The following is a 72,089-nucleotide window of genomic DNA, read 5'->3' as shown; positions in this document are numbered from 1 at the left end:
GGTATGGTCAGAGACAGACATTAAACCAAAGATCACAACGCCACGAGAAAGTCTACAGGCAGGTACTTGAAGATAAAGGTAACTGGTCAACTAACTGCCAAGGGAGTCTGGGAAGACTTCCTAGAGGTATAACACATCACACAAGTTATAATAATTATAAGGTCTGTCCCACCAGAATTAAAAATGCATCCAATCTGTAATAATTTTTCAATGTTTTTCTAATTTCTCCCTTTTTTCTATTTAGACACAACATTCAGCCCAGCTATAAAGTTCTCATTTTTTTCATGCCAATATCCTTGATACAAATTCTTAAATATCTTTTTGAAACCATCATAGGTATAATGTGACTGAAGCATTTATATTAATCCTATAAATGTTTCCCATGAATTGTTTCTCAAAGTCATTCATTCTGAATCTTTTTTTTTATATCTAGGTCACATGAAACACACCATGATTTCCAATACCTTCAGTTGTTGAGTATCGGTGATTCAAGCCAGAAAATGTGCTAACCTTGACATCACCAGGGTCATAGAGTATATTAGGACAAGGAAAGCTGATACTTTCTCTTAGTCCACTCAGCTGTGAAACAAACACTCTTGAAATCATTTTACTTTTGACTACTGAGCATCAAGTCCCCTGTAACCAAGGAAACAGCTTTCAGAACCCAGTTTTAACACACAGAAGGCAATTATCAGTCTGAGATAAGCGTCCACCCTCAGCAGCCTTCTTTTCAGTTAATGCATCCCACTCCTTCACCTTTCCTTAACCTGCGTGCATCAGTGACTTATAGCACAACTCTCTTCTGCCTCATATTATCTCTGGTCTACTTGTGAGACTTTCCTATTTTAAAATTACCAGGTAATAGCAAACCTTCTTCCACAGTTGAGGCAAATTCTAAACTGCAGCCTTTAAAAACCATATGTCATAGAAACTAGAAACAATGAATGTCATTAACAACAACACGACAACAATTTGGTGTTAATACAGCTGGGAATAGTAGCCTAAATACAACACAGGAATCTCTGAGCAGCTTAGCTAGACGGCTCTGGCTCATGATATCTCGTGAAGCTTCAGTCAAGCTATTGATGGAGGCTACAGTAACCTGAGAGGTCGACTGGGGTCCTGGCATCTTCTAAACTCACTTGGGTAGCTGTGGGCAAGGGGCTTCACTTCCTCACCACTTGGCCCTCCCCATAGAGCTGCTCATGACATGGCAGCTGGTTTCCCCCAGGGTGAATGATCCAAGGGAGACAGAGACAGAAAGTGAGAGTATGCACCCAAGACAAGCCTCAGTGTCTTCCAAAACCCAATCTCAGAAGTGATATACAATCATATATCACACAGACCAAGACTACGCAGGGATCTGAATTCTGGAAGGAAAGATCTGTGAGTCCTGGGTTGTAAGAATAAGATGAGTTAATACCTCTAAAACATAAAAATTGTGTCTGGCTCATTATGAATGTTATGTAAGTTTTACATTTGTATCATCATCATCATGATCAGAGGTAAAGTTAGGGTAGAAATCTCTAACTGTGTGATGGGGGACAAGCCTGCAAGATATCATCTCATCCCCTCAAATGGTCAACAGTACACAGGACTATAATCCTAGTACTGCCCCTAATTATGGGATGTGAGGATGTTATTTGATCTTTACTGCAGTTTCCTCATTTTGAAGATAGAGTACTAGAATTAAAACAAAATCTTCACTATCCCTTCTAGTCCAGGAAACCAATGATTCCACCATTTTTCCTTCCCTTGTTTAATGTTTCAGGAATGAATTAAAATAGGAAAAATACTTTTTCTCCCCATCTCACTCAACATCTTTAATCAAATTGTTAATATTTCCAGGGCATTAGATTTTTTTTTTTAACATCTTTATTGGAGTATAATTGCTTTACAATGGTATGTTAGTTTCAGCTTCACAACAAAATGAATCAGTTATATATATACATATGTTCCCATATCTCTTCCTGCTTGCGTCTCCCTCCCTCTAACACTCCCTATCCCACCCCTCCAGGCAGTCACAAAGCACCGAGCTGATCTCCCTGTGCTATGTGGCTGCTTCCCACTAGCTATCTACCTTACGTTTGGTAATGTATATATGTCCATGCCTCTCTCTCGCTTTGTCACAGTTTACTCTTCCCCCTCCCCATATCCTCAAGTCCATTCTCTAGTAAGTCTGTGTCTTTATTCCTGTTTCACCCCTAGGTTCTTCATGACATTTTTTTCCTTAAATTCCATATATAGGTGTTAGCATACGGTATTTGTCTCTCTCTTTCTGACTTACTTCACTCTGTATGACAGACTCTAGGTCTATCCAGCTCATTACAAATAGCTCAATTTCGTTTCTTTTTATGGCTGAGTAATATTCCATTGTATATATGTGCCACACCTTCTTTATCCATTCATCCGATGATGGACACTTAGGTTGTTTCCATCTCCAGGCTATTGTAAATAGAGCTGCAATGAACATTTTGGTACATGATTCTTTTTGAATTATGGTTTTCTCAGGGTATATGCCTAGTAGTGGGATTGCTGGGTCATATGGTAGTTCTATTTGTAGTTTTTTAAGGAACCTCCATACTGTTCTCCACAGTGGCTGTATCAATTTACATTCCCACCAACAGTGTAAGAGGGTTCCCTTTTCTCCACACCCTCTCCAGGATTTATTGTTTCTAGATTTTATTTTCCTAAATGGCAAGTCTACCATCTAGGTTAGCTAGAGGTACTTCTAACACCCTGGAGAGTTTTCAGGGAATCTGTTAAATAAAAATAGAATTTGTTTCCTTAATACCATCAAAGATTATGTTTCCAAAACTCCTATCTATTCACTAGCTGTAATGTTTTCCCATAAAGGCTATTAATATCTAGATGGTTTTCTTTATTTCTTTCAGATGTTTTATTGTTATGATTGCATATAGAGACAAAACTATTTTCTGTATATTGATTCTGTATCCTGCAACTTTATTCAATTCTTTTTATTAGTCCTACTACTTTTTTGGTGGAGTCTTTAGGATTTTCTATATGGATAGGTAAAACAGAGAAGACTCCCAACTGGCACAGTTTCTTATAATTATATACTCTCAAACTATTAGTTAGAGTAACAACATAGAGAAACACTAAAATCTCAGTTGCTTCTTATTCATATTAATTTCAAGATGGGTATTCTTTTTTTTTAACATCTTTATTGAAGTATAATTGCTTTACAATGGTGTGTTAGTTTCTGCTGAATAACAAAGTGAATCAGCTATACATATACATACATCCCCATAGCTCCTCCCTCTCGCGTCTCCCTCCCACCCTCCCTATCCCAACCCTCTAGGTGGACACAAAGCACAGAGCTGATCTCCCTGTGCTATGCGGCTGTTTCCCACTAGCTATCTCTTTTACACAAAATGGGTATTCTTGGTCAAAGGGTAACTCTTCCTCCAAATGGTGATTAAGAAACCCAAGATACCTCCATCTTGTGATCTGCCATTTCTTGGTCTTACAGTCACCAGCAGAAGTAGAAAGAGGGGCCAAAAGGTATACCTGTTTCTTAACCACCCTGGCCTGGAAGTGACACTCAGTATACAGCCACTTAATATAACACAAACTATAACCTATAACTGCAAACTATAACCTAGCAGTGTTCCCAGAAAAAAGGAAGTATCAGAGTTGTACATCAACTATGTAGTATCTATGCTAATTCCTAACCACAGAAGAATAGAGCTAAAAGGAACTTTACTATCTTTCAACCACCTAATTTTATGGGTGAAGACCCTGAGGACTGTAATAATCAAGTAGCTTACCAAAAGTAAACAATAGGGTTAATGTAGAATAGAGACTTTACCACTTATTGCCTGATAGTGTATCCAGTTCACTCCATCTTAAACAGACCTTGTGGAGGTAGCCCCAGTCACTCCCAATCACCCACTAGAGTTTGCATCACTTTAGCAGCTACCCGACTTCCCCCAAGATTCCCCTCGTCATATCAGCAGACCGAAAATCCATCATGGACTGGCCAGGCAACTCAGAATGAGCAGACCATTTGAGGAACAATTAACCTTAAGCATTTGATGCAAAAATGAGGACAAATCTTGTCAAAAGCAATGAATATCAACTCATAAACAAAGTAACACAAGATACCTCCAACAAATCTAAATGATTGGTTTGCCTTTTTTTTTTGCGGTATGCGGGCCTCTCACTGCTGTGGCCTCTCCCATTGCGGAGCACGGGCTCTGGACGCGCAGGCTCAGTAGCCATGGCTCATGGGCCCAGCCTCTCCGCGGCATGTGGGATCTTCACGGACCGGGGCACGAACCCATGTCCCCTGCATCGGCAGGTGACTCTCAACAACTGTGCCACCAGGGAAGCCCCTGGTTTGCCTTTTTTAAATGACATAATCAAACTACAGGATGAATGCTTAAGCCCTATATTCAATTAAATCATTTGGACTAAAGGCATAACTTTGGACATTGGATCATTGAATTTCAGAACCCTCATTCTCAATGCTTATGCAACTTCACTTTGCCTGGGATAACAAATCACCATTTACCATGCAACAGCTATGCTTCTAGAACAAAATGCTACACTTTTTCAATTTATTTGCATTCCCCAGATCATCATTTAATGATCATGGCCATACTGCATACTTTGGTATCTTTGCCAGGGATTACAAATGAATCATCCAGCAGAGGGATTCTTCAATGTATCATGCCCAGAAATCTTGTTAAAGTTTGGGGAATTGCCACACCAGTGCTCCTCTGTGATGTTAATTCCTTGGAATAATTGCCAATTGTACATTTCTAGGACCTATGTGTAGCAGGCAGCAAAATGCACAAACAGAATCTGCTTTATGTATAAAATAATAAGTTCTAAGATTAAGATCTATTTTTACTAGATTTCTGGTCATTTACAATGTCTATTTTCAGTTGGTCTATGTTCCTACATAGCCCAGTGAATAGTTCTCAAACAGTTTACCAGTAACATCATGCCAGCTGAGTCTCTAAGAGTCCCGAACAAACACATATGCTGCTGCAAAAGCAGCTGAAAATTGGCCTGGTTGCCACAAACTATAACTTGCTGTATTCCAATGTCACTAAGTATAATATCATGAAATTTTTAAGGAACTGTTGCCACAGTTACTCTCAAGGCAGATGTCCATCAAATTCATTTCACAATTTCTGAGTTAGACTTTTTTTTTCAGCATTAAAACACAAATAGTAGATTATATGTTACATTTCAAGAGAATACACCCATACTTTGAAAATAATTACTTTTTGAAAAATACTTATTGCATAAACAATTCATTGCACTGCTAACTGCTTATAAATATCTCATAACAAACTGAATATAAGCAGTCATACCATCTATAAGCAACAGCTGATATAATTAAATTTACTATGACTGTACAAGATAGTCTTTACCAACTTCACACTGATTGAACATAAGTAGTCTAAATATTGCAAGTACTCATCAACAATTACAATTTATTCCGGTTTCAACAAAACACATTACCCTATTTTTAATACAAGGAGAAAAAAAGAAAACAATGAACAAAAGAAATATACAAATGCAGCAGTTTTGTTATTTCAACTACACAATTCTACTTGCATTAGGATTTGTTTCACATCAAAGGTTCTCTGAGGAAAAACAAACTAAAGATAAATAGATTTGCATGCACATGCAATTAGTAACTGAATCACTCCATTTAAATTTAAATTTCAATAATTAATGAATTAATAGAATCTTTAACTCTGGGGGACTAAAGAAGATAATTATGTAACAAATGTTGGCGTCTCTGGGCAATAATACCTGAATCTTATCCTTGCTTGGTATTTCTGACACTTTGGACCACCTACCTGGTCTCCTGTCAATTTGAAAACAATACCGTTCTTTGAATATATTCCTTCATTTATTCAATAAATAGTTGTTGAGCATCTAGTATATCCTAAGCATGATATTAAGTTTTAGGACTACAAATAGAAATATGGCAAGGCCCCTGCACTCAAGAAGCTCAAACATTAATTAGACAAAAGCAGAATTCTAAATAAACAGTTACAATGAAGCAATAAAGGGACTCTGAGAGAAGTCTGAATAATTTTCAATGTTGAAACTAAAAGCAAGCAGCCAGTTCTATCTGGGAGAGACTACATACTGTGATATGGTGAAAGGTTACATAAAAGATGTGATGCACAAGATGAATAGGTGTTTTTTACAAGTCAGGGAAGTAAAAGGTATCCCAGAGAGAGGAAACTACGTTAGCAAACTATATCAGCAATGGGGAAAAAATTAGTTTGTCAAGGTTGATGCAGACTTTACAAGTTGGTGCACGAATTAATTAGACAGAGGCAAAATCTTGACCTTCCTACCTTTTTTATTCTCCCTCATTGATCTAATTTAGACACACTGATCCTCAAAGCCATCTTTATTCAATTCATTGAACTTTCTTATTCAGCTTTTCACCTTGAAAACAGCCAGTAGAATGAAACTATTCATCTGTCACCTCTTAAAGTTAATAAGCTATTCATTTAAAGATTCCAAAGCAATCCTAAAAATAAACCAAAGAACAAAATATTACACTGGCCAATGGCATACATCTTGGTATGAACTCAAGCGGATACAATCAAGTAATGACTTTATTTCGTTTCACCAGTTTAAAACTTCCTGTAGGATCTTCCTTCCCAGCATCTAGATGCTATTTTGGGCAAAACTCATAGCTTAGGTTGCTTTAGAATTGTATAAGCATCATACTAAGTGAAGTAAGTCAGACAAAGACAGATATCATATGATATCACTTATATGTGGAATCTAATGAACTTATTTACAAAAGAGAAACAGACTCACAGAGAAAACAAACTTATGGTTACCAAATGGGGAAGGTGGCAGGGAGGGATAAATTAAGAGTTTGGGATTAACATATACGCACTACTATATATAAAATAGATCATCAAAAGGATGTACTGTATAGCACAGGGAAGTCTACTCAATATTCTGTAATAACCTATATGGGAAAAGAATCTGAAAAAAAAATGGATATATGTGTATATATAACTGAATCACTTTGCTGTATACCTGAAACTAACACAGCATTGTAAATCAACTATACCCTAATACAATATAAAAATTAAATTTAAATAATAATAAAATAAAATAAAAAATAAAAGTCATTGCCATTACCCATCCCCCCCAAAAAGAATTGTAAAAGCAAATCTTTTTAAGCATTAAAAGGTCCGGTCTAATCAAAACCAAAACATGTATCTCACAAACCATGACAGGCTTCTTGCCTTTCCCTAGCTGAGGCTTGACCTCATCTTTTTTGCCGGCAGGGAGAAAGAGGGGTTGATTTGATTTTTTACTCTCCAGCTCCTCTCTCCTCTTCTCCTTCAGACTCGTGCTGTTTCCTGCTCTTGCAGCACGGAGGTGAGAAAGTAACTATGAGAAAAGGCTGATGTCCTTCTCTTCTGGCTGTCAAGTCTCAGGGCTGCTTAAGCCCTCTCTTCGTAGGCCCAGCTGCTGCACTAACACCACTCTTTAGAATGAGGAAAGGACACTTGTCACTTCTATTCTGTGGCCTAAGCTGATGCTATCAGAAAAACAACAACAACAAAAACCTATTAGACATCCTTTACATGTAAAGTAACAGAGCAGAGAGAGATGCAACAGAGAGTGAAGCTGCAGAAAGAAGGAAGGAGCAAAACTGGTGAGAACTGATAGAGCTCAAACCTCAAAAAGGAGGAGAAATAGCTTGTGCTGAGAAAAGGTGTAAATTCCCCTTCAACATTTCCTTTGACTCCAGAGAATTGCTACCAAATATTACCCTGCTTCACCTCGGTAACCCCCATATGAATCCTTAGTTGCTTTTTCCACTGTGAACCTGTGTCCTGAGATGCTCCTTGTATCCCACACACACTCTGTCAGAACCTCCAGTGGAAAAGGACCTCAGTTCAATGAGGGTCCACAGTGAAGATGGAAAAACACTGGACAAAACAAATTGGCTTTATCCTCTAGGGCAACCTGCCTCAGAAGCCCGTTGCCTCAGGCTCTGGTATCTCTATTTTTCTCTACTTGACTTTGCCACTCTTGTCCACATACCACCCTCTCTGGCAAAGGTATGTATGAGTCAACCAGGCAAGCTTTGTTCAGCCAGTGTCTCTGTTTAAGGGCTATCCTCATTTGTTTTCTGCAGGAAGTGAAGACAAATAAAGAATCAGACTTGGTGGCTTATCTCTAAGTGAATTCCTTATTAGATCTTCAAACCCTTCACTGCTTTCCAAAATTTAAAGGCAAACTTGAAGAGAATATCCAAACAGGTATCTGTTGTTTCAGAACGATGAGAAACCGTAAGGAACCTCAGGGTCTTCAATGAGAAAATCAGCCTGGAAACCATCTTGGAACTTATTTTATTTGGCACTAAATGTGAAAAGGATTGCTTTTAAAATAACGAAATTGGTGGAATCTCCTGATACGGTACACTTGCCAGCTTGTCAAATCTGTAGTGAATTATATTTGTAGTTTTATTTCAAGAAAAGGTTATATATAGATAGAAGACAATGGCATAACTGATGGCCTACGGAGGCCATAATTTTTCACTTTACCATTTTCATTACTTGAATAACCATTTCAATATTTTCTAAGAGTAAGAAAAAATGTTTCCAATTACGTTTCGTAAGGGCAATGAATTTTACCCTTTGAATTACATTTAGATTCATTAAGCATTTTTATAAGGGTCCTTTAAAAAAAGATAAATAGTATGTTATCGTTAATGGATGTAGAAATTTCAGAAATCGACACTACCCACAACTCAATCTGAAAATTCAATGAATTATCCAGAAGACATATACCCCAGCTCTTAAGTTAGAGAAACTTCAATTACATATATAAATGTTTTATGAACTGCTCATACAATGTCTTTTAAGTCAGCAGATTCCAGTGACAGAAGAGTGATAACAGACTATTCAGGTCATCGAGTTTTCCCATTCACATTGTACTAGGCAACTCTCCATGTTCCTATCATTTTAACTTTTCTATTGCGTTCTTGGATCTTCATTTTCATGGTCCTTAAGTACCATTCAGATGACTATTTACTGAATATACTAAATTATATCCTATTATAATAAAAGAAAAAATACACCAAAAAATACGTTCCACTATAGAAACATACAATATAGTATCTTAGCCAAACTTAACCAAAAAAATTATCCAGATGGCATGACCTCCTCCAATTTTTGATTCTTTTTAATAGGGTCTCCTAATATCTATTTATCAGTATTATCTAAGTGTGACTAAGTCTCATTGTTAATTAACAAAATGAAGTTTTAGTCAATCACAATGTAATGCATCCTTAATATAGTAGCTTTCATTTAATGAATTTTTATGCAAATTTAACCTTTAATGGAGCTACTAACAGTTGCATTCAAGTTACATCTGCATAATATTTCCCAAATGGTTTAAAAGTAGTGGGAGTGGAAAACAACTAATTTTTTTGGTAATTAAAATGCCCCAAACATTGCATGTCAGGCTTAGTATAATTCTCCAGGGTCTTATTTATTTGTTTTACCAGTACACACTCAAACTGCACGAGTATGACAGAGAGCTTGATCCCCTTCAGTGCAAGTGCTGGAAGGCACATTGCAAATAGGACTGTTGCTAAATGGACCATATCTAATAGGGTCAAAGCCCCTGGTGGGATATGCCAAGGCCATATCTAAATAGACTCCAAGGAATGGTGACATTAAAATCTACCTGAGAGCTTTTCTCTAAACATGATTGTGGGAGTAAAAGCCTTGTTAATAATTTAGCTTTAAGTTCTTTAATTTCCCTGAAACCTAGCCACTGGGGACAAAGTGTGTGTGTCTGTGTGTGTTTGGTGTTTATCAAGAAAAAAAAGTAATTAGAAAATGATTAATTCCTCTTACAAGTAATAGGATTAATTCTACTTACAAATAATAGAAATATAGAGATAACCCTCTCTTTTTGCTGTTCTGAGAGTGATGTGGTAGCCTGCTCTAGAAGAAAGCTCACCACAGAGCCTGACACATGACGGGTACTCCATAAATGTTTCCTGAATTAAAAGACTGCCCAATGCCAAGGCCCAGGGGAATGGATACTGTTCATCTACTATGTGTAGTATGCTCATGGCTGCCTCCTCTCATCCTATTCACCAACCAAACTTGTTTCTGTTGTTGTCTCACATTATACACAGGAAGCAACACTGACTTACATTGAAATATCTTCAAGATGGCACCATGAAAACACAGTATAAACATCCAATTCCTAACATGCAAACTCCCTAAGAGTGGGGATTTTGTTTTGTTTTCTGATGTGTTTTTAGTACCCAGGACAGTGCCTGACACATAACAAATATTCAATAAATATTTATGGGAGGAAGGAAGGAAGCAAGGAAGGAAGGAATGATGGATGGAAGAAAGGAAGGAAGGAAGGAAGGAAAGAAGGAAGGAAGGAAAGGAAGGAAGGAAGGAAGAGAGAGAGGGAGGGAAGGAGGAGGCTGGGAGAGAGGAAGAATGATCTGAATGATCTGTGTCCTAATGATCTGTTTCTCCACATACCTTTTTTTTTTTTTAACCAGGAGTCAGTGTGGTGTAACAGTTGAGGCTGTAAGTTCTGAAACCAGATCTCATTTGAATCTTACCTCTTCTGCTTATTAGCCATTTGACTTGAGACATATTTCTGAACTTTTTTATGTCTCACTTTCCTCTTCTGTAAAAATGTAATCATTATAATAAGAGTAACTCCCCACAGGATTGTTGTAAGGATTAAATGTGAAAATATATTTAGCAGCCCTGAATGAACATTACCTCCTTCTATTATGATCTATTATTAATCTCCCTTTAGGAGATGGCTCATCTGTAATGTGATGTATTATTTATCACCCTCACTAAGACACTTTTGAGAGTGAAAGGGGAAGGCATGAAAAATGATTAAAAATAATCAGTTGACCTACTTCAAGTGTAAACTTGGACAGTACCAACCAATCAGTGACATATGGTTCTACTACTTACTGGCTACACCTGGTATTAGGTAGGCTTTCCTATTCCCAGACCTAGACAGACATATTTAGCAGAGACTATATTATTATCACTTCTACAAGCAACACTGTAGGCTCCAATTTAGAAAGTTAAATTCAGTGGGTTACAAATACAACCGCCCCAGCAACCTTCTTAACATCCCCCCCGTTACTGTGTTTCAATCAAATACTCCTCTCTACTACCCATGTGCATCCACCTTTCCTACTAGTTTGAGGGCAGGGCTCAACACTTCTAGAAAGGTGTGGTTCAGCCGCAATAGATGAGCCTATTAAACTCAATATTTAAGTCCAAATACCCCTGGCTTTATTCTCAATCAATTATCTCTGAGATGATAGTCAAATTGCTGTCACATGCAATTTCTGTGTAAAATGTGGGGATAAAACAACTGACTTAAACTATAGTCTGAGAATTGTATATCAGGTCAGAATGGTTAATGTAAAAAGAGCTATGAAGGGGAATATTGATTCACTGGTGAGATAAACATTTATTGGGTGCACACTAGGTGTTCAGTGCTGGAGATTCAAATGTAAAGACAAGGAACTTCTTGAGATGTTAAAGAGAAAATGAATGCAATGTAATGTGGTAAGGACCAGGTTAGAGAGGAACAGATTATAATAGTGGTACCGCAAAGTAGAATCTGGAGGATCAGTGATACCAAAGAAGTAGTATTTGGAGAATCTAAACAAGAAAATTTCACAAAGAATATGTTTGATTTTTGGCCATGGGGATGACTATGAGTTTGCTAAATGAATAAGGTAGGGGAAGGGCATTCCAGGTAAGAGAAAAAGCCTGATGAAAGACATAGGATTATGAAAAATGATCTTAAATTCAAAAACCTAAAAATAGTTTTATATGCCTGCAACAAAAAGTTTGAAGCAGAGAATAATGAGATAAGGCTGTGAATCAATCTTGATTGTGACTGGACATCACCAGTAGTTTTAAGGAAGAAGAAACTGAGCAGTAAGAATAAAAATGTGATAATAGAAAGATAACAACTAGCAAACATTATAAAAATATTTGGCAGCATTTTTGCTAGATACTGTGAGATAAGAATGACGTAACACAAGTTTATTCTGATTACAGAACTTAAGGATATTTTTGTACCAATAAGTAAAAAGAAAAAGAAAAGCTATTTAAGTGCAATTTTGTTTTATCACCTTAACTCTTTGTATTAACTTTAAAGATATGTAGCCTCACATTCCACTATCAATTAAAAAAGAAAAAGGTTTGTAAGAAGAAGAGAAGGAAAACACATACACTTACTAATATCAGCATGAAATATCCTTTCAAGCATAACCTCCTTCCACACACTTAGAGGCAATGAATCCAATCAGCCTTTTTTTTCCTTTTTAATGGTCATCTTAGTTGGGTCATACCTCTTAGCATATTGATTCATAATTTGAGCTTGGAAGTTGATACTTACCATATCATTTAGAAGGCTGTCCCTAGTTTGCTGTTCTAATTGGAAAAGATAATCATTACTACATTAGTCCTTTTAGCCTTACCTCCTGCAAATCACATTCACACCTCAACTGAAAGTGACTCACGAAGGTATTTTTTTACCCGTTTTGAAGACTTTCTACATAAAGTAGAGGCTTACAGGTCTTCAGTTCAGGAAATTATAAAATTTGGGATTTTAAACATTTTTTTCTTTTTTATATAACATTCTTTTTTCTTTATTACAGTAGAAAAATGAAAAGTACAAATTGGTAAATTCATTATTTACACTTTGGTATATCCTTCTACTCTTTCTCTTAATATCCTTTTCTCTATCCTTCTATCTTTTATCTAAATAGAGAGGAATGAAGATACATAGGTAGATGGATAGGCATTATACATAGATGGATAAAGAGCTATTGACAAATAAATGAACATAGCTATTTGACACAAATGGAATTATGTTATACATTGTTTTATAACCTACTTAAATTTTACTTTCATTGTACCCATCTTTTTGTTTTATTAATTATTTTTCTACAACACCACTTAATGACTGCTAAGTATGCCACATTAGGAATATAGTATAGATTACTCCTTTATAGTGGCATAATAAAATTGCTTCAAGTGGTTGACAATAAAAACAAAGTTGTGCACAACCTTGATATTTAGGGAACTACTTTCTAGAACTTATTATTAACTTAAAAAGGGATTTATAGTCTTCAAGAACACTACAAATAACCCTAGAAAAATGTCAAAAATGTCAAAGACCAAATTTTAAAAAGATCTTTGCTCTCAAGAAAAGAATGTTCAACTTTAAACTCAATGTTTCTTGACTATGATGCAACATAGCCATATGATTCTATTCACTGTGATGAATAGAATCATGTCTATGTTTTATATAGCAATACATAATAACAAAAATCAGTTAACTGGTCAAATTAGCCAAACCAAGCATGTTTCCAAGTATTTGTAGACAACCAAAATTAGTGGTTCTCAAAATTTAGCAGACATAAAAAATCTTTTGGGGAACTTTCCAAAGATACAGTTTCCCAAAATATACTCCTTTCCCTCAAAATTCACTCAGTAAGTCTGTGGTGAAACTGAGGAATCTGCATTTTTATCAAGTATGCTAGATCAGAGAGCCAACAAACTGTCTCTTTAAAGGGCCAGATAATAAATAAATATTTTAAGATAATAAAAATTTTAAGCTTTGGTGGTCTCTGTCACATTTGTTTTTGTTTTGTATTGTTTTTGTTACTGTTTGTTTTGCTTTGATTTTTACAAGTCTTAAAAAAATGTAAAAACCATTCTTAGTAAATTGGGGCATACAGACTCTGGGCCAGATTTAGCCTATTGGCTGTAGATTGCTGACCCCTGCCCTCAATGATTCTGAAGTAAGAGCTCAATGGATAATAATTTGAAAATTGCTGCCCAAGATCAGTGTACAAGGAGGATCCCAGGAAATGTGTGGGGTAGCTATATCAATATGCTATTATTTGGTGCAAAATAGTATTATTGTTGCTCCATATTTCTTCTGGATAGCAATGGAGATATTTTTCTGTTGGATGCTTAGCTACCATAGCTAAGTGTTGCTTTGTTTGCTTTTTTTGGCCAAGTCCTGAAGGACAGACCAATGATCATTGTCTACAATGAATTGTAAGGTCATCCTAGCATCCACTGTAAAAGGTACAATGCCATGGCACTGTATGTTGATGCTACGGTTCATTTGAGATGTTGGTTCTGGTCCAAATTCCAAGATTATTGATGGAATTAAAGTCAGTGCAGTGCAAAATACATTAAGAGACAAAATGGCTGATTATGAACTTTGCTTTTTACATATCAATATAGAAGACTGTATTTTCCAATGATGCCTAAAAATATCTTCCATTACCCATGCTCTTCTTACAATGTGATTTCGATACTCCTCTTATTGACAGGTGGTGTCAATGACAACCCATCCCACTCCTTGAAACTGGGCAGGACTGTATCAATGGCAGAAGTGACATTACGTGACTTCTGAGGCTAGGTCATAAAAGGCAATAAAGCTTCAGCTGGCTTTCTGAGGACATTTGCTTCTGGAATCTTGCTGCCATGCTGTGAGGAAGCCCACAGGAAGAGGCCATGAGTAAATACTCCAACTGACAGCCCAGGTCAGGACTCCCAGCATCAACTGCCAAACATATCAGTGAAAACACCTCTAGATGATTCCAGCCTCCAGCTGTTGAGTCATCCTAGCCATCAAATTTTCCCAGCTGAAGTCTCTGACATCATGAAGAGAAGAAAAGCCATTTTTACTATACCCTGTCCAAATTGCTGACCCACAGAAACCATGAGAGATAATAAAATTTTATTGTCGTTTTAAGGCACTCAGTTTGGGGATGATTTGTTAAGAATAATAATTGAAACAGCAAAGGAGACAAATGTTATCCAATGTTATTCCCAGGGACTTTGATAAATTTAAGTCATTAAAAAATTAGAATTCTACATGGGAATCCATGAATATGTAGTGCATGTATATTCCAATGATGTTTTAGGAAACCCCAAAATAATCTATATATTTCTTTAAAGAATTAAAGTTGAGGGTTTAGTTGGAAAAAAACTAATAATATGTAAGGTCCCATATGTCAAAGGTGTCAGATGTCTAATTAAATATAAATATATCAAACGTTAAAAAAGGAATTTCATAGCTATATTTACATTTATATAGATATATAAAAATTGATAATAGTCACTAAAATGGCAGTTAACCAAAATAAAATATATTCATTATTAGTAAATAAAGCTCAGCACAAATCTTATAATACAGGCATACCTCCTTTCATTGTACTTTTCAGATATTTCATTTTTTACGAACTGAAGGTTTGTGGCAACACTGCAATGAGCAAATCTATTGGCGCCATCTTTCCAACAGTGTTTATTCACTAGTAACCTTGTGACACATTTTGGTAACTCTCATAATATTTAAAAATTATTAATTATTATTATATTTATTACAGAGGTCTGTGATCAGTCATCTTTGATGTTACTACTATAACTGTTTCAAGGTGTCATGACTGCTCCCGTATAAGACACCATATTAACCTATAAATGTTGTGTGTATTCTGACCTGCCATTTCCTCATCTCCCTTCCTCTCCTCAAGCCTCCCTACTGCTTAAGATAAAACAATCTTGAAATTAGGCCAATTAATAACCCTACAATGGCCTCTAAGTGTTCAAATGAAAGAAGGAGTCCCATGTCTCTCACTTTAAATCAAAAGCTAGACATGTTTAAGCTTAGTGAGAAAGGAAGCTAGGACTCTTGCACCAAACTAGCAAGTTGTGAATGCAAAAGAAATGTTTTTGAAGGAAATTAAAAGTGATACTCCAGTGAACACACAAATGATAGGAGAGCAAAATAATGATATCAGCAATGATATTAGCATTATGGCTGATATGGAGAAAGTTTTAGTGGCCTGGATTAGATCAAACCAGCCCCAACATTCCCTTAAGTCAAAGCCTAATCCAGAGTAAACCCCTAACTCTCTTCAATTCTACGAAGGCTGAGAAAGGTGAGAAACCTACAGAAGAAAAGTCTGAATCTAGCAGAGGTTGGTTCATAAGGGTTAAGGAAAAAAGCCATCTCTAAAACATAAAAGTGCAAGGTGAAGCAGCAAGTGCTCATGTAGAAGCTGTAGCAAGGTTTCCAGAAAATTCAGCTAAGATAATTAATGAGGGTGACTCCACTAAATAACAGGTTTTCAAAGTAGATAAAACAACCTCATAATGGAAACGGATGCCATCTAGGGTTTTCATAGCTAGAGAGAAGTCAATGTCTGTCTTCAGAGCTTCAAAGGACAGGCTGACTCTCCTGCTAGGGCCTAATGCAGCTAACATGCAGCTAAAGGTGACTTTAAGTTGAAGCCAATGCTCATTTACCATTTCCAAAATCCTAGGGCCCTTAAGAATTATACTAAATCGACTCTGCCTGTGCTCTATAAATGGAGCAACAAAGCCTTGATGACAGTCATGTTTACAACATGGTTTACTGAAAATTGTAAGCTCACTTTTGAAATCTATTAACTCAGATAAAAAGATTCCCTTCAAAACATCACTGCTCAATGACAATGCACCTGGTCACCCAAGAGCTCTGATGGAGATGTACAATGAGATTAATGCTGTTTCCATGCCTGCTAACACAACATATTCTGAAGCCCATGGATCAAGGAGTAATTTTGACCTTTAAGTCTTATTATTTAAGAAATACATTTTGTAAGGTTATAGCTGCCATAACTTTCTCTGATGGATCTGGGCAAAGAAAATTGAAAACCTTTTGGAAAGCATTCACCATTCTAGACATCATTAAGAACATTCATAATTCTTGGGAAGAGGTCAAAATATCAACATTAACAGGAGTCTGGAAGAAGTTGATTCCAACCCTCATGGATGAGGGTTCAAGACTTCAGTGGAGAAAATAACTGCAGATGTGGTAAAAAATAGCAAAAGAAAAAAAAAAGCTAGAATTAGAAAAGCAGAGCCTGAAGATGTGACTGAATTGCTGAGATCTCATGAATGATAAAACATTAATAAACGAGGATTACATCTTATGGATGAGCAAAGAAAGTGGTTTCCTGAAATGGAATCTACTCCTGGTGAAGATGCTGTGAAGATTGTTGAAATAAAAACAAAGAATTTAGAATATTACATAAGCTTAGTTGTTTGATAAAGCAGTGGCAGGGTTTGAGAAAATTGATTCCAATCTTGGAAGAAGTTCTACTGTGTGTAAAACACTATCAACACCACTGCGTGCTACAGAGAAACCGTGAAAGAAGAGTCAATAGATGCAGCAAACTTCATTGTTGTCTTATTTTAAGAAATTGACACGGCCACCCAGCCTTCAGCAACCACCACCTGATCAGTCAGCAGCCACTAACATCAAGCTAAGACTCTCAACCAGAATAAAAATGACAGCTCGCTGAAGGTTCAGATGATGGTTAGTACTTTTTAATTAAGGCATATACTTTCTTTTTTTCAGGCATAATGCTACTGCACAATTAACAGAATACAGCATAGCACAGACGTTTATATGTACTGTGAAACCAAAAATTCATGTGACTTGCTTTATTGAGATACTTGCTTTATTGTGGTGGAATTGAACCCATAATATCTCCAAGGTATGCCCATAATGACTTAGAGACAACTGACAGCAGAATATATATACATACATAGTAGTATATATATATATATATATATATGTTTATCATATATATCAGATATTACTATTCATCTGCAATGATAACACCAAAAAACATCTGGAAACTAGAAGACCAAAGAAAATATAAGATTTAAAAGTTCTAAGACTTTTTCTAAGAACAGTAAAATTGTAAAGAAGAGTCATTAGCATCATTCCTAAATTCCATTTTCATTCCATTCTATTCCACATTCTGCTTATATCTGTTCTTGAGAAGAACAGTATCTCCCAGGGAATTTTTTAAAATTTACCATTCCTTACCATGGTCAGCATTTAAGAAAGGAATTGTTAATCTTAGAAAAAGGTCATATTCAGATTTGCCTATAAATTTGATCAAAGTGAAACCATTAAATAGTAATCTTCAACTCTGCTTTTCTGGGAAGCCTTATAAATTTTCCCTTGCAAGGGCTGGGCTAACTTAACCTGCAATCATGTGCAAAGGAAGCATTCATGCTGCATTTGAAAGAAGAAAATGTTCAGATTTGCTTTTAATCTACAACCTGGCCAAAATAAGTATAACACAGAAAAATCAGCATCATGTGGTAGAGAAATTATACATTTGACCCTTCTGGAGATAAATGTACTGCAGGTAAGTTAGGATGCTTTATCTGTGCACAAGGCAATTAATTTATTTAAGCACAGTTACATATCAAGGATTTTATTTCACTGTGAGCTGAGGTGAAGGGTTAGGTAAGTGACAGTTCCACCTTCACAACTTTTGAATGTTTATTTTTATTAAGTCCATATACTTCAGTAGCAAATCCACTTGCCTAAGAAATATCTACATATTCAATATGAATGAATATAAAATTGCAAGAATGTACAGAGTTTTTCTTGCATGTCAAAACATGTTAGAACTAGAAGAGACTTAAGTGTTCGCCTAGTTGACCTTATTTCAAATATATCTCCTTTCCATCTTCTTTCTTCCTTCCTCCCTCCCTCGTTTTTTCCCTCCCTCCTTTCCTGATACACTTCCTTCTTCCCTGTTTATACTCTTGTTCAATAAATGTGAAAAAAAATCAAAACTACAGAAAAGGTTCAAATCCCTACAAATGAAACTGTTTAATAAAAGTAAATACATCCAAAAGTTACTATATACTATATCATGCACTGTCCTAAGTGTTTTTAAAAATATTGCCTCAATTAATACTTAAAACAACCCTTTAAGACAGGTACCATTATTATCCCTTTTTAATAGTTTAAAAAACTGAGGCATACAAAAGTTAGTTTTCCCAAATGACACAGCTAGGAATCAGGAAAACAGGATTCAAATCTAGGCAGTTGTGCCTCCAAAATCTGCCCTCTTTACCAGAGGTTCTATTAATGAAATTTCTGTCAAAGACTTTTTTTAGCCCAAACACACAGTAATTAACTAATTCTAAAAAACTGGCATTCACTGGATAAACATTAAAGTAAAAAAGGAAGTACCCAAGGCCTCAAATTCTTGTAAGACTTTGGAAACCTGGAAAAGAATCCAAGGAAATGTAGGCAGAACTGCCAGAGAGAGTTTGCGAGATTGCTACTTATGTTTTCTATTTCATCCTGAAGAATATTTAGAGAATAAGGAGGAAGTCCTCAAGAGAACTCCAACTTCATTCCTCTAACTAATAAAAATGAAAATCCTCACTGGCCATAAATTTCAGGAATTTTAAGGCTAGATCTCCCAATCACAGAACCAAGCCATGATCAATACCCATTATTCAGTCTTGAATGCGTAGGGGCACAAGTGCTCCAAAGGTTTGAGAACTCTATTAAAGAATAAAAAAAGAAAGAAAGAAAGTAAGAAGAATATCTTTGGAAAACCTCAGTGAATCCAGGGAATTTGGGCAGCTCTGACTTTTGCTTTACAAAAGTGTTGTAACTCATCCTGCTGTCAAATTTCAGAGATTCAGGATTAGAATGTTAAATCTGGAAGAACCTCAGATAGTAGGCAGTGCAGTAGACAGAAAATGTGGCATCAAAAAGATCTGAATGAGAATCTCTGCTTCTGAATTTACCATCCTTTGTGGAAGATAGCTTCTATAAGACACTTTTTCTCTAAAGTAGTAATACCTGTACTAACCTTGTAAGTTAGTTATGAGGATTAAATAAAATTATGTTGTAAAATGTGGTTGGCCCAGGGCCTAGTACACATAGGATTTTCATTAATGCTAGTTTATAAATAAAGAAATGGAGACATCTATACCTAGTGTTAGTAAGTAATGCATGATCTTTTCAGATCTCTGTTTTACAGAAATACAAAACCCCCCAAAACACAGGATATGTTTTTACTTTAAATAATATATTACCATGAAAATTACATTTAATACATACTCAGTAAACTTAACATAGCAATTAATTGCTAAAGAAATATATATATACTTTGTAGAAATATCTTTATATTCCACAAAAAGTAGGATATATCTATGGAACAAATATTTGTCTGTGGCATACAGATAACCTGAAAACTAAAATACTCATATAAAGAGAAATTACCTCTGAATTTTGCAAATATTGGCCTATAATACTACTTCAGCTTTTCTTAATTAAATGGCTCACATATAGGAAAATGTTTTAAAACCAGCCTTCAGACAGAAATCATAAACCAGCAGGAGATCAGCAATAGTTAGTAACTATTATACTCTGGCAAGTTGCTTAGCAAATCTGGAACTGCAATTTTTCAGCCTTCTTATTCAGCTAAGAAACATTTATTGAATATCTACTACATGCATGTTGCCAAGGAGAGACACAAACAACATCATTAAGGGAATATTATTTTTATCATTTCCTCCTATTACAAACTGACTCTAAGCAGTTTCATAACTTGCCTATAAGCTAAGAGGAGGAAAATGAAAGAAACTGAGTTTGAATTCCAGCCTGATGGCCTCCAAAGACCTTACTGTTTTTCATCCTATTATCTGCTGATAAGCCCTAAATCGCTGCCTTTGGAATCACACCATAGTCTGACCTACAGATATGTAACTGTTTCATTTTTATACAAATTGTAATATCCATGAGAAATAGGAACCCTACTTCAGCTGTCTTTTGAGTTTATTTCCTAGAGCAGCAGTACTCAAAGAGAGTTTTCTGGGATGCTAATTGTTGGTAAAAGACTTGTTACTACTCCCTAGTGAAATAGGTACAGACATTGAGATTGCTAAAATTTTTATGACAATTTGAATACTGTTATGTCTCTTGAACATAAAGTGTTTGGGTGTGCATTCTATATGTTTCATTTTTTAAACCAGATTCCTACCTCTATACCTCTCTTAAAAAATTTTTGGTTTTGTGCAGCTACATAAGACCACTGATGCAGGTGGCTTCCATGACTGAACCCAGTGAAGAATTATATATAAACGTTTAAGAGTCTGGCAGCACATGCGGAGACCTACTCTTTTAGCCACCAGCTGCTGGCGACAGCCTCATAGACAAAATGCTCCCAAGTCAGCCTGTTCTAGCTGAAGAGCCATTGTAGACCCTCATAATCTGACTTCATAATGGAGACCTCCACATTCACTGCCATGGGGCTACAGGGCCTTGGTGCTTCGGCCAGGTGTCAGGTCTGATCCTCTGAGGAGGGAGAGCTGAGTTCAGGACATTGGACCACCAGAGACCTCCCAGCCCTACATAATATCAATCAGTGAGAGCTCTCCCAGAGATGTCCGTCTCAATGCTAAGACCCAGGTCCACCAAACGACCACTGCTGGACAGCCTATGCTAAACAACTAGCAAGACAGAAACACAACTTCACCCATTAGCAGAGAGGCTGCCTAAAATAATACTAAGTTCACAGGCACCCCAAAACACACCACCAGACATGGTCCTGCAAACCAGAAAGACAAGATGTAGCCTCATCCACCAGAAAACAGGCACCAGTCCCCTCCACCAGGAAGCCTACACAACCCACGGAACCAAACTTACCCACTGGGGGCAGACACCAAAAACAACAAGAACTACAAACCTGCAGCCTGCAAAAAGGAGACCCCAGACACAGTAAGTTAAGCAAAATGACAAGACAGAGAAACACACAGCAGTTAAAAGAGCAAAGTAAAAACCCACCAGACCAAATAAATGAGGAAATAGGCAGTCTACCTGAAAAAGAATTCAGAGTAATGATAGTAAAGATGATCCAAAATCTTGGAATAGAATGGAGAAAATACAAGAAATGCTTAACAAGGACTTAAAAGACCTAAAGAGCAAACAAACAATGATAAACAACACAATAAATGAAATAGAAAATTCTCTAGAAGGAATCAATAGCAGAATAACTGAGGCAAAGGAAGAGATAGGTGACCTGGAAGATAAAATAGTTGAAATAACTACTGCAGAGCAGAATAAAGAAAAAAGAATAAAAGAATTGAGGACAGTCTCAGAGACCACTGGGACAACATTAAATGCACCCACATTTGAATTACAGGGGTCCCAGAAGAAGAAGAGAAAAAGAAAGGGACTGAGAAAATATTTGAAGAGATTATAGTTGAAAACTTCCCTAATATGGGAAAGGAAAGAGTCAGTCAAGTCCAGGAAGCACAGAGAGTCCCATACAGGATAAATCCAAGGAGAAAAATGCCAAGACAATATATTAATCAAACTATCAAAAATTAAATACAAAGAAAATATATTAAAATCAGCAAGGGGGGCTTCCCTGGTGGCGCAGTGGTTGAGAGTCCGCCTGCCGATTCAGGGGACACGGGTTCGTGCCCCGGTCCAGGAAGATCCCACATGCCACGGAGTGCCTGGGCCCGTGAACCATGGCTGCTGAGCCTGTGCGTCCAGAGCCTGTGCTCTGCAATGGGAGAGGCCACAGCAGTGAGAGGCCCGTGTACCGCGAAAAAAAAAAAAATCAGCAAGGGAAAAGCAACAAATAACATACACGGGAATCCCCATAAAGTTAACAGCTGATCTTTTAGCAGAAACTCTGAAAGCCAGAAGGGAGTGGCAGGACATAGTTAAAGTGATGAAAGGGAAAAACCTACAACCAAGATCACTCTACCCAGCAACGATCTCATTCAGATTAGAGAAATTAAAACCTTTACAGACAAGCAAAAGCTAAGAGAATTCAGCACCACCAAACCATCTTTACAACAAAAGCTAAAGGAACTTCTCTAAGTGGGAAACAAAAGAGAAGGAAAAGACCTAAAATAAGAATCCCAAAACAATTAAGAAAATGTTGATAGGAATATACATATCGATATTACCATAAATGTAAATGGATTAAATGCTCCAACCAAAAGACACAGACTGGCTGAATGTGTACAAAAACAAGACCTGTACATATGCTGCCTAAAAGAGACCCACTTCAGACCTAGGGACACATACAGACTGAAAGTGAGGGGATGGAAAAAGATACTCCATGCAAATGCAAATCAAAAGAAAGTTGGAGGGCTTCCCTGGTGGCGCAGTGGTTAAGAGTTTGCCTGCCAATGCAGGGGACACGGGTTTGTGCCCCAGTCCGGGAAGATCCCACATGCTGCAGGGTGGCTGGGCCCGTGAGCCATGTCCACTGAGCCTGCGCGTCCAGAGCCTGTGCTCCGCAACGGGAGAGGCCACAACAGTGAGAGGCCCGCATAACGCAAAAAAAAAAAAAAAAAGAAAGGTGAAGCAGCAATTCTAATATCAGACAAAATAGACTTTAAAACAAACACTATTACAAGAGACAAAAAAGAACACTACATAAAGATCACAGGATCAATCCAAGAAGAAGACATAACAGTTGTAAATATTTATGCACCCAACATAGGACCACCTCAATACATAAGGCAAATGCTAACATCCATAAAAGGGGACATCAACAGTAACACAATCATAGTAGGGGATTTTAACACCCCACTTTCAGCAAAGGACAGATCATCCAAAATGAAAATAAATAAGAAAACACAAGCTTTAAATAATTAAACAAGTTTAAAACAAACACTATTACAAGAGACAAAAAAGAACACTACATAAAGATCACAGGATCAATCCAAGAAGAAGACATAACAGTTGTAAATATTTATGCACCCAACATAGGACCACCTCAATACATAAGGCAAATGCTAACATCCATAAAAGGGGACATCAACAGTAACACAATCATAGTAGGGGATTTTAACACCCCACTTTCAGCAAAGGACAGATCATCCAAAATGAAAATAAATAAGAAAACACAAGCTTTAAATAATACATTAAACAAGATGGAATTAATTGATATTTATAGGACATTCCATCTGAAAACAACAGAATACACTTTCTTATCAAGTGCTCATGGAACATTCTCCAGCATAGATCATATGTTGGGTCACAAATTAAGCCTTAGTAAATATAAGAAAATTGAAATCATATCAAATATCCTTTGCAACCACAATGCTATGAGACTACATATCAATTACAGGAAAAAAAACTGTAAAAAATAAAAACACATGGATGCTAAACAATATGCTACTAAATAACTAAGAGATCACTGAAGACATTAAAGAGGAAATCAAAAAATACCTAGAAACAAATGACAATGAAAACACAATGGCCCAAAACCTACAGGATGCAGCAAAAGCAGTTCTAAGAGGCAAGTTTATAACAATACAATCCTACCTCAGGAAATAAGAAACAGCTCAAATAAAGCTTGTTACCTAAACTTACACCTAAAGCAATAAGAGAAAGAAGAACAAAAAAAATCGCAAAGTTAGCAGAAGGAAAGAAATCATAAAGATCAAATCAGAAATAAAGAAAAAAGAAATGAAAATGATAGCAAAGATCAATAAAACTAAAAGCTGGTTCTTTGAGAAAATAAACAAAATTGATAAACCATTAGCCACACTCACCAAGAAAAAAAGGGAAAAGACACAAATGGACATAATTAGAAATGAAAAAGGAGAAGTACCAACTAACACTATAGAAAAACAAAGGATCATGAGAGGCTACTACAAGCAAGTATATGCCAATAAAATGGACAGCCTGGAAAAAAATGGAAAATTTCTTAGAAAAACACAACCTTCTGAGACTGAAACAGGAAGAAATAAAAAATATAAACAAACCAATCACAAGCACTGAAATTGAAACTGTGATTAAAAATCTTCCAGCAAACAAAAGCCCAGGACAAGATGGATTCACAGGCGAATTCTAACAAACATTTAAAGGAGAGCTAACACCCATCCTTCTCAAACTCTTCCAAAATATAGCAGAGGGAGGAACACTCCCAAACTCATTCTATGAAGCCACCATCACCCTGATACCAAAACCAGAGAAAGATGTTACTAAAAAAGAAAATGACAGGCCAATATCACTGATGAACATAGATGCAAAAATCCTCAACAAAATAGTAGCAAACAAAATACAGCAACATATTAAAAGAATCAGACCCGCCTCCTAGAGAAATGAAAATAAAAACAAAAATAAACAAATGGGACCTAATGAAACTTCAAAGCTTTTGCACAGCAAAGGAAACCATAAACAAGACCAAAAGACAACCCTCAGAATGGGAGAAAGTATTTGCAAATGAAGCAACTAACAAAGGATTAATCTCCAAAATTTACAAGCAGCTCATGCAGCCCAATATCAAAAAAACAAAAAACCGAATCCAAAAATGGGCAGAAGACCTAAATAGACATTTCTCCAAAGAAGATATACAGATTGCCAACAAACACATGAAAGAATGCTCAACATCACTAATCATTAGAGAAATGCAAATCAAAACTACAATGAGATATCATCTCAAACCAGTCAGAATGGCCATCATCAAAAAATCTAGAAACAATAAATGCTGGAGAGGGTGTGGAGAAAAGGGAACCCTCTTACACTGTTGGTGGGAATGTAAATTGATACAGCCACTGTGGAGAGTAGTAAGGAGGTTCCTAAAAAAACTACAAATAGAACTACCATATGACCCAGCAATCCCACTATTGGGCATATACCCTGAGAAAAACATAATTCAAAAAGAATCATGTACCAAAATGTTCATTGCATCTCTATTTACAATAGCCTGGAGATGGAAACAACCTAAGTGTCCATCGTCGGATGAATGGATAAAGAAGATGTGGCACATATATACAATGGAATATTACTCAGCCATAAAAAGAAACGAAATTGAGCTATTTGTAATGAGCTGGATAGACCTAGAGTCTGTCATACACAGTGAAGTAAGTCAGAAAGAAAGAGAGACAAATACTGTATGCTAACACATATATATGGAATTTAAGAAAAAAATGTCATGAAGAACCTAGGGGTGAAACAGGAATAAAGACACAGACTTACTAGAGAATGGACTTGAGGATATGGGGAGGGGGAAGGGTAAACTGTGACAAAGCGAGAGAGAGGCATGGACATATATACATTACCAAACGTAAGGTAGATAGCTAGTGGGAAGCAGCCACATAGCACAGGGAGATCAGCTCGGTGCTTTGTGACCACCTGGAGAGGTGGGGTATGGAGGGTGGGAGGGAGGGAGACACAAGCGGGAAGAGATATGGGAACATATGTATATATATAACGGATTCATTTTGTTGTGAAGCTGAAACTAACATACCATTGTAAAGCAATTATAATTATAATTTAATAAAGATGTTAAAATAAAATTTAAAAAAAAGTTTACAAATGAAAACGCCTTATTTTCTCTCATAATAAAAATTCTTTCTGTACTATGAGCCACTAAAGAAAAATAAGTCTGGGTTACAAAGTTAAAAAAAAAAAAAAAAGAAAACGACAGGCCAATATCACTGATGAACATAGATGCAAAAATCCTCAATAAAATACTAGCAAACAGAATACAGCAACATATTAAAAGAATCATACACCATGATAAAGTGGGGTTTATCTCAGGAACGCAAGGATTCTTCAATATATGTAAATCAATCAATGTGATACACCATATTAACAAACTGAAGCATAAAAACTGTATGATAATCTCAATAGAAGCATAAAAGGCTTTCAACAAAATTCAACACCCATTTGTGATAAAAACTCTCCAGAAGTAGGCAGAGAGGGAACTTATAATAAAGGACATATCTGACAAACCCACAGCCAACATCATTCTCAATGGTGAAAAACTGAAAGCATTTCCACTAAGATCAGGAACAAGACAAAGTTGTCCCCTCTCACCACTATTACTCAACATAGATTTGTCAATTTTAGCCACAGCAATCAGAGATGAAAAAGAAATAAAAGGAATCCAAATTGGAAAAGAAGAAGTAAAATTGTCACTGATTGAAGATGACATGACACTATACATAGAGAATCCTAAAGATGCTACCAGAAAACTACTACAGCTAATCAATGAATTTGATAAAATAGCAGGATACAAAGTTAATGCACAGAAATCTCTTGCATTCCTATACACTAATGATGAAAAATCTGAAAGAGAAATTAAGGTAACACTCCCAACTACCACTGCAACAAAAATAATAAAATACCTAGTAATAAACCTACCTAAGGAGGTAAAAGACCAGTATGCAGAAAACTATAAGACACTGATTAAAGAAATTAAAGATGATACAAATAGATGGAGAGATATACCATGTTCTTGGATTGGAAGAATCAACATTGTGAAAATGACTCTACTACCCAAAGCAATCTACAGATTCAGTGCAATCCGTATCAAACTACCACTGGCATTTTTCACAGAACTAGAACAAAAAATTTCACAATTTGTATGGAAACACAATAGACCCCAAGTAGCCAAAGCAATCTTGAGAAAGAAAAACGGAGGTGGAAGAATCAGGCTCCCTGACTTCAGACTATACTACAAAGCTACAGTAATCAAGACAGTATCGTACTGGCACAAAAACAGAAATATAGATCAATGAAACAGAATAGAAAGCCCAGAGATAAACCCACACACATATGGTCACCTTATCTTTGATAAAGGAGGCAAGAATATATAATGGAATAAAGACATACTCTTCAATAAGTGGTGCTGGGAAAACTGGACAGCTACATGTAAAAGAATGAAATTAGAACACTCTCTAACACCATACACAAAAATAAACTCAAAATGGATTAAAGACTTAAATGTAAGGCCAGACAATATAAAACTCTTAGAGGAAACCATAGGAAGAACTCTCTATGACATAAATCACAGAAAGATCCTTTTTGATCCACCTCCTAGAGAAATGGAAATAAAAACAAAAATAAACAAATGGGACCTAATGAAACTTCAAAGCTTTTGCACAGCAAAGGAAACCACAAACAAGATTAAAAGAAAACCCACAGAATGGGAGAAAATATTTGCAAACTGAGCAACTAACAAAGGATTAATCTCCACAATATACAAGCAGCTCATGCAGCTCAATATCAAAAAACAAACAACCCAATCCAAAAATGGGCAGAAGACCTAAATAGACATTTCTCCAAAAAAAGATAGACAGATTGCCAACAAACACATGAAAGGATGCTCAATGTTACTAATCATTAGAAAAATGCAAATCAAAACTACAATGAGGCTATCACATAACACAAGTCAGAATGGCCATCATCAAAACATCTACAAACAATAAATGCTGGAGAGGGTGTGGAGAAAAGGGAACCCTCTTGCCTTGTTGGTGAGAATGTAAATTGATACAGCCACTTTGGAGAACAGTATGGAGGTTCCTTAAAAAACTAAAAATAGAACTACCATATGACCCAGCAATCCCACTACTGGGCCTATACCCTGAGAAAACCATAATTCAAAAAGAGTCATGTACCACAATGTTCATTGACGCTCTATTTACAACAGCCAGGACATAGAAGCAACCTAAGTGTCCATCAACATATGAATGGATAAAGATGTGGCACATATATACAATGGAATATTACTCAGCCATAAAAAGAAACGAAATTCAGTTATTTGTAGTGAGGTAGATGGACCTAGAGACTGTCATACAGAGTGAAGGAAGTCAGAAAGAGAAAAACAAATACTGTATGCTAACACATATATTTGGAATCTTAAAAAAAAAAAGTGGTTTTGAAGAACCTTGGGGCAGTACAGGAATAAAGATGCAGATGTAGAGAATGGACTTGAGGACATGGGGAGGGGGAAGGGTAAGTTGGGATGAAGTGAGAGAGTGGCATGTACATATATACACTACCAAATGTAAAATAGATAGCTAGTGGGAAGCAGCCACATAGCACAGGGAGGTCAGCTCCGTGCTTTGTGACCACCCAGAGGGGTGGGATAGGGAGGGTGGGAGGGAGACGCAAGAGGGAGGATATATGGGGATATGTATTTATGTATAGCTGATTCACTTTGTTATACAGCAGAAACTAACACACCAGTGTAAAGCAGTTATACTCCAGTAAAGATGTTAAAAAAATATTAAAGAAAAATGTTTTTAAAAACAAAACACACAAAAAAAACAATATTAATTCTTCCAATCAAAAAAAAATTGTTTTTAATTAGGAGGATGGATTAACATATACACAGTCCTGTATATAAAATAGATAACCAACAAGGATCTAATGTATAGCACAGGGAACTATACTCAATAGTTTTTAATAACCTATAAGGGAAAATAGTCTGAAAAATAATATGTATATATACATGTACATATATATATCTGAGTGGCTATCCTGTACACTTGAAACAAACACAACACTGTAAATCAACTATTCAATAAATAAATACATAAATGGGGTATTTTATATAGATCAAAAAATAAATAAAAATTTCAACTTTGAGTGGTATAAGTGAAGGACAGTAGACTGCACATGTTTAAAATGAACAACTGGATTAGTTTTGACATATGTATGTACCCATGAAATTGTCTTCACAATCAAGATAAACATTTTTTCACTCTCACAAGTTTTCTTATGCCCCTTTGCAAGCTATTCCTCTCTCCAGCTCCACAGATAGTAAAAAGCAAATGGATGTGACTATGTTTCAAGAAGAATAATTTGCAAAAACAGGCATCAGGATGGATTTGGCCCATGGTCTGTAGTTTGCTGACCTCTGCTTTACAGTCATTCCATTGACTTTGTAAAGCACATATAAGTGATTTAAAAACAAAGAGAGTAACAAACAAAAACTGCTGGATTTTTAGTCCTAAAATTATGTGGAACCTGATTAAAGTATTGCCAAAACAATCCTAATAATAGCTTATCTTCTGTTTTGAAATGAGCCTTTACATCAGAACTTGTTTGGGTTTAACTTTATCAAGCAATGTTTACTAATCATAGCAGGTAAGTAGCTCTTATTACTGTTGCTTGATTCTCAAATTCATTTATTTTTGACTTTTCATTTAAAAATTAGCTATATTAAGCATATGACTCTGCATAGAAGAAACAAGTCATGGGAATTTTATAACAAAATATTCAGTGTCCAGGGGTAGGTATTTTGGACTGTAAATTGATCAAGACCACTATATGAGGAATAATTCTTCTCTGATTTACAGAGTACAAAGTAAACAGTCCCCTTGATTTTCCTGGAATGGAGGAATAGTCGGTTCCAAAACACCATCTCTATGAAATGGGAAACACACATATAAGAATGTTTCTGTCCCTGCGCCCCACAAAATATTCTGAAATTATGAACAGTGAACAATCACCCTTAGGCTTAAAGAAATCTGAGTTACCAAAGTATTAATTAGCTTTTCAACCATCAGAGCACAGTTTCCCCCAGAATACAGTATATTCATCACAACAACATCAGGTTATGCAGCGATGCTTTTCTGTATATTGTTTTGCAAAATAAATACACATTGCCCTACCATAATTATAGGAAAAGAAATGCAGAAAATGAAAAGCAGCAATAACATTGCAATGATCCAAAATATCCTATCTCTATTTTTTAAGTTTGCTAGGCTTATCATACTTTCTAGATCCCTACTAATTGTACAGTTTTGCAAAAAATATTTTAGAAGAAGTGATTATAAAACTTGAGATTCAAGTAGAACACCATTCCTTAACTTACACTGCAGTATTATTTCCCATTAGCTAGTTTGTACATCAGAAGACATATATTGGGTACTCACTGGAGAAGAAGGCTTAAAAGAACACAATAACATATCTAGAAGTATACAATTGAAAACCCTATATTTATTGTTACTCAAAAGTTTACAAGTCACAACTACACGTGTGCATGTGTGTGCATGTGTGAGTCTGTGTGTAAATATTACAAAAGTTAACATTTCCCCAGGCTATTGCCCCATATTACCTCCACCACTCCCAATCAATTGCAAATTTTGAAATAGGGGATCAAACAGGTAAAAGATCAAAGTATTTTATAGAAGGTAATATAAAGTTTTGTTTTATTTTTCTTCTTAATTGGTAACAGTTTATGTCAAACATGCATAAGCCAGAATATTTATTATGAACAATATTTTCATTCTACATGAATGTGAGAAAGCTTGATGCATCTACTATAGGCACCCAACATCCACAAAGCACACCCGGACAACTACAAGATCATCCCTTATTAATATTGTTTCAGAGCCACTACACTGGACAAACACTTATTCAGTTAGAATATTATACGTGCAAGTGGACAGGTTTGCAGTTGATATTCCCAACTCTATCTGAACAATCATATCAAATTAACTTTACAGAAAACCCTTCAGTTTTAGAAATGTCTGAAATTGAATAAGCTAATACGTTAGAAATGGAAAAGCAAGACCTTAATCTTATGTGAGGCAGGGCAGTGCCTCTGCAGTACTCATTAAAAAAAATAAATTAGTCTTCTTGCACAGTGCATAGATTACATGACTTTATATGGGCATGCCTTTTTATGAACCTTATCAATGCTCCACCAAAAAGGATGGCAGGTAAAAAACTTAAGATCACAAAACAATATCCTGTACTTTCCTATCATCATATTCTTTAAACTTTATTTTTTTATTACTTTTTAGTTATCTTTTCCACTAGACTATGTGTTGTTTGGAACAGGGATAATTTTTTTTCTTGTCCAGCACTATTTCCTTAGCGCCTAATACAATGTTTGTCACATAGTTAGTATTTAATAAATAATTTGAATGACTAAACATAACACAAAATCAATAGAATAATACCTCAAGCTTTGTTACGTTATTGCTGTTACTAAATAAGAAACTGAAAACATTTCTTAAGTAGTCATTTATAACTCTAGATTGAGTTTCCCGAAGTGAGATTTGAGAACTACCAATATAAAGCCATCTGGATTAATTGTTAAAAATGGATACTTCTTTATCCATTTTACATGTAATCCATCTGAATTACTTGGTTATGGAATCAAACTCTGTCTCTCCATATATATATATATTATATATATAAAATATATATGTATAATATATTTTACATTATATATCTTTCAAAAAGAAAACTCCCAAGAGATTCAATTGCACAGTAAAGGCTGAGAAATCTTACTGTTGGTGTTAAAAGTAGATTACAATTGTTGATTTCTATTGTTGTTGTCAGTAGTACTAGTACTAGAAACAGAAGTAGTAGTAGAACTAAATAATTATTTGTTGAATAAATGGAGTGAATGAATCAGTGATTGTTGAAAGCCTATGTGTCAGACAGAATCCTAAGTAGTTTATGATACATTTAGTTAAGATAGCATCTTAATCCTTACTTCATCTGTAACATGTATTTACTACAACTTCAAGGATTGGGAAACAGATTCAGAATGGTTGACAAACTTGCCTAAGGTCACATATCATGGAAGTGTGAAGAGGTTTAATATACAGCTAAGGCTATAAAACATATTGAGTGCTGGCACCCAGTTCTATTTAATTCCCAAGCCCAAATGCTCTTCACCAAAGTATAGATCAGAATATGGGCAATATGTCAATTCAGTGTATTCAATGCAGTGTTTCAATTCAGTGCCACTGAAAGAAAACCTATTCATATAATTTGTGAGTTTGTTTCTCTTTAAAAATTAAAGGTACCCTCTTCAGTAAGTGGTGCTGGGAAAACTGGACAGCTACATGGAAAGGAATGAAATTAGAACACTCCCTAACACCATACACAAAAATAAACTCAAAATGGATTCAAGACCTAAATGTACGAGCAGACACTATAAAACTCTTAGAAGAAAACATAGGAAGAACACTTTGACATAAATCACAGCAAGATCTTTTTTGATCCACCTCCTAGAGTAATGGAAATAAAAACAAAAATAAATAAATGGGACCTAATGAAACTTAAAAGCTTTTGCAAAACAATGGAAACTACAAACAAGACGAAAAGACAGCCCTCAGAATGGGAGAAAATATTTGCAAACAAATCAACGGACAAAGGATTAATCTCCAAAATATATAAACAGCTCATGCAGCTCCATACCAAAAAAACAAACAACCCAGTCCAAAAATGGGCAGAAGACCTAAATAGACATTTCTCCAAAGAAGACATACAGATGGCCAAGAAGCACATGAAAAGCTGCTCAACATCACTAATTATTAGAGAAATGCAAATCAAAACCACAATGAGGTATCACCTCACACCAGTTAGAAAGGGCATCATCAGAAAATCTACAAACAACAAATTCTGGAGAGGGTGTGGAGAAAAGGGAACCTTCTTGCCCTGTTGGTGGGAATGTAAATTGATGCAGCCATTATGGAGACCAGTATGGAGGTTCCTTAAAAAACTAAAAATAGAACTACCATATGACCCAGCAATCCCACTACTGGGCATAAACCCAGAGAAAACTATAATTCAAAAAGACACATGCATTCCAATGTTCATTGCAGCAGTACTTACAATAGTCAGATCATGGAAGCAATGTAAATGCCCATTGACAGACAAATGGATAAAGAAGATGTGGTACATATATACAATGAAATATCACTCAGCCATAAAAAGGAATGAAACTGAGTCATTTGTAGACATGTGGATGGATCGTGAGATTGTCATACAGAGTGAAGTAAGTCAGAAAGAGAAAAACAAACATCGTATATTAATGCAATATGTGGAACCTAGAAAAATGGTACAGATGAACTGGTTTGCAGGGCAGAAATAGAGACACCCATGTAGAGAACAACGTATGGACACCAAGGGCGGAAAGTGGTGGTGGGATGAATTGGGAGATTGGGATTGACATATATACACTAATATGTATAAAATAGATAACTAATAAGAACCTGCTGTATAAAAAATAAATTAATTAACTTAAATTTTTAAAAAATTAAAGGTATCCTAGAACAAATATCTTTGAATAACATCAGTTATTCTAACTCATGGGGACAAATGGTTGTCTATTTAGGGAAGATACATAGCAAACAATCAAACTTTAACTGCGCTATTTAAATGGCTTTTTGTGATGTTGTTAAGACTTCATCATATAGATGATTTTATCTGAAGAAAGAAATTTTGTGATGAAGCTTTGAAGAAAAACACCATAGTTGGTCTAAAACCTATAAAAATTAACTAAGTGTCAGTCTCTACAATGAGAAGACATGATTCATCTTTTCAAAAACCTAATATAGTTTAATAATTGAACATTCCCAAGATCATAAAGAGATTCCCAGAAGAAACTGGAAGATCTATTTGTAACAGGAGCTCATGAAAGAAAGAGTAGCTCAATGTAGAGAAAAAAGCATTTCAATTATCCAGGATTTGAAAAAAAATGTATGTCCACACCACGCGAGGAAAGGCTGATTGTAGAAAACTAAAGTTCCAAATAATTCCTTCTTCAAATAGAAGCTACTTTATTATTTAAAAGAAGTACCCTTAATTAGAAGAGCAAAAAGGCACCAAAGTACAGCAGAGTGAACAGGCAGATAATCTTTTCTATTACAAATGTCAAAGTAATGCTTTCAAGATAACACATTACACTAAAGGTGATCTTGAATTTATTATTGTAAGTTATAGTCACAAAATTAAATGTTGGGGATTTTAAGGAGTACTAATGTTTATGCAGTCTTCAACAAAAAATAGAGAACTCTACGGTATTTTGTTGCTTACAAACCATGCCAATGGAGCATCAAAGACACTCCAGTATCCAGTAGGGCTTATTAAGCAAGTGGAAAACTAAGGAAGCCTAGCAATTCTCCTATCGGTACTGAAGTAATATGCCCAATGACTGTTCATTTTAATACCATTAAATTTCAGTAGACTTAATTTCTATTTCAATCACCTCTGCACATATCTTTCTTAGCCAGTGGTTTCCATACCTGAAAAGATACAGAAAAATTAAACCAGGATGATGAAATAAAGTTAATAATCTAATGTTTGGAAATACAGGAAATTAGCCTGGGCTTTCTATGTTGTTGCTACTGTCTTGATTTTATAGTGTCACTAGGCTCATTATTAGAGTGAGAACATCTAATTCAGCTTCAGCAGTTTCTTTGTTTTGATGATCTGATGGTGCCTGGTTAATGATATTCTGTTAGATATACCCTAACTGGTAATGCAGCAACTCCTGGGGAGAAAGTAATGAAACGTTATACTCTGCAGCTCTGGTGAAAGAGACACTGTAAGCTGCACTGAATGCCTCCATCAGGGGTCGAAATTATAAAAATAATTTTATGTCTTTAAAGTTTCCAATAAATTGTGAAACTTTGACATTGGTGAATATGCTTAAAATACTACCAGAAGAAAAACTCATCTCAACACAAAACTCTGCCACCACTGGATTGATTTCACCTATTAAAAACACATAAAAGTTGTTGAAGTTGAGTTTCCTCAATCATCTCTCCATGCTTAAATAAGTCTAAACTTCTGAATTACACAATTCAAGGTGAAAATAGATAACAAATCACTATGCAGTAGAAGTCACCTTATCTCACAGGCTAGCAATTTACTCAGCCTTAATTCCTCACAACATAGAGACAAGTCAACCTGGTTTTCATACCTCTTCCTTCACTACACACTTGCAAGAATCATCTACTGTATTCTAATCAACAAACTCCTTGTGTCCCAAACATTTTCTAAATTTCCAACTCCACATCTTTGCTCTTATAACTCAGCAAATATAAATCTTATCTAAAGAGGCAGTTAACATTTGAATACTGACACATGGATGTCCCATGGTGATTTGTTTCTTTCCCCTGCATTCTGATAATAAACCATTCTTCACATTTTCTACTTGACAGAACCAAATAAGTCTTTAATAATAACAGTAAATGCTACAGGACCTTTACCTTAGTACCAGAAACTAATCTAATTGCTTTACACAATTCAGCTCTCTTAATCCTCATAATAACCTTATGATATATGCACTGAGAGTACACTTCCCATTTTATGTATGGGAAAGTGAGATGTTATGTGACTTCCTCCAGGTCACAAAGCTCCTGAGATGGTATAAACAGGAATCAAACTCAACTAGTTTGGTACCAGAACCAATGATCTTAACCTTTATCCTATATTGCATTTTATATTATTTTATATGAATTATAATTTTATCAACTAAATACTATTTCCCAAAATATGGATTGGTCACTAATTACTAGTGATCATCACATGGTTTTAGGCAATACACAGGCATAGTGCTATAGTCAACAAATGTGTTCTGATTGGCTAAGCCTCCAAAACACCTATTTAACAGAAGTAACATACTTCATTTGCATAAAACTATGTCCCCTTCAAAGTGTGAGGAAAGAACTATCTTTCATTAAGAACCCAAATTCATGTCAGATATTTTGTTTGATTAAGAGGGATTCTATTTAATCCAATCATAAGTGTAATATATGCAAAGATTATTGAAAATATTTTTTCTTAAAGGAGACACCAAATTATTATTGCTTAGTGTATAAGGTACACTATACTGTGTAGTTTTTTAAAGCTGTTCATACCATATCTCAATTTTTCCACTTTGGTTAAAGGTCTATAGAAAGCTTTGATTACAGCTATCTCCAAGACACAGCAATGAAATTTGCTGAATAGCCAAGCAATGAAAACAACAGAAATAACAATAATAACCACCCCTACCTTTTCTGGAAAGAATTACTTACAATCACTTTAAGCTAGTTACAGTTCATGTAAGTAGCAACGATAAAGCTATACGAGGTATATGTTATACAAACACTTTTTTAAAACTATTATAGGAAGTAAAATCTAAAAAAATAAACCCACCATATCAATTCTTTCCATGGTTTTATAAAATGTTCCAATCGACCTTGCTCTTGAACTTCCACATTCTGTTTATTTTTAAAATTAGGCAATACAGGTAATGTTCTCTAGTCAGTTTCTTTTTACATTCTAAATTGACATGAACTTTCCCTCCTTTGTGTCCTTGCTGGATACCATATGCAGACTTCTCTCAGTAGGCAAGAAAGATAAGCTTATAAAGGGGATATATGTATATGTATAGCTGATTCACTTTGTTATAAAGCAGAAACTAACACACACACCATTGTAAAGCAATTATACTCCAATAAAGATGTTAAAATATATATATATATATATATATATGTCCAGAGTAACAAGAATCTAATAAAAGTTCCAAAAAACAACAGCAACAAAAAAAAAAATCTATGCAAAGTGTAAGAGAGAAACAAAGATGGCTTTGCTTACAGCAAAGATCAAAATTAAAAGATTTCATCATATCAATGCATAATACATTTTAAAATGACATTATGGAGTACATACTATATTCTAGGCATAATATTTATTTACGGCTTCTGGGAAAATGGCGGAAGAGTAAGACGCGAAGATCACCTTCCTTCCCACAGATACACCAGAAATACATCTACACGTGGAACAACTCCTACAGAACACCTACTGAACGCTGGCAGAAGACCTCAGACCTCCCAAAAGGCAAGAAACCCCCCACGTACCTGGGTAGGGCAAAAGAAAAAAGAATAAACAGAGACAAAAGGATAGGGACGGAACCTGCACCAGTGGGAGGCAGCTGTGAAGGACGAAAGGTTTCCACACACTAGGAAGCCCCTTCGTGGGCAGAGACTGCGGGTGGCGGAGGGGGAAAGCTTCGGAGCCGCGGAGGAGAGCACAGCAACACGGGGGCGGAGGTCAAATCAGAGAGATTCCCGCACAGATGATCAGGGCCGACAGGCACTCACCCGTCGGAGAGGATTGTCTGTTCACCCGCCCAGCACGGGCGGGGCTGGGAGTTGAGGCTTGGGCTTCGGTCAGAGCGCCGGGAGAGGACTGGGGTTAGGCGGGCGGGGCTTCGAGCTGAGGCTCGGGTTCGGTTTCAGTTTTGGTCGGAGCTCAGGGAGAGGACTGGGGTTGGCGGCTTGAACATAGCCCGAAGGGATTAGTGCGCCACGGCTAGCCGGGAGGGGGCCTGGGAAAAAGTCTGGAGCTGCCGAAGAGGCAAGAGACTTTTTCTTCCCTCTTTGTTTCCTGGTGCGCGAGGAGAGGGGATTAAGAGCGCTGCTTAAAGGAGCTCCAGAGACGGGCGCGAGCCGCGGCTACGAGCGCGGACCCCAGAGACGGGCATGAGACGCTAAGGCTGCTGCTGCCGCCACCAAGAAGCTTGTGTGCGAGCACAGGTCACTATCCACACCCCTTTCCGGGTAGCCTGTGCCACTGCCAGGGTCCCGGGATCGAGGGACAACTCCCCCGGGAGAACGCACGGCGCGCCTCAGGCTGCTGCAATGTCACGCTGGCCTCTGCCGCCGCAGGCCCGCCCCGCACTCTGTGCCCCTCCCTCCCCCTGGCCTGAGTGAGCCACAGCCCCCGAATCAGTGGCTTCTTTAACCCCATCCCGTCTGAGCGAAGAACAGACGCCCTCCTGCGACCTACACGCAGAGGCAGGGCCAAATCCAAAGCTGAGCCCCTGGAATCTGTGAGAACAAAGAAGAGAAAGGGAAATCTCTCTCAGCAGCCTCAGAAGCAGCGGATTAAAGCTCCACAATCAACTAGATGTATCCTGCATCTGTGGAATACATGAATAGACAATGAATCATCCCAAATTAAGGACGTGGACTTTGAGAGCAAGAGTTATGGTTTTTTCCCCTTCTCCTCTTTTTGTGAGTGTGTATGTGTATGCTTCTGTGTGAGATTTTGTCTGTATAGCTTTGCTTCCACCATTTGTCCGAGGGTTCTATCCGTGCTTTTTTTTTTTTCTTTTTAATTTTTTACTTAATAATTACTTTTTATTTTAATAACTTTATTTTACTTTATCTTCATTCTTTCTTTCCTTCCTTCCCTCCTTTAGACAACGAATCATCCCAAATTGAGGAGGTGGACTTTGAGAGCAAGAGTTATGGTTTTTTCCCCTTCTCCTCTTTTTGTGAGTGTGTATGTGTATGCTTCTGTGTGAGATTTTGTCTGTATGACTTTGCTTCCACCATTTGTCCTAGGGTTCTATCCATCCGTTTTTTTTCCTCTTAATAAGTATTTTTTTCATTTTAATAATTTATTATATTTTACCTTACTTTATTTTATTTTACTTTATCTTCTTTCTTTTTTTCCTTCCTTCCCTACTTCCTTCCTTCCTACCTCCCTCACTCCCTCCTTTCTTTCTTTCTTTCTTTCTTTTCTTTCTTTCTTTCTTTCTACTTCTACTAATTCTTTCTACTTTTTCTCCCTTTTATTCTGAGCCGTGTGGATGAAAGGCTCTTGGTGCTGCAGCCAGGAGTCAGTGTGTGCCTCTGAGGTGGGAGAGCCAACTTCAGGATGCTGGTCCACAAGAGACCTCCCAGCTCCACATAATATCAAACGGGGAAAATCTCCCAGAGATTTCCATCTCAACACCAGCAGCCAGCTTCACTCAACGACCAGCAAGCTTAGTACTGGACATCCTATGCCAAACAACTAGCAAGACAGGAACACAACCCCACCCATTAGCAGAGAGGCTGCCTAAAATCATAATAAGTCCACAGACACCCCAAAACACACCACCAGATGTGGACCTGCCCACCAGAAATACAAGATCCAGCCTCATCCACCAGAACACAGGCATTAGCCCCCTCCACCAGGAAGCCTACACAACCTACTAAACAAACCTTAGCCACTGGGGACAAACACCAAAAACAACGGGAACTACGAACCTGCAGCCTGCAGAAAGGAGACCACAAACACAGTAAGTTAAGCAAAATGAGAAGACAGAAAAACACACAGCAGATGAAGGAGCAAGATAAAAACCCACCAGACCTAACAAATGAAGAGGAAATAGGCAGTCTACCTGAAAAAGAATTCAGAATAATGATAGTAAAGATGATCCAAAATCTTGGAAATAGAATAGACAAAATGCAAGAAACATTTAACAAGGACATAGAAGAAATAAAGGTGAAACAAACAACAATGAACAACAAAATAAATGAAATGAAAAATACTCTAGATGGGATCAATAGCAGAATACCTGAGGCAGAAGAACGGATAAGTGACCTGGAAGATAAAATAGTGAAAATAACTACTGCAGAGCAGAATAAAGAAAAAAGAATGAAAAGAACTGAGGACAGTCTCATTAAATGCACCAACATTCGAATTATAGGGATTCCAGAAGAAGAAGGGAAAAAGAAAGGGACTGAGAAAATATTTGAAGAGATTATAGTTGAACACTTCCCTAATATGGCAAAGGAAATAGTTAATCAAGTCCAGGAAGCACAGAGAGTCCCATACAGGATAAGTCCAAGGAGAAACACACCAAGACACATATTAATCAAACTGTCAAAAACTAAATACAAAGAAAGCATATTAAAAGCAGCAAGGGAAAAACAACAAATAACACACAAGGGAATCCCCATAAGTTTAACAGCTGAGCTTTCAGCGGAAACTCTGCAAGCCAGAATGGACTGGCAGGACATATTTAAAGTGATGAAGGAGAAAAACCTGCAACCAAGATTACTCTACCCAGCAATGATCTCATTCAGATTTGATGGAGAAATTAAAACCTTTACAGACAAGCAAAAGCTGAGACAGTTCAGCACCACCAAACCAGCTCTACAACAACTGCTAAAGGAACTTCTCTAGGCAAGAAACAAAGAGAAGGAAAAGACCTACAATAACGAACCCAAAACAATTAAGAAAATGGGAATAGGAACATATATATCAATAATTACCTTAAATGTAAATGGACTAAATGCTCCCACCAAAAGACACAGATTGGCTGAATGGATACAAAAACAAGACCCATATATTTGCTGTTTACAAGAGACCCACTTCAGACCTAGAGACACATACAGACTGAAAGTAAGGGTATGGAAAAAGATATTTCATGCAAATGGAAACCAAAAGAAAGCTGGAGTAGCAATTCTCATATCAGACAAAATAGACTTTAAAATAAAGATGATTAGAAGAGACAAAGAAGGACACTACATAATGATCAAGCGATTCATCCAAGAAGAAGATTTAACAATTGTAAATATTTATGCACCCAACATAGGACCACCTCAATAAATAAGGCAAATACTAACAGCCATAAAAGGGGAAATCAACAGTAACACATTCAATGTAGGGGACTTTAACACCCCACTTTCACCAATGGACAGATCATCCAAAATGAAAATAAATAAGGAAACACAAGCTTTAAATGACACATTAAGCAAGATGGACTTAATTGATATTTATAGGACATTCCATCCAAAAACAACAGAATACACATTTTTCTCAAGTGCACATGGAACATTCTGCAGGATAGACCATATCTTGGGTCACAAATCAAGCCTTGGTAAATTTAAGAAAATTGAAACTGTATCAAGTATCTTTTCTGACCATAATGCCATGAGACTAGATATCAATTATAGGAAAAGAGCTGTAAAAAATACAAACACATGGAGGCTAAACAATACACTACTTAATAACGAAGTGATCACTGAAGAAATCAAAGAGGAAATTAAAAAATACCTAGAAACAAATGACAATGGAGATACAACGACCCAAAACCTATGGGATGCAGCAAAAGCAGTTCTAAGAGGGAAGTTTATAGCAATACAAGCCCACCTTAAGAAGCAGGAAACATCTCGAATAAACAACCTAACCTTGCACCTCAAGCAATTAGAGAAAGAAGAACAAAAAAACCCCAAAGTTAGCAGAAGGAAAGAAATCATAAAAATCAGATCAGAAATAAATGAAAAAGAAATGAAGGAAACAATAGCAAAGATCAATAAAACTAAAAGCTGGCTGGTTCTTTGAGAAGATAAACAAAATAGATAAACCATTAGCCAGACTCACCAAGAAAAAAAGAAGACTCAAATCAATACAGTTAGAAATGAAAAAGGAGAATTAACAACTGACACTGAAGAAATACAAAAGATCATGAGAGATTACTACAAGCAACTCTATGTCAATAAAATGGACAACCTGGAAAAACGACACTGCAGAAATACAAAAAATCATGAGGGATTACTACAAGCAACTCTATGCCAATAAAATGGACAATCTGGAAGAAATGGACAAATTCTTAGAAATGCACAAACTGCCAAGACTGAATCAGGAAGAAATAGAAAATATGAACAGACCAATCACAAGCACTGAAATTGAAACTATGATTAAAAATCTTCCAACAAACAAAAGCCCAGAACCAGATGGCTTCCCAGGTGAATTCTATCAAACATTTACAGAAGAGCTAACACCTATCCTTCTCAAACTTTTCCAAAATATAGCAGAGGGAGGAACACTCCCAAACTCATTCTACGAGGCCACCATCACCCTGATACCAAAACTAGACAAGGATGTCACAAAGAAAGAAAACTACAGGCCAATATCACTGATGAACATAGATGCAAAAATCCTCAGCAAAATACTAGCAAACAGAATCCAACAGCACATTAAACGTATCATACACCATGATCAAGTGGGGTTTATTCCAGGAATGCAAGGATTCTTCAATATACGCAAATCAATCAACGTGATACACCATATTAACAAGTTGAAGGAGAAAAACCATATGATCATCTCAATAGATGCAGAGAAAGCTTTTGACAAAATTCAACACCCATTTATGATAAAAACCCTGCAGAAAGTAGGCATAGAGGGAACTTTCCTCAACATAATAAAGGCCATATATGACAAACCCACAGCCAACATCGTCCTCAATGGTGAAAAACTGAAAGCATTTCCACTAAGATCAGGAACAAGACAAGGTTGCCCACTCTCACCACTCTTATTCAACATAGTTTTGGAAGTTTTAGCCACAGCAATCAGAGAAGAAAAGGAAATAAAAGGAATCCAAATCCAAAAAGAAGAAGTAAAGCTGTCACTGCAAATGACATGATACTATACATAGAGAATCCTAAAGATGCTACTGGAAAACTACTAGAGCTAATCAATGAATTTGGTAAAGTAGCAGGATACAAAATTAATGCACAGAAATCTCTGGCTGGCATTCCTATATACTAATGATGAAAAATCTGAAAGTGAAATCAAGAAAACACTCCCATTTACCATTGCAACAAAAAGAATAAAATATCTAGGAATAAACCTACCTAAGGAGACAAAAGACCTGTATGCAGAAAATTATAAGACACTGATGAAAGAAATTAAAGATGATACAAACAGATGGAGAGATATACCATGTTCTTGGATTGGAAGAATCAACATTGTGAAAATGACTCTACTTCCCAAAGCAATCTATAGATTCAATGCAATCCCTATCAAACTACCACTGGCATTTTTCACAGAACTAGAACAAAAAATTTCACAATTTGTATGGAAACACAAAAGACCCCGAATAGCCAAAGCAATCTTGAGAACAAAAAATGGAGCTGGAGGAATCAGGCTGCCTGACTTCAGACTATACTACAAAGCTACAGTAATCAAGACAGTATGGTACTGGCACAAAAACAGAAAGATAGATCAATGGAATAGGATAGAAAGCCCAGAGATAAACCCATGCACATATGGTCACCTTATCTTTGATAAAGGTGGCAGGAATATACAGTGGAGAAAGGACAGCCCCTTCAATAAGTGGTGCTGGGAAAACTGGACAGGTACATGTAAAAGTATGAGATTAGATCACTCCCTAACACCATACACAAAAATAAGCTCAAAATGGATTAAAGACCTAAATGTAAGGCCAGAAACTATCAAACTCTTAGAGGAAAACATAGGCAGAACACTCTATGACATAAATCACAGCAAGATCCTTCTTGACCCATCTCCTAGAGTAATGGAGATAAAAACAAAAATAAACAAATGGGACCTAATGAAACTTCAAAGCTTTTGCACAGCAAAGGAAACCATAAACAAGACCAAAAGACAGCCCTCAGAATGGGAGAAAATATTTGCAAATGAATCAACTGACAAAGGATTAATCTCTAAAATTTACAGGCAGCTCATGCAGCTCAATAACAAAAAAATAAACAACCCAATCCAAAAATGGGCAGAAGACCTAAATAGACATTTCTCCAAAGAAGATATACAGACTGCCAACAAACACATGAAAGAATGCTCAACATCATTAATCATTAGAGAAATGCAAATCAAAACTACAATGAGATATCATCTCACACCAGTCAGAATGGCCATCATCAAAAAATCTAGAAACAATAAATGCTGGAGAGGGTGTGGAGAAAAGGGAACACTCTTGCACTGCTGGTGGGTGAGGAAACCATAATTCAAAAAGAGTCATGTACCACAATGTTCATTGCAGCTCTATTTACAATAACCAGGAGATGGAAACAACCTACGTGTCCATCATCGGATGAATGGATAAAGAAGATGTGGCACATATATACAATGGAATATTACTCAGCCATAAAAAGAAACGAAATTGAGCTATTTGTAATGAGGTGGATAGACCTAGAGTCTGTCATACAGAGTGAAGTAAGTCAGAAAGAGAAAGACAAATACCATATGCTAACACATATATATGGAATTTAAGAAAAAAAAATGTCATGAAGAACCTAGGGGTAAGACAGGAATAAAGACACAGACCTACTAGAGAATGGACTTGAGGATATGGGGAGGGGGAAGGGTAAGCTGTGACAAAGCGAGAGAGAGGCATGGACATATATACACTACCAAACGTAAGGTAGATAGCTAGTGGGAAGCAGCCGCACAGCACAGGGAGATCAGCTCGGTGCTTTGTGACCGCCTGGAGGGATGGGATAGGGAGGGTGTGAGGGAGAGAGATGCAAGAGGGAAGAGATAAGGGAACATATGTATATATATAACTGATTCATTTTGTTGTAAAGCAGAAACTAACACACCATTGTAAAGCAATTATACTCCACTAAAGATGTTTAAAAAAACAATAATAATAATAATATTTATTTACATTTATTATGTCATTTATTCTTTATTGAAGTAGGTACCATTTTATAGAAAAGGTTAAGAAATTTCAAAAAATGTTAATTAACTTGATCAAAGACAGTAATTCCACATCCATATACAGTCTCATGGTAGTAACTGAAGGAATTATTGAAAGGGATGATGGTGTTTTCTCAATCAAATTGTAGCAAAAATACAATTACCTTATTTTCAGAATAATATATATGAGGTATATTACATATTTATGTGATCATAGTATCATATATGTATACATACACACAAACATACTTGCATATATATTAATATATAATACTTAAAAGGATGATTTACAGCCATACAATTCTTTATTTACAATTCTATAAGCACAGTTCTACAATTTTTAAAGGAGGAGGATAATAAAGATACACTAAGTATAAAGGTGAAGAACAAATCAGAGCATTATTACTAGCTGTGCCATTTATCATTTCCCTGATATAGAAATTAAAATAATTATTTAAAAACATAAATTAAAGTTCCCTCACTAAAATCCTTCAATGATTTCCTATGAAACTTTAAATAAAATCCATATTCTTTAAGTTGGCCTACCACAAGTCGTCTCTCCTCTGCCCCCCATGTCCCTATCCACCTCCCTCTTCCCAGCCGTGATGCCTCAGTACATGCTGCTGCCTCCTTGGAATGCTCTGACTCTAGCTTCCCACGACTCCATTTTTTCCATCAGTCTCAGCTTACATGTCATCTCCTAAGAGATGCACATCTCCCATATAACATCTTTTAAAAGTAAAAATTAAATATTTAATTATCTACTTCTTACTACTTTTCCTCCATTTGACTATAAGTTCTACATGGTCAAGGGACCTTATGAGTTTCATTTCTCATTGTACTCCTGAACTAATCATCCACGAATAAAGCAATGTGCAAAAATAATGATATTTAGATTTAAGCATTATTATTTCAAACTACTGCTCTCTCCAATGATATATATATATATATTTTTTGTACAACTACCTATTTCTAACCCTTTTTATTACAATTACAATTTTAGAGTAGGCTATGAGTGTTCTAATTTAACTATGCTTTATAATTTGATGAGCTAAATGCTAAAATTGGCTGTTATAAAATTATCATTAGTAGTTTGCTCTTCAGTTTGTTTGCTAATAACTGATACTGCAAATAAAGTTGTGCCTCACTTCTAAACAAGTCAGACTTCCTTAATGATTAGACGGCTATGAACTTCAAAAAAGGATAAGACCATAGTAAATCTTGTAAGTTCCTTAACCTCTGTGCTATAACTTTCACATCTATTAAATGAACACGTTGAACTGAATGACTTCTAGCATCCTTCAAGCTCTTACATTTTGTGATTTAAAGTTGTTTAAATAAAGGAGAAAAAATACATGGACAATTACCATGATGACTATGGCCATCTGCTTTTAATTTTTAGGATATTTCTACTTCTAGTCAAAAAATATGTAACAGAGCATAGAATGTTCTAGAACAAGTAAGATATCATTATGTGTTTTTCTCCACTTTACATTGCTTTTACAAATCTAGTCCCAAGCCTCAATGCCATGCACAGGTGGTTAGATTTATGAACATCATTACAGCATGTGTTCCCCTAATAATCACTCTTCCAGAGAACAGGGCATGGGGCTTTTTGAACTGGTGAACTTCCAAAAGGTAGCACAAATTGAGGTTTTGTATTTTACACCTGTGCCAAGGTAAAAAAAAAAAAAACTATAGAAGATGATGTTGAAAGCACCAAAGAGCCTTTTTTTTTTTTTTTTTTTTTTGGTTCTATACCTCTGTGCCTAGCCAGAGACTGTAATTAAGCAAAAAGCTTGAAGATTTTCTCTAATTATTTAAGAGGGTATTGAATATTGATGGCATCTGGCTATATGGTAAGAGAACTACATAAAAAGGGAAATAGTTCTATGTTTTAGAAGATTTTTTAAATTAGGTTTTGAAATCAAAGATACTATGCAAATCCTGTCTCTCCTCAAACTTTTGCTTACTAATTTTAAGATCCATCAGTGGACAAAATTCATTACCATGTTGTTTGCCTAATGGTGATTATTTCCTCCCATTCTTCTACATTTAATTGAATTCTACTGTAAGGAATACCTGTCCTTTCTCTACTATTACAGATTGTATATTTGGATGCCCCCCAAATTCCTCTGTTAAAATCCTAAGCTCCAATATGAAGGTATTTGGAGGTGAGGACTTTAGGTTTAGATGAGGTCAGGAGAATGGTGCCCTCATGATAAGATTTGTGCCCTTATTTAGAAGAAGAAGAGACTCGAGAGCTCTCTTTCTGTCCCCCATGTGAGGATATAGCAAGAAGGCAGCGGTCTACAAGCCAAGAACAGGGCCTCCATCAGAACTCAACCATGCCGGCACCTTGATCTTAGCCTTCCCACTCTAAGAGAAACAAACGTCTGTTATTTAAGCCACCCAATCTATGGTATTTATTTTGTTACAGTAGCCCAAGCTAAGACATCCACCTTGATTAATCTTTATTTATTCAATTACATATTTTTATCAATATGGACTCATAGATATCTATTTAATCCTATGGATTAATACCCAAAACTATCATTTATTTTGTTTCAACTTCAGCCATCATGAGGTACTTCTGTTTGGCTCTCATGCTTTTCTGACAATCCTCACCTCTTCTTAGCACTTTCTTAAACTCTCTCACCACAAGATGTTTCAGGTTCATCTTGTATTTACCTTGCCCCATCTGGAATCAACTATTTTTCCAAGGAGTCTCTGCTCTTTTAGTGAAGAATGATGTTGAGAAACTAGGACCTGGGGGTTGCATCATCTCAAAGTATGTCCCCAAGACAGAGTTTCCCCTTGGTATCTGAGGGGGGTCAGTTCCAGGGTCCACAGAAACCAAAATCCATAGATGCTCAAGTCTCTTATATAAAATGGCTTAGTATATAGAGTAGGCCCTCTGTATCTGTCTGTTCCTAGGAACCTGCAGATACAGAGGGGCCCACTGTATCTAGTAATTAAAAAGGGAAAGATAATAACTTTATAGTAACTTTATATGAGAATCTTCACAGGCCTACTGTACCAAGTGATCAGGCTATTATCACCAGCAAGAAGACACACTGACATCATACACCCTTTGAAATAATGCATGGAGGACACAGCATCATTTCAGTGGTACTACTATGAAAAAATACACCACTTCATTTCAATCATGAGAACAACCAAACAAATCCAAATTGAGCAACTTTCTACAAAATAACTGATCAGCACTCTTCAGAAGAGTCAAGTTCATGAAGGAAACAGAAAAACTGAAGAACTTACAAACTGGAGAGGTTAAGGAAGAATAATAACTAAATGCAATGTGAGATCATAGATAGGATCCTGGAACAGAAAAAAAGCATTAGGGGAAAAATTGATGAAATTCAAATAAGATTTGCAGTTCATTTAATAGTACTGTACCAAAGTTAATTTCCAAGTTTTGAAAGTTGCTCAGTAGCTACGTACACTGTTAATACTAGAGGAGGTGGGAGATATATGGAAATATGTTTTGTTTTTTTTTTGCCACATCTCAGCAAGTCTAAAATTAGTTTAAAATAAAAAGAGTTTTTTTAATTATCAAAGATAATGTAACTTATTCAGATGAAACAATTTATATTTTATGATATACTCTCTCCCACAACAAAGGAAAAGATGAAACAGACACTAACAAATGAATGACACATAAAAAGTTTCAATCCATGCCGAAGAATTTTGAATGAAAGTATTTTCCCACCAAATCTATGTTTTGATCTTTAAAATTCTAAGAACATAATTTCTAACAGTAATACTTTCCATGAATTCTTATAATGAAATTTTGCCATATTTGAATTTATCTTACATTTGAGTCAAGTTATTTTAAGCAGTTTTAGAAGGAGAACTTTCAAAAAATTAAATGATTAGTCATACACAGAGGACTTCCCTGGTGGTGCAGTGGTTGGGAATCCACCTGCCAATGCAGGGGACACGGGTTCAAGCCCTGGTCTGGGGGGATCCCACATGCCATGTAGCGACTAGGCCCGTGCCCCACAACTACTGAAGCCCATGTACCTAGAGCCCGCGCTCCGCAACAGGAGAGGCCAACACAATGAGAGGCCCGCCACTGCAACGAAGAGTAGCCCTGGCTCGCCGCAACTAGAGAAAGCCCACGCACAGCAGCAAAGAACCAACACAGCCAAAAATAAATAAATTAATTAATTAAAAAAAAATCATACACAGGCCCTTGTGAAAGAAAATCAAGTAACAAAAGAACAAAAATACTGTAAGAATTTAAGTGGCTTATTTCTAAAAAAATAATTAAATTGATTAACTTTATTGAGCACATATTTCTGCCAAATACTCTTCTAGATATAATATTAAATTGCTAGATAGGGACTACGGTATACTGCAAAAATGGACACAATTTTTTTACTCCTTCCTTGATCCATATACTTTGCAATGCAACTCTACAGCTACTCCCATCATGAAGCAGAGTCTGTTACACACTCCTTGAAATCTGGCTTGGTTTTGTGACTTGCTTTGACTGAAAGAACACAGCAGAATTGACAGTATGACAGTTTCAAGACACCTTGTGTGCTCCTTCTCTGCCATAAGAAGCCAGGACTGACCTGTTGAAGTGTCATCACATGGAATAGAGCCCAGTTGTCCCAGCAGAGGCTACCTTAGACCAAACTTCAGCCCGTCAACCACCCTAGATCAGCAGAATTACCTACCTGACCCACACAACTGACTGCAGTTGCACAGGCAAACCTGGCTGAGCTGTGGGGCTAGTGAGCAGTAAGAAGCCTTTCCATTTCAAGTCACTAAGTTTTGGGGTGGTTACTTGTGCAGCAATAGTTAACTGATGGAAGGCTGTTTTTTTTTCCACTGTGCACACAAAAAAATGAGGTACAGAAATGTTAAATAAATTGCTCAAGTTTGCACCAAGATGAAGTGCAGAGGTACAATCCCACATCTGTCTGACTCCAAAATGTATGTTTTCCATTATGCACTGCTGTCTCTCACATTCTTGTAAGGGTGTTCTTATTTTCATTATCCCTGTAAGCATTCTAAATATCTTTCTTAGGCTCAAGTTATACAATTATTACATCCAATTACAGGTGAATAATCTATTCTGAATAACCACATACTAAATATTGTTCTGATTAAAGATACATTTATTATACTTGATATGCTTTCATAATCATCCTACATTCTTTTTTTAACATGAAATCAAATATGTTACCCAGTAACAATTACTATGTATCACAATGGATGCTTTCAAAATATGCCTCTTTATTTATTTGTTAAGTAACATTTTATTTTTATCATGAGTATTTAATATGGATTTTACAGTATAAATATAATATAAACATTCTTGAAGACATTTGACACAGTTTTATTCTCAATTTTAAAATATACATAGTAAATTATCAGCTAAACTTAGAAAATTATGATGAAAATTTTGTAGGATCTTTATTTCATCAGTCTATTAAATATAAATATCTTTGGAGCCAGGTTGCAATTGATGCTTTTCCTTATTTTTAATGCTCTAAAATTGATGGCCCAAAATAGAGAGTAATAAATAGATCTAAAACAAATAAAAGTGAGACTGAAGTGCAACTTTATTTTTATTAAACCATCAAGTACAAGCTCCAAATGGTTAATCTTATTTGATTTAGAAAAGACTTTCCAAGTATTTAATAAACAGCTTTCGATGGACAAAATAGTTATATATACTGTCTCTAACCAAGGTTCTGTTGTGCTGGAGGTATTCAAGTAAACTAAATAATAGTATTTTGGAGTGACTGAAATGAAACCCACAGGATATTTCTGCACCATATGTTACCACAATTAAAGAACATCTTAACCAAAGCTACAGTTACACTACATTTACCTTCAGTTTCAGGTCTTTGTTCAATGTCATTGAATTAAAGTTATGACCAAGGTTTTTTTTTTTTTTTTTTTTTTTTTGGCACGCGGGCTTCTCACTGCTGTGGCCTCTCCCGCCGCGGAGCACAGGCCCCAGACGTGCAGGCCCAGCGCCCACTGCCCACGGGCCCAGCCCCCCCGCGGCACGTGGGATCCTCCCAGACCGGGCCACAAACCCACGTCCCCTGCATCAGCAGGCGGACTCGCAACCACTGCGCCACCAGGGAAGCCCGACCAAGCATTTTTAATATATATTTTGCCTTGACATGTATAACGTACCTTAAGACAGTAAGCATAATGCAAATTTGCTATCCTTGATATTATCTTTATTTTGATCAGCAGGTTCTTGGGTTCCTTCTTAAATTCATTAAGAATTGGGAATGAAGAATTATTTGCAGAATACATAAGTAACATTTTTTTTTTTTTTTTTGCGGTACGTGGGCCTCTCACTGTTGTGGCCTCTCCCTTTGCAGAGCACAGGCTCCGGACACGCACGTTCTGCGGCCATGGCTCACGGGCCCAGCCACTCCGCGGCACGTGGGATCTTCCCAGACCGGGCCACGAACACGCGTCCCCTGCAACGGCAGGCAGACTCTCAACCACTACGCCACCAGGGAAGCCCATAAGTAACATTTTTAATAGACATTGTAAAAATTCAATCTTTGGTCCTCTTATGGATTGATATTAATTTACACTGGTAAAATTGGAAGGAATTGCTGAAACAAAGTCAAATCAAGTTCTTAATTTTAAAAGAGCTTCCAGCATGTAATAAATAAAGTTTCAAATGAGAACTATTGCCTGAAACACTTTGCCACTGCCAGTGTACCAGGGATGGTGAAAAGGCAGAAACAGTGCTAAAAATATCACATATGAAATCTAATGTAGGTAAATACACTAGACACTATGTATTAGACTCTATAGATATTATTTTGCATTTTCAATCTCTTTGATGTAATGAACTATAATATATAATATATAATATAAACTCTAACCATAAGATTTTGATGTGGATTGGGTGAAAAGTTAGGTCACATTTTTTCCTAAAATTGTTCATTTTATGATACAATTTAATTTTTAATCAATTAAAATAAGTATTGATTTATTTTTGTTTTCCTTTCTATTACTCTAATAAAATGATCTGAACACAATCCTTTTAAAAGAAATATACCTTGAACATCTGACATAACAGTCAATAGCATGAGTGCTGAAACCAGACTGTTTGGGTTCAAAAACAGACTACCACTCACAACAGCTCTATGAAGTTGTCTCTACTTTAAAGCTGGGGAAACTAATGTTTAGAAAGTTACCTAACATTACAATGTCAAACTCCATTACTGACAGAGGTGAGCTAGCGGAACCTGATTCCAAAATCTGGCTCTTAATCACTAAGCCTGATGCTTTAATATGAATAATCTCAAAATTACCTGAGTAATAAGCCTTAACACCAAGACAACACAGAAGACAATATGACACCTCCTCTGCTGCCTTCTCTTAGAATGCATCACCCCCCAACACATACACTATCTCACATGAAATAATCCATCCAACTTACTGCTTTAAAATTTTGTAAGCTTTACAATTAGACCATTTGAGCTTGACAAACATTTCTATTTTAATAAGTAGGCAGACACCATATTCCCAAAATTGCTTTCTTTTATGGAATGCTTAGAACTTGTCCATAACTGATAGTTTATAGAGTTAAACTATAGCAGAGCTATTTTTACTTCTTATTTGTCTATCAAGTAGCAATTAAGCTTAACTCCCTTTATATTTTCCCATCTCAAACATTCCAAAAAACTAAAATAAGACTCTGCTAAATCCCAGCTTTTTCACCAAAACTCATGCACAAAAATATCCAAAAGTGAAGCATTGTAGGTTTGGAGCAGGTGTGTATGATAGTTTATGATGCCAATCTCCCAATTCAACCCACCACCACCAAGCACCCCACCACTTTCCCCCCTTGGTGTCCATATGATTGTTCTCTACATCTCAGTCCCTATTTCTGCCCTGCAAACCGGCTCATCTATAACATTTTTCTAGGTTCCACATATATGCGTTAACATACAATATTTGTTTTTCTCTTTCTGACTTACTTCACTCTGTATGACAGTCTCAAGATCCATCCACGTGTCTACAAATGAACCAATTTTGTTCCTTTTTATGGCTGAGTAATATTCCATTGTATATATGTACCACCTCTTCTTTATCCATTTGTCTGTCAGTGGGCATTTAGGATGCTTCCATGACCTGGCTATTGTAAATAGTGCTACAGTGAACATTGGAGCGCATGTGTCTTTTTGAATTTTGGTTTTCTCTGGGTATATGTCCAGCAGTGGAATTGCTGGGTCATATGGCAATTCTATATTTAGTTTTTGAAGAAACCTCCATACTGTTCTCCACAGTGGCTGTATCAATTTACATTCCCACCAACAGGGCAAGAAGGTTCCCTTTTCTCCACACCCTCTCCAGCATTTGTGGTTTGTAGATTTTCTGATGATGCCCATTCTAACTGGTGTGAGGTGATACCACACTGTAGTTTTGATTGGCATTTCTCTAATAATTAGTGATATTGAGCAGCTTTTCATGGACTTCTTGGCCATCTGTATGTCTTTCCTGGAGAAATGTCTATTTAGGTCTTCTGCCCATTTTTTACTGGGTTGTTTGGTTTTTATAATATGGAGCTGCATGAGCTGTTTATATATTTTGGAGGTGAATCCTTTGTCTGTTGATTCGTTTGCAAATATTTTCTCCCATTCTTAGCGATGTCTTTTCATCTTGTTTGTAGTTTCCACTGCTTTTCAAAAGCTTTTAAGTTTCATTAGGTCGCATTTGTTTATCTTTGTTTTTATTTCCATTACTCTAGGGGGTGGATCAAAAAAGATTTTGCTGTGATTTATGTCAAAGGGTGTTCTTCCTATGTTTCCACTAAGAGTTTTATAGTATCCAGTCTTAAATTTAGGTCTTGAATCCATTTTGAGTTTATTTTTGTGTATGGTGTTAGGGAGTGTTCTAATTTCATTCTTTTACATGTAGCTGTCCAGTTTTCCCAGCATCACTTATTGAAGACACTGTCTTTTCTCCATTGTATATCCTTGCCTCCTTTCTCATAGTTTAGTTGACCATAGGTGCGTGGATTTATCTCTGGGCTTTCTATCCTGTTCCATTGATCTATATTTCTGATTTTGTGCCAGTGCCATACTGTCTTTATTACTGTAGCTTTTTAGTATAGTCTGAAATCAGGGAGTCTGATTCCTCCAGCTCCGTTTTTGTCCCTCAAGACTGCTTTGGCTATTTGGTGTCTTTTGTGTCTCCATACAAATTTTAAGATTTTTTTGTTCTAGTTCTGTAAAAAATGCCACTGTTAATTTCATAGGAATTGCATTGAATCTGTAGATTGCTTTGGGTAGCATAGTCAATTTCACAATACTGATTCTTCCAATCCAAGAATATGGTATATCTCTCCATCTGTTTGTATCATCTTTAATTTCTTTCATCAGTGTCTTGTAGTATTCTGAGTAGAGTTCTCTTACCTCCGTAGGTAGGTTTATTCCTAGGTATTTTATTCTTTTTGCTGCAATGGTGAATGGGAGTGTTTCCTTAACTTCTCTTTCTGATATTTCATTGTTAAGGTATAGGAAAGCAAAAGATTTCTATGCATTAATTTTGTATCCTGCAACTTTACCAAATTCATTGATTAGCTCTAGTAGTTTTCTGGTGGCATTTTTAGGATTCTCTATGAATAGCATCATGTCATCTGCAATCAGTGACGGCTTTACTTCTTTTTGGATTTGGATTCCTTTTATTTCTTTCTCTTCTCTGACTGCCATGGCTAGGACTTCCAAAATTCTGTTGAATAATAGTGGTGAGAGTGGACATCCTTGTCTTGTTCCTGATCTTAGAGGAAATGCTTTCAGTTTTTCACCATTGAGAATGATGTTTGCTGTGGGTTTGTCATATATGTCCTTTATTATGTTGAGGTAGGTTTCCTCTGTGCCTACTTTCTGGAGAGTTTTTATCATAAATGGGTGTTGAATTTTGTCACAAGCTTTTCTGTATCTATTGAGATGATCATATGGGTTTTCTTTTTCAATTTGTTAATATGCTGTATCACGTTGGATGATTTGTGTATATTGAAGAATCCTTGCATGCCTGGGATAAATCCCACTTGATCAAGGTGTATGATCCTTTTAATGTGTTGTTGGATTCTCTTTGCTAGTACTTTGTTGAGGATTTTTGCATCTATATTCATCAGTGATATTGGTCTGTAACTTTCCTTTTTTGTATTATCTTTGGTTTTGGTATCAGGGTGATGGTGGCCTCTTAGAATGAGTTTGGGAGTGTTCCTTCCTCTGCAATTTTGGGAAGAGTTTATGAAGGATGGGTGTTAGCTCTTCTCTAAATGTTTGATAGAATTCACCTGTGAAGCCATCTGGTCCCAGACTTTCATTTGTTCGAAAGATTTCTAATCACAGTTTCAATTTCATTACTTGTGATTGGTCTGTTTATATTTTCTATTTCTTCCTGGTTCAGTCTTGGAAGGTTATTCCTTTCCAAGAATTTGTCCATTTCTTCACAGTTGTCCATTTTACTGGCATAGAGTTCCTTGTAGTAGTCTCCTAGGAAGCTCTGTATTTCTGCTGTGTCCATTGTAACTTCTCCTTTTTCATTTCTAATTTTATTGACTTGAGTCCTATCCCTGTTTCTTTTGATGAGTTTGGCTAAAGGTTTATCTATTTTGTTTACCATCTCAAAGAACCAGCTTTTAGTTTTATTGACCTTTGCTATTGTTTTCTTTGTTTCTATTTCATTTATTTCTGCTCTGATCTTTATGATTTCTTTCTTTCTACTAATTTTGAGTTTTGTTTGTTCTTCTTTCTCTAGTTTGTTTAGGTTTAAGGTTAGATTTTTTATTTGAGATTTTTCTTGTTTCTTGAGGCAGCCTGGTATTGCTATAAACTTCCCTCTTAGACTGCTTTTGCTACATCCCATAGGTTTTGGATCATCGTGTTTTTGTTCTGATTTGTCTCTAGGTATTCTTTCATTTCCTCTTTGATTTCTTCAGTGATCTCTTGGTTATTTAGTAATGTATTGTTTAGCCTCCATGTGTTTGCGCTTTTTATGTTTTTTCCCCTGTAATTGATTTCTAATCTCATAGCATTGTGTTCGGAAGAGATGACTGATATGATTTCAATTTTCTTAAATTTATTGAGGCTTGATTTGTGACCCAAGATGTGATCTATCCTGGAGAATGTTCCATGTGCACTTGAGAAGAAAGTGCAATCTTCTGTTTTTGGATGGAATGTCCTATAAATATCAATTGAATCTATCTGGTCTATTGTGTCATTTAAAGCTTCTGTTTCCTTATTCAATTTCTGTCTGGATGATCTATCCACTTGGTATAAGTGAGGTGTTAATGTCCCCCACTACTACTGTGTTACTGTTGATTTCCTCTTTTATAGCTGTTAGCAGTTGCCTTATATATTGAGGTGCTCGTTTATATAGATATAGATATATATGTTATATCTTCTTCTTGGATTGATCCCTTGATCATTATGTAGTGTCCTTCCTTGTCTCTTGTAATATTCTTTATTTTAAAGTCTATTTTATCTGATATGAGTATTGCTACTCCAGCTCTTTTGATTTCCATTTGCATTGAATTTCTTTTTCCATCCCCTCCCTTTCAGTCTGTATGTGTCCCTAGGTCTGCAGTGGGTCTCTCGTAGACAGCATATATATGGGTCTTGTTTTTGTATCCATTCAGCGAGCCTGTGTCTTTTGGTTGGAGCATTTAATCCATTCATGTTTAAAGTAATTATCAATATGTATATTCCTATTACAATTTTCTTAATTTTTATGTGTTTGGTTTTGTAGGTCCTTTTCTTCTCTTGTGTTTCCCACTTAGAGAAGTTCCTTTAGCATTTATTGTAGAGCTGCTTTGGTGGTGCTGAAATCTCTCAGCTTTTGCTTATCTGTAAAGCTTTTGATTTCTCCATCGAATCTGAATGAGATCCTTGCCGGGTAGAGTAATCTTGGTTGTAGGTTCTTCCCTTTCATAACTTTGTGTATATCATGCCACTCCATTCTGGCTTGTAGAGTTTCTGCTGAGAATCAGCTGTTAACCTTCTGGGAGTTCCTTTGTATGTTATTCGTCGTTTGTCCCTTGTTGCTTTCAATAATTTCTCTGTCTTTAATTTTTGTCAATTTGATTACTATGTGTCTTGGCATGTTTCCCCTTGGGTTTATCCTGCCTGGGACTCTCTGTGCTTCCTGGACTTGGGTGTCTATTTCCTTTCCCATGTTTGGGACGTTTTCAACTATAATTTCTTCAAGTATTTTCTTGTGTCCTTTCTCTCTCTCTTCTCCTTCTGGAACCCCTATAATGTGAATGTTGGTGCATTTAATCCTGTCCCAGAAGTCTCTTAGGCTGTTTTCTTTCTTTCTTTTTTTTTTTTTTTTTTTTTTTTTTTTTTTCTTTATTCTGTTCCATGGCAGTGAATTCCCCCATTCTGTCTTCCAGGTCACTTATCCATTTTTCTGCCTCAGTTATTCTGCTATTGATTCCTTCTATTATATTTTTCATTTCAGTTATTGTATTGTTCATCTCTGTTTGTTTGTTCTTTAATTTTTCTAGGTGTTTGTTCTTTAACTCTTCTAGGTCTTTGTTAAACATTTCTTGCATCTTCTCGATCTTTGCCTCCATCTTTTTTCTGAGGTCCTGGATCATCTTCACTATCATTATTCTGAATTCTTTTTCTGGAAGGTTGCCTATCTCCACTTCATTTAGTTGTTTTTCTGGGGTTTTATCTTGTTCCTTCATCTGGTACAAAGTCCTCTGCCTTTTCATTTTGTCTATGTTTCTGTGAATGTGGTTTTCATTCCACAGGCTGCAGGACTGTAGTTCTTCTTGATTCTGCTGTCTGCCCTCTGGTGGATGAGGCTATCTAAGAAGCTTGTCAATAAGACTGCATTTAAAAAATGTCATTTGAAGTTTGCTATAACTAAACGTTTCATATAGGAGAAAATTTTCCTTTCTAAGGAAATTTCTGTGATATTGGAGGAACTTACACTTATTTACTACCTATTCTAATTCATGGCTTATGTTTGACACTTTACATACATTATTACCTTTTATTCTCCCAACAACAATATTGTTACTTTAACATTACCTATAGGAAACTGGGGCTCAAGACAGTTATGTAACTTACTGAAAGTCTCACACCTAGAGAGATCAAACTGTTATTACAGATTCAGATCTATCTACTAACAAAGTCCATGACCATTGCACTGTATATGGCACCAAATATTCATTCTCTAATGTGATTTTTAATCAATCAAATGTAAAACCAGAAAAAGTGGAGCCTGCATATGAAATATGTAATCTTTTGCTTACAGAAATTATAGAATTTTTTGAAGACTATTTCTAGAATTTTACTTTCCTCCGTTTGGGCTTCATGAGTCAACTGCTTTAGTCTTCCACACCTCCCAGCTTAGATAAGCCTAATATTTCCTCTTTACAACATTTTATCATATTAGAAAATTTAGAATATATTAAGAATGGTAGTAATAATTTCAAAATTGTAACACATAAAACTTTGTATTTTTCATTAATTTGTTACAAAAGAAAAATTAACCCAATTAGCAGGTATAGAGAAAAGAAAGATTAAAAAACAAAAAGACCATTTATTGAGTACCAGTTATGGTGCAATATATTGTTTTACTTGGTTTAATCTTTGAACATTAGCCCTTTTTCCTGATGGGAATCCACGTTTGAGAGAGACTGACTGACTTGGCAGGTGACACAGCTAGTGACCTGATTTGGAGGCAACTCCCTCCAAAGCCCACCACAACCCAGAGCTCCTATCCCAGGGCAGGTATTCTATGAATATGTATTATTCATTAATCAGATGCCCTGCCACAGGACTGAGGCAAAGTCAATGAAACACGAGTTACTAGCAAATGTAGATTTCCTCATTCATATATTCAGAGTGAACCCCTTTTGTTAAGTGGTTTCATTTGAAGCAATGTTTTCATAGGAAGATAGTAAGAGACAATCCTATGATACCTCAAGAATCCACTGGAAAAACGTACAGATGAAAACATGTATATCAGCAACACTGCTGTGACAGCTGGTTTTATTAAAGATGAGTCTTGAAAATCATAATGTTTTGTTGGTAACAGACTGGTTGGCAAGACAAGTGAAAATAGTTTGTGGAGAAAGTTTTGCCAAAACTCTTTCAAATCAATGTCATAATACTATATTTCATCCAGTCTATGACATCATTGATTCTCACATGCATTACAAGATACTTAAAAAGTGAAGGGGCCACTGGCATTTATAAGGTACCATTAACTGGAAGATGCATCCAAATTTCAGGGATATTAAAGTATAGAAAAATATGCATCTTAGACACATGAAGTATCATAGATATTCTCAATGCATTTTAATGTCAAAATACATTGGGATATTTTGAAAGCAAACACAATGACTGGATTTTCATGTACAAGCCACTAGTCTCTAATTCCAAATATTTTTATAAATAATTCTGCCAGCAGAGTTATGAGAGATTAATGATGCCATACCACAAGGAAGTCCCCGGGAATAACAGCAACAGGGAAATATCAATACATAATTCTAAATGTGTTCTGATTATGAAGGAGACCATTGACAACAATTAACCTTGTAATATTTTATTGTATCTAAATATTTTCTATCCTGGGCCTCATACTTAGGAACCTTGATAGCCATTAAGTTACAAAAAATTAACAAGGGGAAGAAAGGCTATAAAACTAGAAAAGGAGGGGTGACTATGATTTTATCCATTTGCATTAAATTGCTCAAGAAGCAGATCAGATCAACAGCAAAAATATCTTTTAGGTGACTTGTCCCCATTATTGGTTACCTAGGATTCCAATGAACCATTTAGCTATCGCAGCCTTAGGGCATCCATATACTGGCAATTTACAGAAGCTTTTTTCACCTAATTTGTTCTGCTATTCCTAAGAAGGAAAAAAAAAAAAAACTCAGTTACCTTAGCAACTGCAAGGTTACATTTTATCTCGAAGCTGCAGAGCTTTTGGGGGGAAAAAAAAAAGAGTGCATCAGTGCTGACATTCCATCCTCACTGGGTGATGGCTTTAGTAGTCAGGGTGAGAATAACATGCAAATACCTTTATCTTCCTTCTGCCCCACCCTCGATGACAGTCCTTTGCATTGATTGTCTTCAGTTTTTTTTCTTTTATGAGAAATGAAGGAATCACTGATATCAAATATGGATAAAAAGAAACTCTCAGAGACAGGCTACAGAGGGGGTAGTTCATCACAGCTGACCTTCGTTATTCCTGTGAGAAGAGAAATTGGTGGACAATTGGCAATTGTTATAACGGGAAAATAAACATCCTGTCAAGTGTCAGTGGCGGGAAAGTCAATTTCTAGCCCTAACAGGAGATAGCTGTAAGCCTCTCTGCAGAAGAATAGATTTTTCAGAAAGTACTAACTTAAAAACACATTTTAACAATTTAATTCAAAGATCACTCTAAGGGCTATGGTTCTTGCAGCTTACATACTTGAGGCTATATAGTAAAAGGCACTTGTCAGATCTTAGCATGTGACTTCAGCAATGCCTGAGGTATGACTGACTTTAAAAATCAACCCAGGAATAAGGGAAATGGATGAGAAAATGAAATATCAGAAAGCATATTAGGTCTCTTTTCCTTAAAATGACTGAAACCCAAAATGAAGCAGCTTGACAATAAAAAGGAATATAAACTCTCATGACCTTGGCTTCTGCAAACTCCCAGCTTCATCTCCCCCCAGGCTGGGAGCCAGCCCTGCTCTGCCTGGGTTCCTTCTCCTGGCACAGTGGCCTGGAAGCTTTCTGTAGGTGGTGAGCTTAGCAATCTGACCAGTCACCTCTTTTGTTTGCTGTCTCTCGGGACTCACTTCTTTTCATTGCCTAATGCCCACGTCTTGAGTGCTGTTGCTTCAAAAGCTGTGTACAATATGTATTTATTTCAAGCAGGAGGGTATTTCCAGTCTCTGCTATTCTAACTTAACTAGAAGGGCAAGTCCTTTCTCTCCTCCAGCATTTAATTCCACAAGGATCACTGATTGACTGCCCCTGCTTGTGCTCTATTCTCCTAAATGGACAGTCACTATGTCCAAGCCAAGCAGACAACATGATTAGCAAGAGCTGAGTCATGTATCCAACCAGTGGATCTATTTGTTCTCTTCCTAGTTTCAGGGAAAAAGTAAAACTATTTGCCAGACGACCAAAACTAATAGCTATTAGACTCCACTTCAGAAAACATGTTTTTATCTAAAAAAATAACTTTCGGGGGAATGACAATTCCATTCTAAACTTATTCATGGTTCATGGTCTCAAGCATTCCTGGAACATATGCTCTGTGCCTGGTGATGGCAAGAGGAACACAGGTGAACAAGATGCAAGTGTGGCCCTGACGGCTTATATTCTGGAGTTTTTCCTTTGCAAGTCTTTCCAGTTCTGTAGAAACCTTCACAGACTCTACCTCCTCTGCTCTGCACAATGGTTCTGGTATGCATTTTGCTTAGAGGGTACATTATTGATTTTGGACCCATCATTCAGAAGTCTCATTTTAAACATGAAGAAACAAGGAAAGCGGAGGGTCAGGCCCCATGTCAAAGGTAAAGTGACTGTTAAGTAGCAAACTTGGTGTTGTTGAAGTGTTGAATGTGGTGTGAATGGAGGTCTCTCATACACTCCCCACTGCTCTCTTCACTGTATCAAAGAGTGTCATCCTGCCTGGACTTCAGGGCTGGATATTAACCCTCTCCCTCAAATGTGCAATTTTATCTCCTGCTGTTTTTAAACCAAAAAAATTACCCCATCCTTCAATGAATAAAACTCATTCACTATTTTCTTACCTTCACTGCCTATCCTTCCATCCCCACCCCAAAGCCAAGGAATGCCTCTTTCTTTTCTTTAGTTCACTCATAAGACCCACATTTAATAAACTGGCAACATTCTTATAACATAATGTTGAGTGGGGAAAATTTTAATAAATCTCTATATAAGAAATGATCAAATAGTATTTTAAAATACGTTATACACACATGCAAAGACCATAAGATAATATGTCAAAATATTAATAGATTTTTTAAAAATCTGAATTGCCATCTTACAGGTGATTTTTACTTTTCATTCTTTTTTGTATTTTCTAAATTTTTGACAATTAGCATGCTTTATATATATTCTTAAAACTAACCTCTAAAAAAATCTACCTCGATGAAAATCTTCCTTGATTAGCCCAATTTAATAAAAGGTATTACTTTATTTGCAATATTACATAATGCATTACAAACATTATGATATATTCTATGTGTGATTATTTATTATTTCTAACTAAATTATATATTTGAAGGCAGAAAACACGTTTTTATCTTTTTAAATCTTCTAATAATTAACTTGTTCAAAGTAATTAATCAAATGACCTCTAAGATTGTACACTTCTTGCTTGTGAATCTTGAAGGAGATTCAAATAATAAAGACAGCTGACATTTTTTGAGTTCATACTATATACTAGGCTCTGTTCTAGGCAGTTTTATATGTTCTAACTCATTTAGTCCTCAGAATTATCCTTTAACAATTTTCATTTTATACATGAGGAAACTCAAATGTAGGGACAGATCAATTATTTAATGTTTCACAGCTAGGAAGTAACAGAAACAGTATTTGAAACCAACCAGGTGACACCATAGTCTGTGATCTGAACCACCACACAATAGTTTTCATCCTTCAACAGCAGTAAAATCTCCAGGGGACAGGGATGAAGTGTTGAAGAGGGATTTATACAGGTTGTTTACCACCCATTTCCTCATAGGAATAATATGAGTATCTGCCTCAAAGCACTGTTTTAATAATTAAATAAATATGTGATCATGACTTAGCACAAGTATCTGGTACATACAGTGTGTTCTATAAGTGCTAATATTAATATTAGGCCATTTATGTAGTAGCTAGTGTGAACTCAGTTAGCTTGTAATAGCTATAAGATTAAGCAGATTTTTTTATAGGAGTAAGTGTGAACTAAAAACATGCCTCCACCCTAAGAAAATTTGTTTACTATAGGCTTTTTTTGGAAGAGCTTTCATGTATAATTAAGGTTGCTGTAGACATTTCTCTTTGAGACTCCTCTTTTCTTGAAAAACCAGAGGCTTTGGTTTACATTTTTATTTTGAAATGAATGGATACTGCCATACGATTATGGATTGGTTATCATAATCAAACCAGAAACATATCAATCTTTAGTCTCATTTCAAACAAATAAATAAAAACATAAGAAAGCCAGGTTAAATCTTGCCTGTTTTAGCAAACAGGTCAAATTTCAACACAATAATAAAATAAATACAGGGAATTTTGTTTAACTGCAGACCCTAATATTTATGAAAACAAGGAGTTACTTTTCTAATAAGATCTTACTAGAAATTCCTCCTCCATCTCTCTTTTCTTCAGTTCCTTAGCTATACCTGCATAAGTATCCTCAAATTCAGCCTACTCTGAAAATAATTTTCTAAGGCTTAGTGAAAAAAAGACTAATTTCTATAGCCACTGGCCTGTTTCTAGAGCCACAGTTGATTGATGGCTTACAAAGCCTTTTTATACAGCACTGACATTTTAAAGATACTGGCCAGTCTGAACTTTCCATCTGGTGTGTCTGACTTCCTTTGTCCCACTTTCCCGCAGTGACTTTTGTCCTTGAGCTCTAAAACTACTTTGATTTAATTTATGCCTGGAGGCTTGGGGGAAATTTATTTAAACAAGAAATGAATGTAATGCCTCCAATGGTGTATGGTGATGGGGAAGCAAATCCCTGACTCCCTGGCATTTATATGTGTAATAACTCCACCATCAAGTACAATCAGAGAGATATTCCAGAAACTTCCATGCACTTACATAAAACTAACAAGAGAAGTGGGCAATGCTTGCAAAATGAAGAGGAAGATGGAGGAAATTAATTTATTTCAGACCAAAACAAATCCACCTTCTGTGTTTTGAAAAGAGATCACTGATATAAATATGACATCTATTACTTAGTGCTGGGGAAGCAGTTAATACTTATTAAAACACACTTTTACACATTATATCATTAAAATTTCATTCATAGCAACACAAAATAGTTTTCTCAGAGTCTTGCAGGAGGTCAACTACTGCAGATCTGGCTCTTTACTCAGGGAGTTTCTACTAGAATAATGACTCTGTCTCAATCTTCCTTCTGTTTTGTTCACACAAAAATAAATCTAAAGCATCTTCTATATAATAGATACAAGTGCAATCATATTTATGTTATTAATAAACATAATTAATGCTTTACTTTGAAGACCAGTAGCATAACACCTTTATAGATGCCATCATAGAAAAGACAGACACTGGAGACTTGGTTAAAAGTTGTTTAGCAGTGAGAAGTAGGTAATATTATATAAGAATCACGGGAAATTTGAGAACAGTTTTGAAATATTAATACAAATGGGCTATCCATTTTGGAAGCTATACACGACAAGGTTCAAGTCTCAGGCAGGATGTCACTCATCTCCCAAAAGGCTTCTGAGTGTCTCCTTCTACCATTCAGTATTATGGTCAAATAATTAAAGAAGCACTAGAAAAGAGTCATCAGATCTCAGTTCAAGTAGTAGTTTCATCCTGGGTAAGTCACTTCATCTTTTTTTTTAGACCTAAGATTACTCATCCATAAAACAAAAACTCTAACTTCCAGAATATTAAAATCTATGCTGGGGCTGGTACTATGATTTTGGTCTAAGAACTAGGAAGGTAATTCGGCTGAAAAAAATATTCTCCAATAAAAAAATAAATGAGTTTGCAATTATGATTCAGATTGAGTGATAGAAATTATGTGGATGAAAATTGTACTTGCTAGGCACAAATAATTGTTATTTGTGCAAAAGTTTCTACTCTTCTCCAAAAAAATTAATTTAAAAAAAAGGGTTTTTTCTCAATACCACTCTCATTTTTAGAAAAAGACTCAGTGGTTTAATAGGTTTAATAGGTTTAATTCACCTATAATAACTCAAATATTTAAAGAAAAAAAAGTCAGTCACACAGAAAGCAAAGAAATGATACTAGAATCTGGGATGAGGTGATTAATGAAGCTCTTAGCTTCTACATTGTCTTCTATTAGTGCAAAACAAATTACTCTAAAACTCAGTAACTTGAAACATCAAACAAATATTATCTCATACTTTCTGTGGGTCAAGAATCAGAGCATGGCTTAGCTGGGGGCTTCAGGTTCTAAGTCCCTTATGAGGTTGCAGTCAGGGCAGTGTTCAAGGGCTTTGATCTTATCTGAAGCACTACTGTGGTTAGTTCTATTTCCAAGTCCACTCATATACTGTTGGCAAGATTCAGTACTTTTCAGGCTGTTGAACTGAGGACTTCAGTTCCTCACTAAGCTGTTGGCTAGGGGTCTCCCTCAATTCCTTGCCATGTGGGTTTCTCAACAGTCTGTTGACTTTCCTCAGAACAATTGAGAGAGAACACCCAAGACGAAAAGTCACTGTTTTTTATAACCTAATATCAGAAATGACATTCCATTACTCAAGCCAGAGGCAAGTCATTAGTTAGAGGCAAGTCAGTAAGTCCAGCCACACTGAAGGGAAGACTATGACAAAAGGGCATAAATATTGAGGGGCAGGGATCATGGGAGACCATCTTAGAGGCTGCCTAAAACAGCTCTGTACATTCGAAGCAAAAAGATGTAAACACACTGATTGTACAGTTCTTATTAGATGATAAAATGATAATTATTTGTGCTTTATGGAAATTTATTCATGTCAATAGTTCTAAAAGACTTTTTGTATGCATTTGTTTGCAAAGACCATTGACCAATGTAATATATAAAGTCCTCAATAGTTGCTTTGTACAATAGTCAGAAATGTCCTTCATAGTCATATCAAAGTAGTAAACTATGAATGAGGGTATTTAAATGGGAATAAATCTAATGTTACTTGCTAGGTATTTAATATGACAAAGAATCCAGAAAAAATAGAGAATTAATACGTCCACAGTTTTTAAAACTTTAGTGTGCTTAAGATTAAATTATTCACGTACAAAAGTAAATGTACAGGTACACATTAGTTGTACTAAATGAAATCTCTGGGAGATGGGCATAGTTTAGTTTTTTTTTCTTTTTTCTTTTTTTTACTTTTTATAAGTGGTCCAGATAATTCTGATGTACCAGATCTGGAAAGCACAGAAACATTTCTTTATACAGTCCCTCTCAACTGTCAATTGTCTCTTCTACATTCCTGGCAGATAATACAATAAAGACTCTTCTGGCTCTGTAGCAGGCATTTCAGCATGCAGTTCTTTGGTCAAGTTGGTGAAAATTTCCAAATCAGTATCAAGCAAAACAAAAAATCAGAATGTGAAAAGAAAAACTGAGATAAAATTCTTTGTTTTTTTAATTGATAGAATTCAAGGAATTAAGAGGTATTACAGAATTCCACATTTGAGTTTCATGTTTTTATTTTTAAAGTTTTACTTGTCATTATGCTTATGGTCTTGTATCTTATGCAAGCTTTATCCACGAATACAATCTTTCATACCTGTTACAACTGCTACCAATTAACCTCAAGAATATGCAGTAGAAAATACAGGAATTCTAAAACTTATTCTCAAGTTTGCCAAAATTCTTATTTAAATATAAATTTTTTAAGTATGAAGATGTCTAGAAAAGTGATGATCTTATGCAAAATTATATTCCAAGGTAAGTGATATAAAATTGATTGGTTGTGCTGTTGGCCAGAGCAATAATCATTTAAGTACTAAGTTAAATGATATAGCATATGCATAACTACTGAATAGTTTTTGTGTTGTCAGCTATACAAAGCTTTATGGTTTGAAAAACTTAACATAGTTTTCTGGAAGAACTAGAACTAAAGACATTATAGTATATTTAGAACATTTATAATTATTATTGATATTTATTAGATATATAAATTTTTACCATTAGATGAATTATAAATTCTGTTATTACAAAGTAAGAAAACTACTATAGATGACTAGTTTTGACAGCCTTAAAAATATCCATACAGCAATCCCATAGGAACAGGGACAAAAGTTTTAATGTTATGTATATGACCTACCCTGAATTTAGACTATTTAAAACTAAAACCCCCTTCATCCTACATAATAGAAAAAAAATGCTAAATAATTAAAACAAGTTCATCAACTCCCATAAATATATACAAAGCAGCAAAAATGGTGATGCTACTGTTTCACATAAATTGAGAGAACTATTGCCTCAAGCTATAAAGACTATGGGAACAACAAAATAAAAGTAACAGCAGCTCCAGCTGTTAATATAAACAGAAATAGGAAGCCCTTTCATTTGTAAAGGAAATGACACATATTTTCTAGTCTCTAACAGAAAACCATGCAACATTTCTCCCAATTACAGTTATTTACTATTATGTATTAGATTATTAGAATGTTCTTGCTCTCTTTGACAATAATAGGCCTTCTTGCAATTAGCTAAACAATCTAGGATTTTAGTAATGTGTAAGAAATTTTGATTATACAGGCAGTGGATGGCTTTTGTCATTTACTTTTAACCTAGTAAGCAATACCAAATCCTAGAATGCTAAACCACCAAGGTAGACTTTCCATCTGACAAATGAGAGTGATAACTGCTTTACACAAATGTATAGAGAACTTATAAACATGAAATTGATAAGAAAAAACTCTACTAAATTCTTAATAAGTTGGTGCCATATCACCCAATATAGTTTTCTAACATCTTCTTCATCATCATTATTCAATGCAAATTTTAGGGAGACCTTTTCGTGTGTTAGATACAGGCTGGCTATTGGAGACACAAGTTGAATAAGACATAGACTATCTCCTTGAAAACTCATGGCTAAATGAGTTTGCATTACTATGTATTTTGCATTACTCTAGAAGATTGGATTTAAATTAGGGATTTTTAAATATACATTTTAAAAACTTTTATACATTATATTCCCTATAGACCCAGAAAGGATATCAAGACAGTTACAAAAAGTTTCTATATTGGAGGAGGAGCTTCAAGATGGCGGAAAAGTAAGACGGAGAGATCACCTTCCTCCCCACAAGTACATCAGAAATACATCTACATGTGGAACAGCTCCTACAGAACACCTTTTGAACGCTGGCAGAAGACCTCAGACCTCCCAAAAGGCAAGAAACTCCCCCAAGTACCTGGGTAGGACAAAAGAAAAAAGAAAAAACAAAGACAAAAGAATAGGTACGGGACCTACACCAGTGGGAGGGAGATGTGAAGGAGGAAAGATTTCCACACACTAGAAGCCCCTTCGCGGGCGGAGACTGCGGGTGGCGGAGGGGGAAGCTTCGGAGCCGCAGAGGAGAGCGCAGCAACGGGGGTGCGGAGGGCAAAGCGGAGAGATTCCCGCACAGAGGATCAGGGCCAACGGCACTCACCAGCCCGAGAGGCTTGTCTGCTCACCCGCCGGGGCAGGAGGGCCTGGGAGCTGATGGTACGACTTCAGAGGTCGGATCCCAGGGAGAGGACTGGGGTTAGCCGTACAAACACAACCTGAAGGGACTAGTGCGCCACAGCTAGCCGGGAGGGAGTCCGGGTAAAGGTCTGGAGCTGAGGAAGAGGCAAAAGACTTTCTCTTGCCTCTTTGTGCAAGGAGAGGGGATTAAGAGCGCTGCTTAAAGGAGCTCCAGAAACGGACACGAGCCGCGGCTATCAGCGCGGACCCCAGAGAAGGGCATGAGATGCTAAGGCTGCTGCTGCCGCCACCAAGAAGCCTGTGTGCAAGCACAGGTCACCATCCACACCTCCCCTCCTGGGAACCTGTGCAGCCCACCACTGCCAGGGTCCCGTGATCCAGGGACAACTTCGCCGAGAGAACACACGGCGCACCTCAGGTTGTTGCAACGTCATGTTGGGCTCTGCCGCCACAGGCTCGCACCACATCTGTACCCATACCTCCCCATGGCCTGAGTGAGCCAGAGCCCCCGAATCAGCTGCTCCTTTAAGCCCGTCCTGTCTGAGCGAAGAAAAGACGCCCTCAGGCGACCTACACACAGAGGCAGGGCCAAATCCAAAGCTGAATCCCAGGAGCTGTGCGAAAAAAGAAGAGAAAGGGATATCTCTCCCAGCAGCCTCAGGAGCAACGGATTAAATCTCCACAATCAACATGATGTACCCTGCATCTGTGGAATAGCTGAATAGCCAATGAATCATCTCAAATTGGACTTTGGGAACAACGATATATATATTTTTTTCCCTTTTTCTTTTTGTGAGTGTGTATGTGTATGCTTCTATGTGTAATTTTGTCTGTATAGCTTTGCTTTTACAATTTGTCCCAGGGTTCTGTCCATTTTATTTTATTTTTTTTACTTAAAATTTTTTTTCTTCTTCATAATTATTTTTAATTTTAATAACTTAATTTTATTTTACTTTATCTTCTTTCATTCTTTTTTCTCCCCCTTTTATTCTGAGCTGCATGGATGACAGGTTCTTGGTGCTCCTGCCAGGCGTCAGGGCTGTGCCACTGAGGCGGGAGAGCGAAGCTCAGAACACTGGTCCACAAGAGACCTCCCAGATCCACGTAATATCAAGCGGTGAATATCTCCCACAGATCTCCATCTAATGCCAAAATGCAGCTGCACTCAACGACCAGCAAACTACAGTGCAGGATATGCTATGCCAAACAACTAGCAAGAAAGGAACACAACCCCATCCATTAGCACAGAGGGTACCGAAAATCATAATAAGGGCACAGACACACCAAAACACACCACCAGACATGGACCTGCCCACCAGAAACACAAGAAACAGCCTCATCCACCAAAAAACAGGCACTAGTTTCCTCCACCAGGAAGCCTACACTACCTACGGAAACAACATTAGCCACTAGGGATAGACACCAAAAGCAACGGAAACTACAAACCTGGAGACTGCAAAAAAGGAGACCCCAAACACAGTAAGCTAAGCAAAATGAGAAGACACAGAAACACACAGCAGATGAAGGAGCAAGGCAATAACCCACCAGACGTAACAAATAAAGATGAAATAGGCAGTCTACCTGAAAAATAATTCAGAAAAATGATAGTAAACATGATCCAAAATCTTAGAAATAGAATGGAGAAAATACAAGAAACGTTTAACAAGGACCTAGAAAAACGAAAGAGCAAACAAACAATGATGAACAACACAATAAATGAAATTAAAATTCTCTAGAAGGGATCAATAGCAGAATAACTGAGGCAGAAGAACAGATAAGTGACCTGGAAGATAAAATAGTTGAAGTAACTACTGCAAAGCAGAATAAAGAAAACATAATGAAAACAATAGAGGACAGGCTCAGAGACCTCTGGGACAACATTAAACACACCAACATTCCAATTACAGGGATCCCAGAAGAGGAAGAGAAAAAGAAAGGGACTGAGAAAATATTTGAAGAGATTATAGTTGAAAACTTCCCTAATATGGGAAAGGAAATAGTTAATCAAGCCCAGGAAGCACAGTGGGTCCCATACAGGAAAAATCCAAGGAGAAATACACCAAGACACACATTAATCAAGCTATCAAAAATTAAATACAAACAACAAATATTAAAAGCAGCAAGGGAAAAACAACAAATAACACATAAGAGAATCCCCATAAGGTTAACAGCTGATCTTTCAGCAGAAACTCTGCAAGCCAGAAGGAAGTGGCAGGATATATTTAAAGTGATGAAGGAGAAAAACCTGCAACCAAGATTACACTACCCAGCAAGGATTTCATTCAGATTTGACAGAGAAATTAAAAGCTTTACTGACAAGCAAATGCTAAGAGAATTCAGCACCACCAAACCAGCTTTACAACAAATGCTAAAGGAACTTCTCTAGGCAGGAAACATGAGAGAAGGAAAAGACCTACAATAATAAACCTAAAACAATTAAGAAAATCTTAATAGGAACATACATATTGATAATTACCTTAAATGTAAATGGATTAAATGCTCCAACCAAAAGACATAGACTGACTGAATGGATACAAAAACAAGACCCGTATATATGCTGTCTACAAGAGACCCACTTCAGACCAAGGGACACATACAGACTGAAAGTGAGGGGATGGAAAAAGATATTCCATGCAAATGGAAATCAAAAGAAAGCTGGAGTAGCAATTCTCATATCAGACAAAACAGAATTTAGAACAAAGACGATTTCAAGAGACAGAGAAGGACACTATATAATGATCAAGGGATCAATCCAGGAAGAAGACATAACAATTGTAAATATTGACGCACCCAACATATAAGCAACTTAATACATAAGGCAAACACTAACAGCAATAAAAGGGGAAATGAACAGTAACACAATCGTAGTAAGTGACTTTAACACTCCACTTTCACCAATGGACAGATCATCCAAAATGAAAATAAATAAGGAAACACAAGCTTTAAATGATATATGAAACAAGATGGACTTAATTGATATTTATAGGACATTCCATCCAAAAACAACAGAATACACATTCTTCTCAAGTGCTCATGGAACATTCTCCAGGATAGATCATATCTTGGGTCACAAATCAAGCCTTGGTAAATTTAAGAAAATTGAAATCATATCAAGTATCTTCTCTGACCACAATGCTATGAGACTTGATATCGATTACAGGAGAAACTCTGTAAGAAATACAAACACATGGAGGCTAAACAACACACTACTTAATAACGAAGTGATCACTGAAGAAATCAAAGAAGAAATCAAAAAATACCTACAAACAAATGACAATGAAAACACAATGACCAAAAACCTATGGGATGCAGCAAAAGTAGTTCTACGACAGAAGTTTATAGCTATACAAGCCTATCTTAAGAAACAAGGAACATCTCAAATAAACAACCTAACCTTACACCTAAAGCAATTAGAGAAAGAAGAACAAAAGAACCCCAAGGTTAGCGAAAGGAAAGAAATCATAAAGATCAGATCAGAAACAAATGAAAAAGAAATGAAGGAAATGATAGCAAAAATCAGTAAAACGAAAAGCTGGTTCTTTGAGAACATAAACAAAATAGATAAACCATTAGCCAGACTCATCAAGAAAAAAGGGAGAAGACTCAAATCAACAGAATTAGAAATGAAAAAGGAGAAGTAACAACTGACACAGCAGAAATACAAAGTATCGTGAGAGATTACTACAAGCAATTATATGAAAATAAAATGGACAACCTGGAAGAAATGGACAAATTCTTAGAAATGCACAACCTCCTGAGACTGAATCAGGAAGAAATAGAAAATATGAACAGACCAATCACAAGCACTGAAATTGAAACTGTGATTTAAAATCTTCCAACAAACAAAAGCCAAGGACTAGATGGCTACACAGGAGAATTCTATCAAACATTTACAGAAGAGCTAACACCTATCCTTCTCAAATTCTTCTAAAATATAGCAGAGGGAGGAACAGTCCCAAAGTCATTCTACAAGGCCACCATCACT

This window comes from Lipotes vexillifer, unplaced genomic scaffold (assembly GCF_000442215.2).
Source record: "Lipotes vexillifer unplaced genomic scaffold, Lipotes_vexillifer_v1.1 scaffold487, whole genome shotgun sequence".
NCBI lineage: Eukaryota > Metazoa > Chordata > Mammalia > Artiodactyla > Lipotidae > Lipotes > Lipotes vexillifer.
Note: the sequence above shows the minus strand (reverse complement) of the source record.